The sequence below is a fragment of the Styela clava genome, chromosome 3 (genome assembly GCF_964204865.1).
Source record: "Styela clava chromosome 3, kaStyClav1.hap1.2, whole genome shotgun sequence".
Classification (NCBI taxonomy): domain Eukaryota; kingdom Metazoa; phylum Chordata; class Ascidiacea; order Stolidobranchia; family Styelidae; genus Styela; species Styela clava.
In genome coordinates, this window is record NC_135252.1 from 3,907,782 (window position 1) to 3,979,870 (window position 72,089).

The 72,089-nt window shown below is 34.8% G+C and overlaps 3 protein-coding genes across 5 annotated transcripts; 2 read left to right on the top strand and 1 right to left on the bottom strand.

Moving 5' to 3' along the window:
• The first annotated feature begins 14,562 nt into the window (after window positions 1-14,562).
• LOC120342668 (pseudouridylate synthase RPUSD4, mitochondrial-like) lies at window positions 14,563-18,920 on the top strand. The gene is made up of 6 exons (XM_039411598.2): window positions 14,563-15,282; window positions 16,373-16,577; window positions 16,829-16,954; window positions 17,238-17,362; window positions 17,655-17,849; window positions 18,487-18,920. The coding sequence occupies exons 1-6, from the start codon at window positions 14,826-14,828 to the stop codon at window positions 18,780-18,782; spliced, it is 1,404 nt and encodes a 467-aa protein (XP_039267532.2). The 5' UTR covers window positions 14,563-14,825; the 3' UTR covers window positions 18,783-18,920.
• An 845-nt stretch (window positions 18,921-19,765) lies between these two features.
• On the top strand, window positions 19,766-40,020 carry LOC120342667 (uncharacterized). 3 transcript variants are annotated; one of them, XM_078111101.1, is made up of 17 exons: window positions 19,766-20,247; window positions 21,042-21,381; window positions 22,696-22,805; window positions 23,542-23,736; window positions 23,827-23,941; window positions 24,159-24,217; window positions 24,539-24,700; window positions 24,894-24,999; window positions 25,333-25,574; window positions 27,680-27,832; window positions 28,290-28,408; window positions 29,155-29,203; window positions 34,322-34,456; window positions 35,040-35,210; window positions 35,630-35,820; window positions 36,471-36,716; window positions 38,497-40,020. In XM_078111101.1, the coding sequence occupies exons 1-17, from the start codon at window positions 20,113-20,115 to the stop codon at window positions 38,642-38,644; spliced, it is 2,676 nt and encodes an 891-aa protein (XP_077967227.1). In that variant the 5' UTR covers window positions 19,766-20,112; the 3' UTR covers window positions 38,645-40,020. The 3 variants fall into 3 exon arrangements, with proteins under 3 accessions (XP_077967227.1, XP_077967226.1, XP_077967228.1); XM_078111100.1 differs by having other exon boundaries at window positions 34,319-34,456; window positions 38,497-40,019; XM_078111102.1 differs by having other exon boundaries at window positions 25,333-25,475; window positions 34,319-34,456; window positions 38,497-40,019.
• A 112-nt stretch (window positions 40,021-40,132) lies between these two features.
• On the bottom strand, window positions 40,133-50,226 carry LOC120342065 (uncharacterized). The gene is made up of 4 exons (XM_039410736.2): window positions 48,408-50,226; window positions 43,008-43,180; window positions 42,318-42,893; window positions 40,133-42,138 (listed from the first exon to the last, which is right to left on the bottom strand). Exons 1-4 carry the CDS (start codon window positions 50,092-50,094, stop codon window positions 40,699-40,701), a joined length of 3,876 nt encoding a protein of 1,291 aa, XP_039266670.2. The 5' UTR covers window positions 50,095-50,226; the 3' UTR covers window positions 40,133-40,698.
• Between the last annotated feature and the right edge of the window lie 21,863 nt (window positions 50,227-72,089).

Below are 72,089 nucleotides of genomic sequence, written 5' to 3' on the forward strand. Positions count from 1 at the left end.
TAATAATATTCATTAGCACCACAATACACAGGCAATACCATCCTAAATCAATATAAAAATACTTCAAAAGAAAAATATAATAATATCAAAGAGCACTTGGTCAAAATTGGGACTATCATAATAAATCCGATTAGAGTTGAGTTAATTTTCAATTTTATACACTGAAATGAGGCGTAAAAAAGTAATGTTAATGTACTTAATCATTATCGAAACTACAAATTAACTGTCTACATTGCCATATTGTGGACTTCAGTATTCCCGCAAGAATATTTCTTAGTAACATCAAATTTATAAGCAAGGTGAGATATACAGGAAGGATACGGCCCTAAAGTGTGAGTATTTAGTTGTATTAAAGGTACTGATAGTTAAATTTAACCTAGTCTATCGTTGCTTTTTCGCCATTAATTTTTAATATTGCAACTAAACTAAAGCTCATCGAAAGACATAATGGCAATTACATTATTTGATTTACAACTAGTTTTGCAAACGAAAACTAACAAATAACACAAAACCACGGAAACGAGGCAGTATTTCCATTTACCATGTATGTTATCTGCCTGGGCTGATGCACAACTTTCAATTGTTACGTCATATTTGCCTAATTGTCATTGGTCAATGTTATGGCAATAAATAAGGAAATCGATGCTCGGTGAAACATACATGATACATTTTTTAGATGGCAGAAAGGGGTGTAAAACTAATATTCATTTTGGATACTACCAACTATCTTTTTACCAGCTATATATGATTCCATTACATTTGAACCCACGTACATTTGAACCACAAACATCTGAACCCACGACAATTGCACCTGCATACTATTGCACCTATGGAATTTTTGTTTTGTTTTACGGATATTTGAACCCGTACTAACCCTAGCCCATGGGTTTTAGCACCAGCATATAGATTGAACCCGCAGCTATACACATGGGTTCAAATGTACATGGTTCAAATGTACGTGGGTTCAAATGTACGGTGGTTCAAATGTACGGTCACTTTGCACGGTCACCGCTATATATATATATTGGGAAAATATCGCGGGGTTCAACTGAAATTTCGTGCTCTTGGGCGTGAGATTCAGTATCCATTGTTTTTATGAGTGTCCGTGCACAGAATCGACGTCCTATGCCAATTTTAAGTCGAAAGGAGGATATTGACTAAAAGGGCCAAATAGTACTAATAGACCCCATTACATGATGGCTTTCGTCGAACCCCTGGTAGCACTCCAGCGAATCCCGGGGATTCGATTGAACCCAGGTTGAGAAACACTGATCTAAAATGAATAACTGGAAGACTATTTCCATAACCTACATGCACACGTAACCGAGCGAAAGTGTGGTTCGCCATACTATTAGGCTTTCCTCTTCTCTGGTATGAATATGAATTTCCTATCTTAGATGTTAACCAACTTTTTGTTAATTACTTGGTTCATTGTTACAGAAAATGCAACGGGGTAATACACAGCGTCCGCTTAAAAACAGAATGCCTGTTATGAATAAACCAAATTTTATACCCAAAGAGTTTTCTAATTACATCAGTCAATAAATGTCACTTGAAGTCTAATATGCAATTACGTGAACAGGGGAGTTTTCCATACAAGTTTAAAATATTTGAAACCGTGCGACGATGACGTTTCATGGAAGTTTTCAAAACAAAACAAAAATCGTTCAATACGATTTCATTTGTGTGGTAATGGAGTGAATGACGTCAATGTTCAAGTATGATGCACATAGAAGATTCTTGTGCGCCACTTCGAAAAAATTTGAAGAAAACAAACTTTAAAAGTAGGCTTTATATACATGTTTGTTTGTATTTAATTAAACGATAATACGACCTTACTTGCTCCCAAAACGAACCTGGATCGTACATATAAAGTTAAATCATTTGACGATATTTTTTCGATTCGAGATGAAATGCAAATCTTAATCAGTAGCCTAATAATTAGTAATAGCATAACTATATATTGTAACGAACAATTATCGTATCCATTACCGTGTTTTCCCGAAAATAAGACTGGGTCTTATTTCAATTTCCTTTCGAAAAATAACACTGGGGCTTACTTTGGGAGAATTTTTTTTTATTTTTATTTATCAAAAACAAAATGAAAAACACATTTTTGTGTGAAATAACTGCTAAACATAGATTATTAATCATTTGAAACGTTTAGGGAAGATTTTTTGCTATCGATTAGGTTAAAATCAAATTTCGCGCTATCGACTAGGTCTTATTTTTAATATTAAAATCATTTTTGAAATTCAGTGTAGGTCTTATTTTCGGGGAAACACGGTAGTAACTGCTTGGATACTTAACGGTAGAATATGGAAATTTGAAAAACCTTACGCTTTGTATTTTTTTGCCATTTATTTCATTAAATACTGATTTTGTACCATTACATATTACCATATTACATATGATCTAGAATAGATATCTCCATAAATTTAATATTTCTGTATGAGGGCAGAGTGGACGGAAAACCGTAGGCTATTTGTGTGAATTTTGTAAAATTAACAAACGCTTGGCGAAGGATCGTAACCTAAAATGTGGAATTTGTCGGCAAAGACAGCGCCGGGCAATTAATTACGTGCTTGGAAGACACTCAGCATGACAGCGGAAAAAAAAAACGCCTTTTTGCGCGAAGAAACTTTGTTTTTGCTAACCTTCGTAAAATCGGTTACAATGACAAAAAATTACAAAACAAATATCCAAATCTGGAAACCAGTAACTGGCAACCTTCAAATTAAAGTATTGGAGTCACGGCTCTAAAGTCGAAGTTCAGAAGAGTTTTTCCAGACTCCGCAGTCCTGCTGGTAGCAGTCGGAAAAAAGATTCACAGACTAAAAGAACGACGGTAGATAGTTCAAGATTGCTGATACATAATTGCGACAGAATATCTATTCTACAGTCTACCTACACGATGGATGTGATTAATGAGGCGATTCCCCCTTTTTTAAAACAAAGAAGACGTGAAATATAATAAAACAGAGATTGATTAAACAAGACATTTTTTACTCGGTAAATCGAATAACTGTTTAGCAGATATCTATTTCCCCCCAATTTATCAAAAATATCGACGAAATCGGTAATTAACCTGAGTTACGGCGTGATTTAAGCAAGAAATAATTTTTTCATCCAATTCATCAACACAGTATCTTTGGTAAACATATATAAAACACATATTAAAATTCAAAAAACGTGCGCAAAGTTTTCCCCAATTTATCGGAAAATCGACAATTGAACTCCCAAAACGTTAATTGAGACGTGATTAATGCATGAAATAATTTTTCCTAATGAAATTACTCGACACAGTATTTTCCGCAGACATCCATAAAACACATACTGAAATTTAAAAAATTTGTATTACTTTGTATATATTTACGTTATGTCGCAATTATTTCACAAAATATTTATTTATGCTCTGATTTTCAGTGCTTGTTTCTTCAGTGAGAATTTTATATGTATGTTCACGAGTTAATATTAACATCAAAATACGGAATGTGAAGATCTCATTTAAGTCGAAGGATGTGAAAAATGATGTCTCTGTTCCAGTGGTTTCTGATTACATTGTTTCAACTTCCGGTACTGACAGAAAAATCTTAGGACGCCTGTTGAGCATAAAAGAATGTATTAATGTATGACTTTTTAATTTAATAAGTAAAATATTTATCATTTTTCTCATTTAATATTCCATTAGCATTGATAGCAACTTTATAAAATTTCATCTCACGCCAGACATGTTTATGATGTCACAAAAAGAATTTATTAGTTTGCTCGTGTGATGAGCGCACAGAACAATGATGGAAACCCTAAAAGAGATTTGTCCAAAAAGATTTGTTTTAAAACAATTGTTTTAAATCATGTTTTTTTGCCTGGTTTGTTCAAAATGGCGGTTGTACTTTTTTTTTTGTATTAAATTGGTTTAATTAAACAAGAAAAGTTTAAGTAAAACTCCGCTTATCGATTCTTATAGTCAATAAACTATTCGAAACACCGCAGGACGTTACGAACAGGTCGATGACTTGCCTGAACACGCCCTCTGAAGCTCTCGCACAATGCTCATGTCCAACTACGCCACCACGTGTTGGAGTTGCGACCCGCCAGATTCACAAAGGCGGCGAAGTTTTTGGTTTTCAGTAAGTATTCTGGTGCCGAACGTCGTCGCTTCGTCTTTCACCAACGGTTGGGAGCCGATTATCGGAACGCTACCGATACCGTAACGAAGTGTTTACCAAATGTCTGGTAGAAAGAGAAGTTGGATATGGTCTTCTTTACCGGGAAATTCCACCTAACACAACGGAAGGTAAAACTCACTACAGGAGGACTGTGTGCAAGTATTGCGACAAAAACATTGTAGACATAGGCTAGTGGATCGTATAATTGGTCACTCATACGTGAGTCTATTTGTGTTTACATTGTTACGGTATTTTAGTATTCTACTAAATTTGATTGCCCCAAGAGCCTAAGTACCGGTAGGCCTACTAATACACTGAATACAGGTACAGTACCGGTATTTATTGCTATACAGGAATAACGTGCGTTAAGAACACGCTCGCTGTGGCACCACTGATTCATGCAGGACATAACCACTGTGGTTTAACTCGGTGCCGTAATCTGGTGCAACTCTAACTCCGTAGGTTAACTATCTATTTCTAGCTAGGCTATGCCCAGCGTCTTTTTGATCCAATTATAATATAATTTACAGTACCCTGGTACTGGGTACCGGCAGGTCAGTATTTACGTACGTAGAAAATTCTGTGGGCCAAAAAGTTTGTACGGGTATAGTCTATCCATCTGTTTTACCCCACCCTATATCTACATAAATATAAAGAAAGAGTCTTTCCTGCTTTTCAGAGCTGCACCAAAACACCGCAGTGCATGAAAGATTATCCAACAATGAAAAGCCAAATGGGCGCCAAAAGGCAACTTTCTGATTCTGCTTCAAGTTCTTCCTGCAAAGCGAGTGATATTTCACAATCAAAGTTGTTATCATTTTTTGATCGTCGAACATCTAACGAGGAAACTAAAGCTCTGCATCAAGAACTAACTTTGGCTCTTGTAACAAAACAAAAAAAAAACCTGCAACTTCGATATTTTTTTGTATTATGAGTTGCATAGTAGGCATAGTTTATCTCGAACTGTATATTACTACGATTTGTTGTGTTGTCACAGATACCCACTAAGTCTAGACAAGAACGTCTACCTCTCCTTACCCTCGTTAAAAGGAATACTGAATGGAGGCTTAAAAAAAGAGGACAGAATAGAGAAAATGTATATGGTGAAATATAAAATTTTAACAGAAAATATAGTCCGTGATAAAGAAGAATTTGCAAACGTTCTTCGTTTTGTAAGAAAAGGAAGATATGAGTTGCTAAAAGAGGTGTGAAAAAAGATTGGAAGAAAAATCAAAATGGAGGACATTATAAAGACTCTGAATGGCGAACAGTTATGATAGCTGGATTGAAAAAAGCAAATCCCTGTTGCATTTTTTCATTCAACTATCACAAAGTGAAAGTTAGCGAAAGCTCTCATTTTCAGAAATTTCATTGGCTTGAATCATGCACTTGTTGTCACAGTTTGTTCAATATCTTTCAGATTTGCCACTTTCAACTTTTGTGGTCACATTCGTCACGCAAAAGGCAAAGTCAAGTTCAGAGAGGCACAGAAAGCTCTCATTTTCAGAAATTTCATTGGCTTGAATCATGCACTTGTTGTTACAGTTTGTTCAATAACTTTCAGATTTGCCACTTTCAACTTTTGTGGTCACATTCGTCACGCAAAAGACAAAGTCAAGTAAGTTCAGTGAGGCACAGTGAAGTTGCCGAAAGGTAATCGGAAATCTTCTTAAGTTCAAGTCACTCAGGCGCCATCATCTTGGTTGTCTGAAGACATTGCTAAAAAAAAATTTTTCAGGTTTCGTCGAGATGACGCGCCAAACAAAAATGTTCTAAAGCAGATCCCACACAACCAAAGTTTACTTAAATTTCATACTAGGAACCATGGATTTTAATTTGGAATCTAACTGCAATTGGAGATGAGGAAGACGAAGGTCAAATCATGATGGATTTTGTTCGCAACAAAGCTTCTATCATCGTCCACACGCACCATATTTTTGGAAATGATAATGACAATCCTAAAACAAGAGAGCTGTGCTCAAATATATGGACACGTCACAAGGTGTCGCTTTTTTATTCTGACACATAAAAAACGAAAATAAGTAAAAGTAATGGCCTTCTGGCAAAAAATCAATCTTTAAACACTGAAAATTTCAAAGCAATTAGTCCAGTATTCGAAGAGAAAAGCGATTTCATCATGACGAAAGAGACGGCTAACAAGAACAACAACATAATATTGAAACGATCGTTATGTACGCTAACGTGTCCAATAAACATGACCTTCTCAAAAAAATGTCACGAAATATACGACAAAAACATCGGTTCTAGGAAAATTCGCCGCGGGAAATTTCGTCGTTGGAAATCTCGCCGCATAGGAAAAATCGCCGCAAGAGCATTTTGCTGTGAAACAAGTATTTGTGATAAAAACAGTTAGATATTTGAAGTACCTTTTTATTTGAAAAAGATTCGTTATTTAAGAGCATACCCTAACAACCTGTTTTTATCAAAAATACTGGTTTTACAGAAAAATGCATTGCGGCGATTTTTTATGATATTACAAATACTTGTTTTAGAGCAAAATCTTTTTGCGGCGATTTTTCATGCGCCAGTTTTCCTATGCGGCGAGATTTCCTACGGAGAAATTTCCTGCGGCGAATTTTCCGAACACGAAAAACATCTTCCTATGGAGCTCTGTTATGCTCGGTGCAGATTTTTTATTTGAATTACCAAAGCCATCAAAATGGCTACTTACAACTCTCCTCTTGTAGTACACTAAGGTCCGTGATAAATGTATATTCAACACTGAATATACCAAATCCACTAAAATTGACTAGTATAAAGAGCTACGAGAGAGCAAGTTCTATAATTTTGAATTTTTTTACCCTTAATATGAAGTTGGCAATGTAATAATTACATTTCAGGAAACATTGGAGAATGTGAAACGTCCGAACCCTACGGAAAATACTCGAATTATTACTCAAAAACATTAGCTGAACAGGTAACATACTTCGTTGACTACTAACTAAATTTTTTCACTCTTATTTTCAACAGCGACCGATAATTGTATTTTTGAAAATTTTGTCTTTATATAGTATAGTTTCTGGTACATAAAAACAGCAACAATGACGTTTTTTTTATATAAACATTACATCAAAATCATTTAAATGGAATCCATTTTGACGGAATATTACATCAAATAATCGTGCTCAAATTAGTATGGAAAAAAGCATGCAGCATTGTCCAGTAAGTGGTGCTCTCGACTGGACGAGTTTTTGGACATATACAGCGCTGATCACAAAACTCTTTGCCAAGGGCACATTGATCTGCGTTTTTCGAAACAAAAATAAGAAATAAGGTTTCTTTGTTCTGGATAAATACATTTGTTTGCGTTAATGGTATCAGGATTATAGTAACCACAATACATATTTTTACCGCGATTCCTCTTCTCGTGAAATTAAAATAAAAACGACCAAAAAAAGAACAAAAATGGGTAAACCCTGATATTGAAATATACCTTCAATCCCCAGCGAATAGTCAGTTCATGAAGGGCGTATATTTTAACATTTTTCATAACATGAATTAGAGAAAGTCGATTTTAGGTGCTTGGGCGATGTAGTTTAATTGACGAATATTTGGTAACTAATTATAAGTAATGTGAAGTATATAGGAATCCTTTAACATTTCTGGGATCTTCTTATAGGTAGCTTAACTCGAGATGAAATGCAGATAAAAAAAATATCTCGACAAAAAGAAGATGCTGTCATGCCATTAGTCTCAAAAAAAAAAAAGTATGGTAGAAGAGGTATGTAATCAAATTGTATTCTAATTATATCTAGTATAGGCTTGCACGTAATTTACAGATTTACGGAATTATTTCGAGTTACGGAAGGGAAGTTACGAATTACGTAAAGTCGTAATTATTGGTCGAGCGCTTTCGCGATTGAAACGAGCTCTCTTCAAAGCAGTCAATTCCGTCAATTGTAAAAAGTGAAAGTTTAAAAAGTAGAAGAAGTTAGAGCTTCGGTATTTGCAGCCGTTTTTCTCACTTTTCTCTCTCTTGCCAATACGTCACCGTGATAATTAATGTCGCGCTTATCAAACAGCAATATGACGACGGAAGAGAAATTGCGTAATAAACCAACGCAACTTCGTCTTTTCGGCATCAGTAAAGCGATTGAGACGGCAGAGAAACAATAATATGACGGGACTTGTCCTTGCTCAATATGTTTTCCACAATGCCTCGCAATATTTCGGCCAAATATAATTAACTGTTTTTACAAAATGCGGCAACTTATTTTGATTCTTGAATACCACCGACACTCGGCCAAATATGTTTCAATCTTGGCCGATAGGATCGTCGACTTGAGTTAGAAAAATAAGTTAATTTTTTCATGAGTGCAAAATAAATGTCAGAATATGCATTTTTTGCGAAATAACTTTGTATTTTCGGAAAAGGCATGTCATATAAGTACGGTATTTAAATTATGCGCAAATAATTAATATTTGATCTAAATTTGTCGCAAATAATGTTACAACATTTAGGCCGCGAAATGATTTAATGTAAAATGAAGCATGGTAATCGGAATAACGTCAATAAGTTGGCATCAATAATTATTATAAAATGCTGACTAGATAGTAAAGTCGAATAATGTTAAAAACGGTGCAATGACAAGTCTTCGTCGCGAGGCAAGCGCAAGTATAATCAAACGAGAGAATACGCTCGTCGTGGCATTGATAAATTGGAAACCCGACATTTTTTTTTAAACGATTTTAAAAAAAGTCTATCGTTTCATAAATATCCGTATACCAGTGTCGGTAATGATAAAATTGATCGCATAAAATTGGGACGGTTAATTTGCGAAGGTGATAAAGGAAATCAAAGCTAGCACAAAAGATAAAAATCAGTATAAAATTAATTTGAATTCACTCTTGTCTTAACATCTGTCGCCGGCGTGTAGTACTGCCAGGAATATGAAAACCCAAACTCGATGTCCCAATCGAAAATGAAGTGGATTCAATTGGTTGTTATGATAGGTTTAAATGTGTGAAAAAATATCGCAATTACGGGGTCATTACGTAATCGATTTGGCCGTAATTACGGAATAGATTTTTGTCAATTACGTGCAAGCCTAATCTAGTACTATACCTATATGTATATATTATTTCAGTAATATATCGAGCTAATATGTCTATTATCTTACCGCCTTTTTTGCGTATATAAAATTTTACTGGCCACGCTAATTTAGAGCGCCAAGTCGTTTTTATTGCGCAAATAGAAACGGAACTACATGACGTTTTCTTTTTAATAAGGTCGAAACATTTTGGAATATGGAATATACAAAAATGGTTGTAGCCAGTTTTAATTCAAGCCTTGGAAGAAGATTTAAGCTACATTTGGGGGACTTTAAAAGTTTGCGTCCGAACAAGTGGTTGACAGGAGAGGTAACAGTATAATTGAGTATAATCATGCTGATCCTTCCGTTTTTAGGTTTCACAAGATTTCAAATAAATATGTTAATTTCACGAATAAATAAATCTGCCCTGTTTCTAACGAGATCGAATAAAATCATATAAAATTTATAATCACAATGTAAGATTAACAAACTGTATTTACAATTGTGAATGTATAGGAATTGAATGAAAAGTATTTATTTAAAAAAATAAAGTTTTACAAAAATTTGTGTCTTGAGTGTGTTAGTAAAACCGGGTTTTTTATATACACGTTACGAGTTTAAGTGATTCAAGAGTCTTGCTGCACACTAACATTTCCAAGGGGTCTTACACTTTCCTTAAAGTCGTGTCCAGTTCCGTGCAGAACAATAAAAATGGCATAATTTACACAAAGAATTTTCAAAGCAATCAACCAGACTAGTGTGCAGCAAGACTCTTGAATCACTTAGGATTGTTATCTTTACTCTTGCTACAGCATCCTTGCAATATACGCATACGGATCCACCGGCACAAAAGCATAAAAGAAGGATAAGTAGTTAGTCTCGCAGAAACCAAATAATCATTACGAGTTTAAACAGGGGTTCTCAACCCGCGGCCCGCCGATGCATATTTTGCGGCCCCCCAAAGAAATTTGATGAACCCAAACATATATCATAATATCTGCGGCGTAACGAATATAAACGATTTTTCAATTCGGTATCATTCTTCTCATCCCTTACAGCGCATGATAAGACTATGGATTGTGTCATCCATCAAATAGATGAATTACGTATTGTTACGTAAAAATCGAGTTACTTTGCTCTTTCATCGCACCCTCTATCTACCTTCGGAAATGCGCTTCACGACGGTATTGCACTGCCTCCAGCTTGAAGGGAATGAGTCATGGCGACAAAGAATTGAAACATAAACGACGAAAACATAGTTTGTAACTCTGCGTGGAACAATGAATTTGCTTTTGCAGAGATAAATGGGACACCCATTCGTCTTATTTGCCAAAGAAGCAAGCAAATTTACAACGACACCACGAACAGCTTCACCCAGAGTTCAGAATTGCATATCCATATGATTGTCATCTTAGGAAAAAGATTTTAAAGTACTTGTGAACAGAATGCAGACTCAAAACTCTCATTGAGAATAAAACAATTGTGAAATGTTTTTGTAATTGAAAACATTGTTGCTGTTAGATATAATTATATTTTTCCTATGTTGTAAAATTTGTCATAGTAGGCGAGGAGTTGCAACTGCAAACTTACGAATGCTATCCAATAACTATGCTTTTTTTTTAATGTAAAAAATGAAAACAAAAAGCATATTAAACGTCAGTATCGGACTAATAAATGAATTAAATAGTACAAATACAAGGTAATAATATTCTGTGGCCCGTCGCATCTTTTGTGGTCAAAATGCGGCCCTTTTATCTGGGAAGTTGAGCACCTCTGCGTTACATAAATTACAGAAACCGGATGAACTTACGAAAAGAAGGCGAAAACTGGATACCCACGATACTTGAACATCCCACTCAAAGGGTGATTCCAGTTGTGAAATTTACGTCATGAAGGCAGGAAGTCATATAAATTCAATTATTTATGCATCAATATATAAAATCTTCGTCAATTGTTTCATATAAGAAATCGTTTTATATTTATCAATCTATTGTCATTTGACAAACAATTTTTTCTTGAATTTTATCACACTATTTAGCGTTGTTTTGAAACTTATATATATGTTTATTGATTCTTTGGGATTTTCGATTTCAGTTCGCCACGATGATGCTGGAATCAAAAAATACATATATATAAAAATTCCCAGTTGGATGATTCAAAATTCCGGTATGAAATATTAAAATATCTGATATCTAATTATCTAAACCTTACGCAGGTAGGAAATATTCTTTTGACAGACTGCAGTTTTTGTGGGGAACGGGAGGAGGAGGGTAAAAAACATTTCAAGTGTTTAATAAACACATTTTTATTTTCATGTTATTCTGACTTTTTTTAAGATTGGATGTGATGTGTGTCCGCGGTGGCACCATGTTGGCTGCTGCAGCGGAGATGTTACCTCAATTGTAGATATACTTTGGAGATGTGAGGCTGGGTGGAATTAAAACGGATTTGATGTGATCATCTATCTGCGTAAACATCATTTGGGAATTGAAAATTTCTTCACGCATTCATCTCAATTATTTTCCTGGTTTTGTGCATCACAAAGCGTATCCATACATACAATACATGGATGATAATAAATAAAGATATGTCTTGTTTTAATCATTCTCTGTTTTATTATATTTCATGTCTTTCTTTGTTTTAAAAAAGGGGGAATCGCCTCATTAATTAATCGCACCCATCGTGTAGTAGATAATCGGTCGCAATTAAGTATATTTGCGACAATTGTTCACTTTAGTTGCGATCAATTCATAGCACATGGCGAGTTCGATTTTGGAAAAATGGGTAACTGTCTGCTAGCTTTGCCCAGGTCTTAAGTCAGGGTGGTCCGAACCCTGGCACGTGAGCCGTCAAGCAACTCCGCATCTGGAGACATATTTTGTGCCTTCATTTTAGTAGAAACACACCTCACCTACGCTGCCGGTTATAAGATTAGTCAAATATAACAATTTACCATAAAATGCATGTCAAAAGAAAGGTGTCAGAGGTATAAGTTCAATGCTTATTGACAGGGGACGTATTTCTTTGTCCACAACAATGGTAAACCACAGTGGGACCTCCTGAAGTATGCGCACCAAGATGGCGCACAACCTGAACTCAGTCAGGTTGTGTACCAGGTTAGGTTTCAGGTTATACGACATCTTGGTGCGCATACTTCAGGAGTAGCCCACAGTGTCTGGTGTGCTTTTACGTAATATTTGTCACGAAAGAGTATAATTTGAAGCGACATTACAACACCAGACACGAGAAATTTCTAACACCTCGCACGCTGCGCCACACCGCCGATGGATCACATAGATGTTGTTCCTCAGTCAAGTGTCTGAATGTGTTTAGATCAGTAATCATTTCAATGAACTAAATTAAACACTAACTTGTGGTTCAGACTTGAAAATTACGACTAGTCCTCTACCAGTCTACATTTTTAAATTGGCCTAAGTAGGATTACCATATTTTTGTGACTTCAAAGCGGGCCGCCTCCAAAGAGAACTGTGATTTGGTAACTTCACATTTTCTGATTTTACTACATAGGCATACATTCAAAGCCACCCCGACTGTCTTCATTGGCCATATTGTCACGGAGAGTTCATGCGCATATTCTTTGTTCTAATATCGGGTTCAGTTCGAAAAATTGAATGTAATTGACGTTAAAGATACAAATATTACGAATTTAGATTTTTTATGTACAACAAAAGGAAGAAATAATAATGAAATAGCCGGCCTTTTTCCAGCATTGAGAATTTACTTATTCGCCCGAGCATGCTTTTTTGTAGATAACACCTTCTTTCAAAATAACGTTGTTCAATGTTACATTCACGTAAACGTCAGAACAGGACCAATTAGTATTGATTTTACATGGGTTGCATAGGTGATAGGTTCGCTAACAATTAAACAAACGAAATAACGCATTCAAATAACAACATAAGCGCTGTGAATTGTCATTAATTCTGCATTTTCACTGACGATTGTTGGCCTCGAAGGGGGTTACTGGTACCAATGACATTAAACATTGTTTAATGTCATTGCTGGTACCCAGCAGGGCCAATGCGTAGGACGATTCGGCATATCCACTAACCGACATACCAGAAGAGATCGCCCGACGATATCGCGAGTTTTGCGCAATTTAAATTATGATTAACGAAATTGGAAAAAGCTTATCAAATACAACCCTAAACAGAAACGATAGGGACATCCATAACTATCACATTCTCCAAAACCAAACTATCTAACAAGAACACTATGCAACCCCAGCGAATGGTGCGAACCGGCTCAATCCCATCACTGCTTACAGCCACACTAAAAAGTAGCAGTCGTCTCATATATTTAAGCTTCGTCTTAGCATCGGTCACGATTTGACCCGCTCGAAAACGGGAATGTCAATTTTACGCTAAAACGAGATTTTTTAATTAAAAAATGAATTAAACTGCGCGATTGAAGATGATAACAGATAGATATATAAGGACTCACTATAGAAAATGCTAGACGCTATGTAGTCGAGATATGAACAATTGAAAATTTCATCCGAAGTTACCTGCTTTTACGGTAGAATTTTGGGGTCTAGTATAGCTTGGTACCACAAGTACTTCCAGTGAGCATAGCATAACGAATTTTGCATATGTTATTCCTAATCCCCACCTGACTATGCCATCCAAAAATTACGTTACTACGACGTCATCATCACGTCATAGGGCTTGTCGAAGTATAATTACGATCGCCCGAAATGCATCTGCGCCGCTGATACTGTGATAACGAACTCGCTAACGCCGGCGATCTCTCTCCTATCGGGGTCGTTGTGACGAAAAAACGAGAGAAATAGCCTGCTCTATTTCGGATGATCGTCTGCGCGTTTTGGACGACCTTCCGCATACTTTGGTGGGCCTTATTACGCCACTGTGACGTCGAAATGACGTTATTTTTCGGTGACGTAGTAGTAGGGGTTAGGATTGACATATGCAAAAATAGTTGAACCAGGCCAACTAGAAGTGCATGTGGTACTAAACTATACCAGACCCGAATTTTGTCTTGAAATCTCACTCTCGGATTTTGCAGTTTGTTTTGTTGGAATTCCTGCGTCTCTGTGTATTGATGACACTGGTACTTCCACTATACCGGTACAGTATTCATTAGCCAGAGGCTCAGTTATCAGGTTCGGCAGATACAGAACCCACATCTTAATCCTAATGTAATGTAAGTTGGCACGGCAGTGCCTGCAGTGTGGCGCATCGTGCTAAGCGTTAGGAATAGCTCGCCACTGCATATATGATTACCCTTTGTGGGTTCGCAAGTTCGAATCCCATGCAGGGATGATCATGTGCGAGAGGATTGCTGGACTCCTCACCGCCGTAGGGTGGTTCACGTAACTGCTGGTCAGTTGCGGCTTCCTCCACCACCAAGTCCATGCTTCCGAAAACAAATAACTGGCTAACTAATCCTATACCCGACCTGGACTGATAACCGGACGAGAGGCCGTGGTTCGCCATATGATTAAGCCGTTTTATCAGCTTTCCTATCCCCCCCGGATAAATATGTGAATGCTATCCTATAATCTCCGAATCTGATCTGTTCTTATTGCTGTATCTGACAATACTTATATTATACAGTGAATATGCATAATCTAAAGAAAATATTACATCCAGGTCCAGGGAAATTTGCTGTACGATACCTTAGAGGTGGCCGAATCACAAAGCATGTTAAGGAAGACTTTAATGAAATTCATAGAAATGGGAACAATACTGAAGCAATAGCAAGTCGTAGCCCATTACATGTGTTAGAGGCGTCATTTACAAAATCATCTGGTGATGCTGTACCATTCGAAGTGGTGGAACTTCAAAGTGAAGCTGTTAAACCGAAGAAATCTGAGAAAATCCTTGGGCGCCATATTGCTGAAGATATTCGATCAAAGAAGAATAAGGAATCCAATTTGCCTTCGATAAACTCTTTAAAATGTTCAAATCTTTCAAGAATGGGACAAGTAGAATTTGCGAGATTATTGAGAAAACACGTTATTTATGGAGACGAAAATTTGATAGTTTTGAACAAGCCATACGGAATCGCTGTGCATGGTATTATGAATTTTCCAGTTCTTTAATATTGTATTATTTGGATATATAAGTTACAAGATTAGGGTATGGACTAATCTGCTCTGGTCGGATTCGACTTATTAAGTTAATATTAACCCAGAAATTAATGCGGTACATTGCAACATTCGTGGTTACTCTTTAAGATAATACCACAAATTGATTACAGTAGGGCGCAGTTCTTCCGTTTCAAGATGTCCCGACATTCAGTTCTAAAAAACAAACACTTGATTTGTCTCTGAAGCGGAGTGGTCTGGCATGACGGCGGATGTGACGTGGTTGTCTCAATAATAATCTTAATTAATTGTAATGTGCGTTGGCCATCACATGACCAAAATTGCGGTTTAAAATTTGCGTTTTTTCGCTAAAAACTCTTGAATGCCACAGTAACATTTATTTTTCGAAAAAGCGGATTATATTTTCTGAGGAATCCAATGGTGATGTTTTTGGATTGCGCTTCCTTTTAGTTTGTTGCGCAGTGCTTGTATGGAGGCTCAGATTGTCTTGTATAGGAGGGGTCACAATCACTGTTATAATTGATGTGTTTCATTGATATGAGAGCTATTCTTGGAATCGGAGAACTATGCCTACTGAATTAGTTCTTCCGTTCACACTTTTTATAGCAGAGGAGTGGGCCCAGATTGGACGGATACCGAACAGTAACTAGTCATTTTTATACCTAACATTCTTTAATACTCCCTATCCACCAACTTGCCGTTTTAAATTTTTTGAAATGATTTGAAGAAATCGGAAATTTTTATATTTTAAGATATGTTTTGATAGAAATAGGAAATTACTTGAATATATTTTTGAACTGCATATAAGCAATGGCGGTTGGACTGATGAATATAGACCAATAACTTTTACTGCATATAAATGTAAAAAATATCTGAATTGGCTATAGCATTTGTACTCACATTAAATCAGCATTGGAAAGGCGTATAAGGTCCAAGTTTAGATAGGTAAATCACTACTTTCCACATTCTCCTTGTTCTGCTTTGGTAAAACAGCTGGACTAATTCACATAGGATCATGCCTCGAAATAATGTAACATTAAGCTCTGGAATTTATTTAGATGAAAGAGAAATGACCACAAGTTTGAAATCGTCTCTTCCAATTTTGTCGAAGATGATATATGGTATAAATACATCCATTCCTCTAACTCTCTGTAACAGACTTGACAAAGGCACCACTGGAGTTACGGTTTGTGCCGCCAACAAAGACATGGCACAGGAAATTATAAAACTTTTTCGTCAACAAAAAATCAGGAAAAAATTTTGGTAAGTTGAACACAAGCGCTATATCCAAAACCTGAGGCATCCGTATCTAGATACCCACTAAATGAGGTATATTTAAAAATTCAGTATGGGAAATAAAAACAACCGTTGTGAAAAATGGTCATTTTGAACACCATCCTACTTTATTATACTGACCATCGTGGCTTCCATTATCGTAAATAAAGTGTATTTCAGTATGCTAACATATGTTATGTATGAATATGTGAAATTCGAGCCTCGTTTTCCTTTCGAAGGGCAGCTACTGTGGGAACACCAAGTCCAAGACATGGTATGATTGACATTCCATTGGCTTTACGGCATATAGATGGAGGAAAAATGTCCAAGTCACACAGCAAAATGGGTCTTGCTCCAGAGCAAAAGTAAATTATAAATGTTTTTGCCATTTCATATCTTTTGAAGTTTGCTTGAGAAACTATGTTTAATAAAGAATTGTGGTATTATTAAATACAATAAATATTTAATGATTTTTTCTCTGAATGAATCTGACTTGAGAATATATTGATATTCATATACCAAAATGCAATAATAGCTTTTCATAATGTATTTGGAAAAGTAATTATTTAATAAAAACTTGCTTTTTTAATACTTAGCCATCGTTTAATACTGTCTTTACTAATAATATGTTATATATCAACAAAAAAGGATTGCTTATGAATCTGGAGATATGATTGGTGTAAGACGGAAGAAGTCAGATATTGCCATCACTCATTATAACACTCTTGATGAAAATAAAGGACTTTCACTTATTGAGTTCCAACCTCTCACAAGTATTGTGCATCTGTATTCTCTTTTTCACTTTCGTTTTTTATGCCATGCAATTTGGTCATATGGTCTTTCATATACATCAGCAGACTTTGCAATAAATAAAATTTCAATACACATTTTCATTGTAAATTTTGAAAAATGATTTTTTGCATTGGCAGCTGGACACACATATTTTTACATACAATATACAGGATATTTCATCAAACATTTAATCACCAGTTAAGCTAATTCAGAATGGTTGATATTACACAAACCAATTTTAAAATATTTTCAATTGAGCTACTTTAATTTCAGCGGTTAAACATCAGCTTCGTGTTCATGCTTCAGAAGCTCTGTCCTGTTGTATACTTGGCGACCATAAATATTCATATGCTGACAATTTGCTTCCACAACGTTTACCTCGAAATATATTATCAATGTTTAATATACCAACAACAAGGTCAAGAGATATGCCAATGCATTTACACTTGAGGGAAATTGTAATACCAGGTAATTTTTTTTATTATCTTTTTCTCTGGTTGTTTTGCTATTTTAATTGTGATAATTTTGCGGCACTCTAAAAATCACTGGTGCTATGTTCTCTTCGTTCAAGTAAATGCTTCATGGAGCTATTCATAATTCAATATTTGGAGACTGAAGTTATCAGTTGCATACAAAATATAAATATTACCAATTTTCAGCAGATTTTGAATCTACTTTTTCTAGGTTTTCAGTTTCAAGTTAATATTTTTTTTATTAATATTATCAAGTTATCATATGTTCTTTTTAATTTATATTTGTATGCTATAAATTCTTCAAGCATGCAGCTTTGTATCCCTTGATAACAATACTTTCCATATGAGAGCACAAACTTATCTCTCCATTTTTATACCTTGGTTATTTACATATTTTAAAATATTGAATGTTGTTCATTATTCCAACATCATATTTCTTGTTGTTGCTAACGTGTCTATCGTTATTTCTAGGCTGCAGTGAGCTGAATTTTCTCTCTGTAACATTGTGAATGGTTATTGGTAAAACCCCCAATTAATTCAATATTAAAGCTTAGTGATACAACCATGCAAAGAAGCAATAACAAGCCTAACTATAAAACTACAAAATTGTTTAGTGCAAGTTTATTTCACAGGGATTTTAGAATCTGCAAATGAACCTAATCTGTTAGTTTCTGCGAAACCATCAGAACACATGTATCGGACTATGAAAATATTCAGATTAAAACCAGGTCCTGTAACTGAGTTTGTGTATCCTTCACATTTATCAAGCAAACCAAAAATCAAACACAACAACCCGCATATGGAAGAGTTATATGTCGATCCTTTTCCTGATAATCATGATTTAAGTCTATCAAAAGAAATTCAGCGAGAAGACTGCTATACTGTTTATAAACCAAGAGTTAAAGTTAAATTTCAATATAATAAATGATAACGTGTGAAAAATTGGGTTGTGAAGCTTGCTTCGTTGATTGATTGTTGTTAAATGGTTGCTTGCGATAATTTAACGCAAATTTTGAATGTATGTTCATCTACGAATATGGAGTTGCACAAAATAAATTCTCCGTAAATCTTATTTCACCCGTTGTTCTTTTGTGCTTTTTAAGTGAAGAAAGGACTTTTATTAAAAGTTCCAAGTCGTTAGGTATATTCCGATAGTGGATTGTTGTTACTATATCACTTTTCGCCCGGTTAAACGAGCTCTATTGCTTGGATTTCTCCGTTCATTTATTTTCACTTAGCGAAGCAATGGGGTTCGGCACGGCCGAAGGAGAATCTACATCTTTCTTGGATTTATTTCGAACTATTTAGCTATATGTGACATAAGAGATGTATTGAAGCAACCCACGCCAAATGTATCAAGATAAGTAGGTTAAATTGGTACCGTCGTCAGAATCGATTTGGCTAGAAGAAAATGAACATCTTTCTTGGATGTATTAATTTAGCTGGAATTTTTAGTACGAGTATTTAGCTGAGAAGTTTTTGATATTATTAGCAAATTAATTCTATTTTAACAATTCTTTAGAGTATCGCCAACTGTCCAACGATATGCCTTCGAAGTACACTGGACTGTACAGTGCAGACCTGCTATAAACGGTTATTAAAAGAATTTATGATAAAATGTTAACGTTAAAATTTTAAAAGAAAACGCTATATCCTAGCTTTGTCCATATTATATCATGTATGGGTTTCTATAAAAGATGCGAAGATATAATGAGATTTTTGTAACTGAGATATTTCGAATCGCATGCTTAAGTTTGTATAATTATTTTTAACACTAACGAATTCTTGCTCCATTGTTTACACTTTTCATGACAAAAAATAATGTTGGCTTTGTGTAGGAATTTTGGAATACAACTGACCACTATTGTCGTTTGAATAAGAACCAATGTCCATTGTTCTTGGTTCAAAGTTATTTCTATTGTTTGCTTCATTCGTCTTAACAATCAAATTGATTGTCACGCCTTTGCCTCTAAGATTGCTTAATCTTTGGCTCGGATCATGCTTATTCACAACTGAAATCAATTCAGTTAACTGAAGTGCGTACTGTCTATTCTTGAACAACTTTTGAGCATGTTTGCTCTTATCTTAAGTGAAGAGTAACTGTAAGAGCGTCACCCACTTGTCAGATGCCACACGAACAATGACATGGCTTATGGAGAGGGTCTGATTTGAGAGCAAAAGTAGTTGTCCTTCATTTCGGATTACAGACAGGCACAAATTTATTTCTGGCACACCATACTGTAGCTGAGCACAGTCGAATGGCCGTAACTTCAGAAATACATATCGTAGACCTAAATAGGAATAAATGCGAGATTAGTTATCCAAAATCCTCCATTTACCAGAATACAGGACAAGATTGCGACGTTGATGATGACGTGTTTGTCCATGAAAGCGTGAGTAGCCAAGTTTATTTTTCTAGAGCGAAAATTTCAACTATATAAAAAATACAAAGAAAAAATGATAATCACACAATTTTACTGGAACAGGGAAGCCTCGTAGAACCAAAGCTGGTTAGGGAGCAGCGATACCCACGGTTCTAGAATCTAATTAAAAAAAAGATCGGGAAATGTAGTCTTGGAACTACTGGTATTGCCGCGATTGTAGTTTTAGTTTTGAATATTTCCATACTTTATAAAAACTATAATAATAGCCGACTAATATAGTAGCAGGACAATATATGTGCAAATGAATATTACAGGGTATGAATATAAATGAAAGCAGTAGTGGGATTCAACCGGTTCTATAGAACCGTCTCTTTTATTAGATCAGCGAACCGGTTAGCATTACATGACTTTTTATAACAGAACCGCCTGAAAATATGACATTTGTATGATGGAACCGGCTGACATAAAATTTGAATCCCACCATTAAATGAAATATATACACAAAAATCGTTACAAGTAACTTCAAAAAACTTGTAAACTAGGATGGTAAACAAGTCCTGCATTTTAGAAAAAAATATACACACAAGAAGAGCAATTTTGAGTGTGATGCAAGGTAGATATGCAGCAAAAATGAAAATTTGTTATCTAGTTACAATTTTCATAAGCATGTTGGTTCGCAACGCTGATCTGTCTCCCTGGCAACGCATAATCTCCGACGATAAGGAAGTAGGCTATACCATTAATGATTGATTATTCAATACTATTCTCTATTTCAATTAACCTAACACTTGTTATTTGCACAGCTCCGAGTTGCACGTGGTGATATTACACATGATGCGCCAGATAAAGAATCAATCACTACAGTCAGGATAAATCTTCCAACGTCTAAAGCTGTGACGGGTACAGATGTGACTTGTCAGACTGACATTCCGTCACCTCCAGACAGCGCAAAAATAAAGCCTGAACAGAAAATTTTCGCGTCTTCTGCTCGACTTGTCACAAAACGCCACCATTCATCTAAAAGTTCAATTGGGAAAAACACCTTTTGTTGGAGACACGATGCATATGATATTCAAGGCGCGCCGGCAAGACCTTCAAGTCCATCTTCTGCCATATCGTGTGACAAAATTGAACATACCACAGGTTAGTGATATAGTTTTAAGTCATTAGGAGTTTAGGACACATTTTTGGTAGATTGATTTATTGAATTTAGCGGATCAAGGCATCCGTTAGCTAGCGCCAGTGTCCCGACAATAAACGAGCCAAAGAGAGCGGGAGAATTGTTGTTATATGGACGCGAAAGCCAAATGTCAAAATGGTTCCCATAGTTTATTAGGTAAAAATGAAACAGCAAAACCTTGGAAAAAAATAGCAAGTTTCGTAGGCCTCAGAATAAATTAAGAAATATAAAAGCAATAATAAACGACTTCTTCCCTTTTCAAGAATCGAAAATTTGAAATAGATAGGTCCAATAGTTGTAGTGGGAAGCGATTTTTTTCACAACAACAACCCTTGGCATCCCAATATGACTAACGAAAGCTTCTTTTTCAAAAATATGATCCTAGGCGGTTTGATAGGATACATGATGACCCAAAAATAGCCGATATATTTCGTAATTACTTATACGAGAACGGAAAAAAGTTTTTAATTTTTGTTTGCGCTTGAAATTCAGATTGTGTATAATTAAAGACGAGAGTTCCATGACGATCTGTACAAAAATCAAGTTTTCTCTAGTCTCTAATCTAGAATATGTTCCAAATGACCTCCTTGGTGTTGGAGACACCTTTGCATTTGTTGCCCAAAATTGTCAATCACTCAATTGGTTTTCTTCTGAAGATCACTTTCTGCTGCCAGGGCATGTCATTAGCAAACATAATACTCACTGAGGCATAGCACCTCCGAAGAAAACTTTACAGAGATAATAACACTTAGTAGTGCACGGGCCTAGGTAACCATTTCCAAACGTGCCATAATCGGTCCGTATCGATTTGAAGACGAAAATGAAATTATCCAAACGGTAAATATGGAACGTTACGTAGTGGTGTTGAGGAAGTTCTGGACATCACTTCGACAATGTAGAGAGATTGATCAAAATGAACAGTGGTTCCAGCACGACGAGGCGACCATGCAAACATCAAATCACATCCTTGATTAGCTGAGAGAACCTTTTCAGGAAAAGCTGATCACCAGTATTTTGGGTACAATCATACACAAACAGAAGTTCAAGTGCAAACAAATTTAAATAATTTACTCCATTTTTACAATTTTTATGAGTTCTGTTTTTTGGGGGCTCACCCTGTATTTCTAGTTGAAAGTTCACAAATATTTCCTTAAACAGAATTTAATATAAATTAAGGTAGGTAAGGGGTAGAACGAATGCGAACATATATTGTGCATATATTGGTGATTAATTTCAATTATAACATTTTGCTACTACATACGTGATTACTTTTGCAGAAGTTTCACGACAAATCGTTCTGCACCAAGGTTCTTGTAGCATCTGTAAATCAGCGAAAGAAAGAAGACTAAATTTGAAAAGTAGAAAAGAGTTGACCGCACACAGAAAGGTGTGAACTGGATAAATTTCATTGTAGAGGGATTTCCTTACTTACATTCGATGGTGTTGTCATAAACATTGCATGGGCAATTACTTATGATGGTGTTTTCAGTTACGTTACGTTTATTCATGTAAAACAGTGTCAGACTCGATAAAGAAAACCTGGTGACTTGTGTTTTGCAGAAACGTCATTGTGAACAGGCTGCAAATAGTCTATATTTTTAAAACCTTACTACGCGGGATATTGTCCCAATCTTACTCAATAGTAAACTGGATAGTCCATGGTGATCCGGACTGAATCGTTTTGTTCATCTACATTGGCTTCTTATATTTAAATTTCCACTTTACGTTTGTCATGGGAACTTAAGAGGCAACACTTTGAACACGATCTACCTTTTTAATGCGTATGCTTATTATGCATTGTTAGCCACGCTTTGTACAAGTAGTTTACGTGCAAAACGAAATTAATACTCTTTTTTTTACAACTTCATGATTAGAGGTTGAAACTACAACGTTATACATCATATTGTCCATGGTTAATTGGTGAATCAATCTCTTGAGGTAGTGGATAGAATTTTTACTAGAATCTTGAGCGACGTCATTGTAATTAGATACAGTTAACTAATGTATGCAGCAATATATTATTCCATACCAACAGAATCATAGTAAAAATTGTTATAAATAATTGAATGATAATGATAATTACCAGCTACAGAAGCTAACTGAAATATAAACAATTTTAATAGGTCTCTGTTGAGCCCAGTCTTGCAACAGTGAAAAACTGCCCTTCAAATCTCCTCCAGGATACTATTCCGAATTGTTCTGACATATGGGCAGAAAATCAGACTTTTTATTTGGGAATAAGCCGTGATCGTGCAATCAAGACAGCTGATGGTGTACGGAGACGAAGAATTCGCAGTGTACCGACTCCTTCTGAACTGGCAAGTAACGAGATTCGACTTACAGTTGAACGTCCTGTTAAAGATATTTCTAACAGTAGACCAAGATCAAATTTTGTATATATTTTACAGAATAGATGTTTTTACTGTCAAGAAAGCATCTCATCAATCGATCTAAAAAACCACCCAACAACTTATTGCAAATTGCATTCGTTCCGCATCAGATCACTTTCTTTTACTACAAAAGGTTAGATTTGCTGAGATTGTTGATTTTACTATTCAATATCAGTTGCTCAATTGTAAAGGTCTGGCTTGATAAATCAAACATACTACAACCACTCATTGGCCAAGTTCCATTGGTCTTTTGCCTTATTATATGGTGTTGAATAAATTACCTCGCCTCTAATTTTAGGAAATTTTTATGATTTCATTTCGGACTTATGCGTTGCGCCGTTATTTTTTAGGTCAACAAGAGTATTGCTTACCAAAATGGACAAAGTCTTCACAGTCTGGACGTAGAGATGCAAGTCTTTTTAATATTTTCTAGTTTATCATCAACAAATATCACATATATGCTTAATTAAAATCGCTTGCGAAAACTTGGAAGAAGTATACCAACTGTTCACGTCTTACCATCAACTACTTCACATCTATGTGTTTAATAAAACAGTTCGAAGAGAGATAGAACTTTGAGTTATCTTGGTTAAATATTAGCATGGTTGGTAGTCTAGTTATTATATTTGTATAATATCCTGAAAACTTCCAATATGGTCATATGTATAATAAAATAATTTTAATCTTATACAACTAATTAATCTAGGTGATATTTTTTAAATTTGTTTAGTGGCTTCTAGTCCAACGTGTTACGAAAAAAATTCCAACAGATCCACAGATATTGGATACTAACAATGTAAAACCTTATTATTGCGAATACGGACCACAAGAAATGATTTTTTGTTTGCATGATTTAAGGACAGTATCTTATATAGAAGATGTCTGCTGCCAGGTATATTCTCATGTCTTACACTTGTACAGTATGGGTAAACGAGATTGTATTTAACGTATTTCCTATATTCTCCAGTTTTATGATTTGTACGTGTATACGCAAAACAGTATTGTATATAACAGTAACAGTATAATTTTTTTATATATTTCTATGTGCTTAGACAACGATATAACATATAAGATTTTCTGAACAGCACTTTTTGCTCATGTCTCGCCAAGAAGCGCTTGATGGAGGAAAAACTGTAGAACTTCTGTTTTCTCCACAAGGTCCAGTTGTTCGAGAAGATAAACACTTGAAAGGTGAATCATTAGTGGACAATCTTGGCAAGTGGTCAGATTGGCAAGCTTATTAGATAAAAATACAGGGTTTCCTTTAGTTTTAGTCATTAAATTTATTGCCAAAAGTTCCATACACACGAACCTCTGGTGGTGCTAGTAGAAATTGTTTCCCATCAAGCTGTGTTGACTTGAAGTAATTTGAGTCGCAATTACTATGTACTCGCTGAAATCATCGTAGCCCCTTGGCCCTCAAATAAATTTGGATGTTGCTCTATAGCTGCTTCAGACTCTATTTATGTTGCGAGAAAAATTGCATATTTTTTACAATGATTTTTACGATCTCTCTATTTTCAGGTCGTAGTTTATTCTACTTCTGTTGTCATGTGGAAAAATCAAAGCCAAGGCGTTCTTCATCCTTTACAAAACCCGCGCCATATAAGCCGGGATCATTGTTGGGTACAAAGAAGGAAGACGACGGATATAAAAGCATATTTGAAGTTAGCTTCAAAGGCTCAGCTGCAAATAATTCCTGCGCCAGCAATCAATTAACAAAAAATGCTTCAAGTTCTAAGCCTAAGCGAGACATCGCGCCTCCGGTACCATTTGACTTAATTGATGCTAATACCCAAATGCTTTCATCTGCTTTTGCTTCAAATGCTGGCATCATCGATCTTGCTTCTTTTACATCCACTTGTAGCGCTAACACATCCAATAATAATAATTTTTCGGTAAGTGATACAGTGACTAGTTAAAAAACTATAACTAAACTACCGGTTTATTTGATATTGCAAATGATTCACCAGTAGGCTATGTGGGCTGGTTTTATGTTCCACGACACAAATGTCTTGAAATAACTCTTCTCTTCGACAAAAATTCAAAATTTACTTCAACTTTCGAAACTAAAATAGCTTTATGTTTTATTTTCATACAGCAAAAATTACATATTTCTATTCCATCCACTTCACCTTAATCCGCCTCATTTAATTGGAATGGAGCTTGAATGGTCCCATACATTGTAGGCCCGTTCTATTGCGGAAAGTTAGATTTTTACACTTTTGGGTAATAATATCGAGATAAGAAGGGCTGGTTAACAATATGTACTTTGTATTTTATTCCTGGCTTCTAATTAATATTTTCTTATTGGCTACGCTTCAAAACTGAAGAAAAATTACAATTTTTAAATTTTGGCGGGGGAATTTCATTATAACTTTCATTATAACATAGTCTGGTGCTATTTTTCAATGTTTTGATATTCCAGAGATGTGTTTCTTTTTCAAGTTTAAGTCTTTTTAGTCGCAAAAATATTTTTTAAAATGGGTTTGTATTAATTTCATGAGGATTTTTTTTTACATATAATACAAAAGACACATCTCTGGAATATCAAAAATACTAAAAAATAGCACCAGACCATGGTATGTATTTTATCGAGCGAATTCAATACAAATAGTTTTGACTAATTGAGAATTTTTAAATAACTTAATGCAAACTTAAACTGGAAGCTACTCAAAACAATGTCCTTGCGATGTTTTCACCTCTCATTCAATTTTCTCCTTAAGGCCAAATCTTTATATAATATTCTCAACGGAGATTATTACGAAATCAATCAAGGTCAATTATTAACTATTTGATGGCAAGAAGTCTCTTACAAATTGTAGATGGAACCGAATCCCGATCATCCTACAGTATTGGTATCGTCATCTCAATTTCTATTCAAAAGCGACCTGAATAGCAGTAGTCATAATCTTTTGTGGGATTTGTTCAAGTACCAGATGAGGCCATTGACATCAAACAACAAATTTTTTTATAACAATAGCTTAATATCGACAGATTTTGGTTTACCCGTTCAATACAATTGAGAAATTGTTCGTAGGCCACGAAGCGCCTCGGCCATTAGACACACAACTTCGAGAAAAAGCCACAAAGGACGCTAGTTTGCCACATAGTAACAATACGCGCAACCGATTACAATGAAAAGTAAATAAAATAGGTAGTTGCCCTCTCAAGCCCGTGTTTATATTAGCTTGGGCTAACTGATTCCATTGATTTGATATTAAAGTCGATATTGGCCAGGAAAAACATGTTTTGTATTGCTCGGTCTTAAAAGGATTTATAGCCTCCAATGTGACATTTGCAACTATACTAGTCGTCGGTAAGATAAAATAGGCTACTTGTCATTTATTGAAAGTGTGTTACATTGGTGTAATGTTTCAAATATTTCTGGTATTATCGGTACGTCTTTCGTTACAATATGTTATCTACAGCTGGATAGAAATGAGCTAATTTTTTTTTAGAAACGACATTTCGAGGAAAGTGGATAAAAAAATGCGGGTATTCCAATCTAGGGCTGGAGAGCAAAATTCCTTAATTTTTTGTAATTTAAAAACTCATTCATGTTTGTAATTATTGGGGTGATATAACGAATAGGGATTTATTTTTTCATGCTATATATATATATATATTTATCTTACGCTTCAATTTCATGCTATTGCTTCATGTTTATGCTTAACCTTTCTGCACTATATTGTTTTAGTTTTCTAAATAATTGACAACATTAATTCAAATAAAAATGTTAAGTCTAGGAACTTACAGAAAGAATTGATTTAAGATAAGTTTTAATTCATAAAATAACTGCCAGAAATAGGAAAGAAATATCAAGATGAAAGATTAATTTGTTATTAATTTTTTAACATTTTTTTGTTAGAGCACTGAAATTAATAAAAAGAAGAGTGCAAAAAGAACTAGAAAAGACGATATGAGGAGAAACTCACGCAAAGAACATGGGACTGGAAAATCAAAAAAGACTGTGACTTTTTCCGATGAAGTAAAGGAAGAAAAGGAGAATATTCTCCATCCAGTATGCGTGGCTAGTTATTACATTTGCCTTTCTATTCGAAATTAAAATCCAACAGAATTACGAGTCGGTTTTAATATTTCGAGATTTTGATTTACGCGTGGATATCAAATAAAGTATTCAATGTTGTTTGTCAAACAAATAAAGATGATTTACTGACAATACAATTATGCTTATGATAGATTTATTCTTCACTGTGAAAAAGTTGCTTTGAAAGCCTGCCTGCACTTCTAAACGACATATTTTAAAAACATTTATAACCTTGATAATATAGTTAGGTTAATCGTATAGGTAATCTCTTTTTCTATGGGTATACCGTGCTGCCGCTCTTATGTGAAAATAGAGACTGTCGGCGATCACCCTTTCCATTTTCAAAAGTGGATTTGAATAATGAAATCGTAAATAAATTTTTAAATTTTTTTTAAAAATTGAGTAACTCAAATATCTCCCCTTTTTACAGAATGATGAAAATGCGGAAAACGAATTACAAATTCAGAGACGATCGAGTCTTCCGCCTCCACCAAAGCTCAACTTAACAGACGAAGATGATGATGGTGTTTTCCATAGAAGAAAGCGAAGGTATGCAGAGTATCGCAAAATGTTACTCTATTTTACGAGTATTGTACTCAAGATTGAATATTATATTAGATTACTGTATAAGTATTCATGCCGTTCTTCAGCGATACCCAGCAATAGTGTGGTTTGCTTGAGCATCTTTGTCAGAACTATTTTTTATCTTTTTATCTATTAGTTATTACATAGATAAACAACATAAAACTGTTTTCATATAAACTAAGCCATCGTAGAACTATGAAGAAATTCGAATTTTTGATCCTTCAAACCATTTCATCTTTCACATGTCTTGCGTTGGCTGTAAATTGTAAATAGCCACGTGCTGTGAGACTTTTGTGAATCACATCTGACCGATACAATAAATACTAAAGCAATAAATTTTGCAACCTAGTTTTGCATTGACATCGTGCTATTAGCATTACCATATATGAAACTATAGTCTGAATCAAATTCAGTATGATGGGTTTTCGTCGAGCGTTTATTACGGTATTGACAAAAAGCGCGCAAATATTTAACATTGGAAAGTTTGGGTAAATAGTAGGCCATGCCTTGATCTCTTCCAAGGTTTATTACAAAATATGACTTTGATTTATCGTACTAAAATTTGTTATCGATTTAAATACATCTTTTTTGAGTGTTGATTTTTTTTAGTTTCACTTATTTATAATTTTGTCACATTCAAACCTGATCCCCACTTAAGCCCTTACTGTCAGTGAACGAACCTGCTAAAGTTTGTCTTTGTATTTCTCCAGAGAAAGTGTTGCAATCAGTTTTGGCAAAGAACCTACAACACGGAAAACTGTGAGTTATTATTCTGTTTTAAATATAATTACTGAGCTCAATGATCAACCTATAAGCAAATAGATAGGATTTGTACATGTTCCAAGCCTTGCAATTTCATTACAGAATTGTTATTTCATCAACTATATATAGTAGTTTTCGAACCACCCCATGTCTATTGGAATATAGGCATTCGATTCTTGGCCTTCTTAAGAATTGACAGAGGGCACGAACGTTTTGTGCCCTTACATAGTTCACACTTGAATTGTCTATTTTTTCACTTGATCCTGGCGGTCCTGACAATCTCGCGCTTGGTTAAAATTCAGAATAGACATTGTGAAACGGCTATATAGCGACATTGCAGTTTTCAGAAAATTTTCTGACTTTGATAAAAGACGACAAAATCTAGACACAGAACGGTTTAGGAGAAACTTGGAGTTTCAGCCAACGCTGTATCAAAACAATATGCACGAGCCCCTCGTGTGTATACTCTTAATAACAATATTTGTTGTCAAGTAGGAAATTCAAATGTTATACTAGTATATTAATACCTTGGAAATTGTCTCGACTCCTTTTCCTAATACCGAGCTTGTTATCATGTATCAACTAGATTTGCCAGTTTTCTTGGCCACAATTACAAAATAACAAACAGTAAAGACTATACTTGATTCCAATGAGTACCCCATGTATAGCACGAAACAATGGAAGAACATTCCACACAGTGCACGTTTCATTAGACTTTTGGATTTCATGAAATCGTCTATATTCCTAAAAACACGACAATGAAATTTGCTTAAGCGAGGCAGCAGTAAGGTGTATTATTCGAAATCTTTCTAACCTGTACTTGGTAATTCAATATTCAATAAATTCTCATATTTAATTGGCCTTGTTAAAACGATGTATGTTCAAACAGATTAGATTCAGAAACATTCAGGTTACGGGGGAGGTAGAAAATTTCACACATGACAAATCAAATGCTTGTTTACCGCAACTTTATCTCTTCTCTGTTGTAATTTCAAATATATCATCGATAAAATTGATTGGTTTTTCTTCTATACAATTATTAAATTGAATCATAGACTCAGAATGACAAATAGCATTTAATGGTGAATCATTCTGCGTTGTTTACAACTGAAGGAGGAGCAGTCATGATGTCCCTGCCGGTACACAATCTTGTAATTTAGTTTGTTGATTTCTTGAAACTGGATAAGAGATTCTCGAAAATGCAAATACGATATTTTCTTGCTGTACTGTTATTTTCATTAAATTTCATTGATGCACAATTGCATAATTCAGATCTAACGTGAATACCGATGTGAACACCTTTTTGAAAACATCTCTTAAAACCGGAACAATTAATTAATTGGCCCATTTCCAACCTGCTATTCAAAAATATACCACATATGATGCCAGTAATGGTGACACAATCATGACCGGTTATCTTTGTGGGATTTTCGAGCGTGAAGTTGCGCCTGCTTCATAATAATGTCGTAACGTATTGTTTCCTCGAATTGATAAAATATTACGCACTACTGAACCGGATACGTCGTTGTTTGCATTACGTGCTCCGTGGAAAACTACCAACTTCCTTATTTTCTTTTTGTGCTAGTAAGCACATCGCTGGAACATTTGAAAGGTGCAATAACTTAGAACAAGCGATACACTGTCTCATGATGTTTAAACTTGCGATGTTGTGCAAATAATGACCATAGAATTTTAATAGTTTCCAAAGCGGACAAAAATGACAGAAAGAAGATTTTCAATTTTGGTTTTAGCTACTTGTGCTATGTGTTGTTCTACTATTCAAGGCCATCGTGGATCCTGGATAAAATTTAACGATGAGTACGAATTTAAGATATCTGAACTTGGCAAAAATGCTACAAGATCAGAGGCAAAATCTAATTGTTCTACCGACCATGGCAAATTGGCGAAATTGAAAGATGTCGCAGAATATTTCATGTCCATGAACATAACCGGACAATTTTGGATTGGTAGCCTGAGTGTCAATATCTGTTCAGGAAAAAGTAGCAGCAGACAGTATACTATTGGCGTGATCGGAAATGTCTCCGATATTTTTAACTGTACTGCAATCGTCACGAATTACAGTTTTATTGGATTGAAAAGATTGTCCTGCAATGATCAAATGGGGTACGTTTGCATGAGAGAGCGTACTACATGGTCGGAATGGAGCAACTGTTCTTTGCCATGTTTTGGTAATCAATCCCGTAACATGGTAATGCCGAATAACACTATGATTAATGAAACTAGACCGTGCAATGGGACGGAATGCTCGGTCTTAATCACAACCACAACCTTTGTAAGCACGACGGAAAGCGACATCACGACCACGGCAACAGAATATGTCACCTCTCGCAATACCGAGACATCCAAAACATCTAAATCGACGGCATCGTCTACACCTGAATTATCAACAGCAAAATCTGAAGTAACAACCAAACCATCCAATTGCCGACCGCTGACGTGGTCTTTCGACGGAGGAAGTTTTTTGATAGGCTTCATTTTACTTTTGCCGCCTCTTGCAGCAGTAACCGTAAAATATTACCTAATGCTGAAAGCCGCCAAGTTGAAAAAAACTTCTGAACATAAATACCAAGATATAGAAGACGTTAAAAAACCTGGGACAAACAACTACGCTGGTGATAGGAAAGGTTTTAATGTACAAAGCGTTTCAAACAGGCCTCCGCACTACGAAAATGTAGTTGGAGAATCGGCTTCAAACACAAATTCTACGTTGGGAAATCAGCTAAATCATAACGACGGCGAATTTTCGGCATACGAGCCTGTTCATCATGATAATAAAGAAGATGAAGATGAAGATGGATATATCACACATCCGGAAAGCACTCCGGGAAACACAGAGCAGTTTGATGGCTATGAAAATCCAATTTCAATCAAACGAACTAAAGTGACGACTGAATCTTCGGGGTACGTCAACTTGAAAGTTTTAAAAACCAATCCTACAATTCCCAATGTTGCTCTTAAACCACAAGTTGCTCTAAAGCCGCCGAATCCAGTCATAGACCGGAAATCAGCCGCAAATAAGCCTCCCAGTGGGTCCAAGCTTGATCTAAATAGCCAGAATGTTGAAAATGCAAATACGGATGTATTTAAAGTTGCACTCAAACCAGTTGTTAAATCTACATCCAGTCCAACAACCAAGCCAAAAATTGTTTTAGAAAAAGAAGCTGGAAGGAGACCGCAGTATGCGCTTAAACCTATCGAAAAACCAAAGAAAGATATGAAACCAACTTCCCCAAAAGCCAGAGGTTCGATAGACAACATTGCAGATGCCAGAAAGGCACTCACTCCCGTTAAAAAGTGAATGTATTATAAAAATACACTGGACATTTACGTAATAGTACCAAATACACCAATAGTCATAGATAATTTTAACTACTTCTTTAACCAGAAGTTTTTACGTTTGAGAATAATCGAGCTTCAGGTGGCTTATCTGTCTGGCATGCATTGCAATAATCTGGATAGACGACAATAAGAGCACGAAATGTGCAATTGGTGTCAAATATTTTTCAAGGCTTACGATTATATGTTTTGGTTATCGCCATTTTATCAAAATTTACGTTTTTGGGACGTTTAATGATCTACAAAAACTGAATATAGTAATTCCACACGTCATTGCTTGGCCAAATATATATCGTAAAGGAAGTTATAGCAATTTACTGCAGTTTGCAGTTTTAGTATAGTTGATGCGGTCACGAGTGGATAGTTATAAAGCTTTTGGTTGTTTAAAAAAATATGTCAATGTTTTAGTTTATAAAAAAAAACAAATACTTCTCCGCGTCATACTCATACCACACTATATTAAACTCATTTAGCCCAAGTAGAGTATGGCTGAAATGTTTTATTTCATTTTTATTTTTGTTACTTCAATGAGAATGGCCAATGTAAACGCTATTTTAAATCAGCGATAACAAAGTCTGACAAAATTTGTGTTGCAAATGCATTCAGAGCTATTCATTGGAATTTATATATATTTACGCTTGCTATATTCTTGCTTGAATACGAATCTTGTTCAATTAATAAGATATTCATATTTTACGATCTGTAAACGATTTGAATTTCCATTGCGAAATGTTATTTCAACTTCTATGATTTTACCTTATAGCAATATTTTGACTTCAACTTAAAATGATTGTGTTCGCTTAATTTCTTTTTTACATTTGCACTTCATTTATTAACAGAATATAAAGTGGATATTATTAAGTAAATAAATACACAATAAAAACATTGCAACAGACACTGAGAAATGACATATCATTCGATTATTACAGTAAATTCCCAGAATCTTGCTGCAGAAAGAATAATATTTGTATTAGAAAGGTTTTAATTAATCAAGAACTGCATACTTTTTTAACATGGATAAATTTTATGTAAACAATTTGCTTGAAAATTGTGAAACGTACCGTTGAGGAGGATCCATAGGTTATATGTTTGTCGTAAGAGTTAATATGTCATTTAAATAGTGTTTTTGACTGACTAAATGAAACTGGTTGAAACAACAACTTTTTAGTCATACTGATGTTAGATATTAAAAACAATGTGTGAAGAATTTTCAGTAATAAAATATTTAGAATTCTCCATACGGAAATAGATTTTGTCAAGAGAATTTACACATCTACTGCGTACGACTAGGAATAAGTTCAATTACTAAAGTGTACTCATATAGCCAAACATGTTTTGCCTTTCGCATAAACGAAATATTATATTTATCATTTCAATTGAGATGTGGGCATAGTTGGTAGTTACGATTATTGACCGTGATTGTGCCTCCGCGCACTGTAGCAAAGTCTTAGTTCATTGTATTGAGGTTGATTAATTTTCTTACTCAATATTTCTGTTCAAATACAGACGTACGTGTACGAATAATTTTTACATCCCGCTTGGAATGAAAACCATATAATGTGCACGGCAAACTATTAACACCACTCTAATAATAAAATTCGTTTTCTATTATTTCAAATGTTACTCATATATTACTCATTCTGTAAACGCGTGGAAGTGTGTGTGGGTTCAATCTAAGCTCAATGGCTTCCTTTTTTTTACCATAATTTTATATTATGTATTATTTAAATTATATATTATATAAATTGATTATAGCAGGACAAAGTTCGAAGCCATGAAGAAACACCAGTGGTTGCGTCCTACCAGAAAAAGCAATGGAAAACTATAAATGTTATCGTTTCGTTTAAAAACGTGAAATTTTCGGGAGAATTTTTTGAATATAAATCTTTGCAGGTAATACCTATATGCTATTTGTGTACAAGCACTTTTTTGATCTACCATTAAAAGCAACGGAAAAATAGAAAATCACCAAAATGAAATGATCATTCATACATGGATCCTTCTATTCAGACAATTCATTTTTGCTTTGTTGTTTAAAAAATTCGAATCAACTTTTATTGATCCCAACTGATTGAAAAATTCAAAAAGTATTGGATACATTTAATCGCGGTATCTGCATTACTGTCAATATTATAATATAACTATGCAGCATTGCATTCAGCCTAGATGGGGGGTAAGTCATCAATTGGACATTTTATATGTAAATGGGACCTTTCAAATAACCATCACCATATAATTCAACAAACATCCAACAGCTACCACTTTCTCATGATGGACTAAATACCCTCATTGTGATGAATTTGAATGAGTATCCGGTTCTATTATTTCAAGCCAAACCGGACACATTGGCATTTTGAACGCTGGTAACCTCTTATGTCTAGGTTCCTCTTTATACAGTATTGTTTGCGAAAAAAGTGTAAAATATCTCATTAAATATGTTCATTATCTATGCGTTGTTTGTATTTCATTGTCACAGGACCTCTATACTTGGTTGCGACAAGAATTACTAAAAGAGGAGTTATTGACTCCTGGAGCTGATCTTCTACTTACACACGAGAATTTGACATTTCCTTTGAAAGCAAACACTGCTACAAAAGTTTTATCAAGTCTCCCGACTACAACTTTTTACTGCAATGAAATTATTAAGGTATACCTTGTCACGAGAATCAAATATTTTATTTTAGAAATATACAGATATTTCCAATATCAATTCTATAGGTGGCGAATTTGTGCGTGAGCTCACACTTTTAGGTCTGAAGCCACACAGACAACTGACCATTATTGAGCCTATCTATCGAATAAAAATAAAAATAGAAGTATTAGAACGATGCTGGGGACATTTTTCATTTTATTACTAGTGTGCGCGCAAACTAAATAGAAAATCTTGGCCATTAAAACTCATGTAGGCATAGTTCGAAATTCCTCAGTTTCGCTGTATCACCGACAGATGACGGATAATAGTTCCGTTTACTGGTTTGCCACGTAACTCACTCTTTGTATCAGACTTACACAAGCTGTTCTGCCGTGTCTGTTTGTTCCATGCATAACAGTTGATTTATCTGACAGGCTAGCATTAACGACGGTGGTTTCGGAGAATCCACTAGTAAGTATGATACAAGATTTGCTTTACCTTTGGATACGAGAGAATTGGAAGGATTGAATCCGGTGCAATACCTTGGCAGATACTGTATAGTCAGCAGTACGTGGAAAGCCTTTTACCTCAGCGTGTTTTCGTCATATGATAAATGGAAAAAAAAGTACGATTCAACTTTATATTAATCCTTATAATCTTGACACCGTTGGCCCAACGAAAATGATGTCTCAAAATTGTAGTGTCCTACTTTCACCCACTTATCTCTCTTATTCCATTTGCTTCACACTTATCCTACTGTTCTGAGTTGGGGTAAATATAAAATTGGAGTGAATGGTTATAGAAGAATTCAACAGCGGTGAAAGTAGAATTCACACTTTGTTCTATGTTTAGGATAGACATAATACTTTGGCAGAAAGTTAGAGTATTTTTATCGAGTAGGATTTATGTAATTGGGACGAGCGTGGGGCAATTGTGGGCAAAGCGGGATATATGTGATATATGAGAAACAAGTGAGACATGCTTTTTTGAAACATCAAAAGCAGAACTAGCGAATTGTTCCTATATCTACGACCTAATTATCACTGGGTTATAATCAGGACACGTTTATGTGTTTAATTTAATTCCACTTAGAAGGCACCATTATTATATATTTTTAGTAACATGGTAAATATTGTTTATCGCTATTTCGCGTTGTATGTGAAGTAATCTTGTAAATTCTGAAATGCATATATATGTAGGTAAATTCCGTCATTGAGCGTGTATTGACGATACACGGACAATAAAGAATTTACTACGTTTTCAATTGTATTTCAGAAAATTGAATTACAAGCAAGTCTGTGCTGCGATGGAAAGATTATTTGTTGAACTTGCGTATCCTCTGCTTAAACGTGTTGTTAAATTAATGGGACTTGACGTTATTGGAGAACAAAGCACAGCCGATAATAATAATAATAATACAGCCGACACAGATGACTGGAAGACAACATTTTCGATCGGACCAAATGAATTTGTCAGCATGTGTTCCTTAGCTAACCGAATAATTTGCAGAGAAGATGAAATGTAAGTTAAAACTGTGGTAATAAGTAGTTGTTTTACAATAAATGAATGCCGCTAATGAATCCACTATTGTGGACCGTTCTAGTTATTAAAACTTTGCGAATTCAGTTACTATTGACTATCGTGTCAATGTAATCAGCTGACTCAGATGGTGGCTTTTTATCGCCGTCGTTTTAAACCGAACACTGAGCTATCGTATTCTAGTGTTTGGAGTAGAGATGTACCGATGTATCGGTATCGGTATCGGCGATATCGGCCATTTTTTCAATATCGGCCATGTATCGGTATCGGTTAGATTAAGGCCGATATTTCCGATATATTTACCTTTTTGATATGGTCCAGAATGTTTTAAAAGATAAGTTGGAATACTACTTTTCAATTTATTTTTTGTCTGGAGAGATCGTGAGCTATGAGCCATACATGTCCCCACCCCCACGAGAGAATAGGATTCACGTGTTTTTAGCTATTCATCAGACAAATTAACTTAACTAATTTGGCTATTTTCGCTGTCAATTTTTTATATTGACATTTTTAATATTACATAGTAATTATGAAGAAATATATCAACACGGCACATAACATAAAACAATTAGACGCCCAGTTTTAAATCATACATTGGAATTGTGGTCCTTATTAACGGCACATGGACTTTTGGCACGGGTATAAATTCTGACTGTTTGTCGTCAAGTACGAGTGTCATTTAGTCCGTCGACATCGATAAACTAAATCCCGACACAATTATCCCTCTACGCAGGTATTAATTTTGTTTAACTACACAATTTCTTTATAGATATATTGACATGACCGCCTAGCCCTAGACTGTCACAAAATATATGATAGCAATTGTATAATAATATAAAATAGTAAAGTAAAAAAAACGTCCTCGACGGATATAGGTAGGCCTTCTTTTGGTCGGTGCTGATTGATATTCTTTCATGTTGGCTTTGACTTACTTATTGCGTCGACGATTACGATTAGCCACGAAATAAAATATTTGAAAAATGCTTTTAATTTGAACGTAGGACGGCGGCTCTAGAATGTGTGGGTGATATTCGATATTCCTTTAAACACGAATAACGATTTTTGAAGGTCGCGATATTAACATTAAATTCATATTGGACATCCCGGCTTATGAGTTTCAATTGAACACCGAGATTACCAGCGTTAGTGTACAATGTATCTTAATCAGTTAAAGCATATGGATACCAAACATTAATTTCATATTATGCGACATATATATCTTTTTTCTCGATCTGAAATATTGTGTACTATGAACAACGCTCTAAGACCATTGTTTTAACCCGTCTGCCCTACACAGCACACCTAATTAGGTAATAATTACATAGTATCGGTATCGGAATATCGGTGATATCGGCCTTTTTGTAGTATCGGCGTATCGGTATCGGTATCGGCGTTTTTAGCTGGTATCGGATCGGTATCGGTGACAAAAGTGGTATCGATACATCTCTAGTTTGGAGGACAAAATAGATCAACGTAGATTCAAAATTAACCCGAACTGTTTACGTGGATAAATATTACTTTTAACTTTTAATTGAAACCAATGAGAATTTTATAGAGCAGCTCACGGTGATAAAACATAGAGATTTGCAAGATAAATTTATGATTGCGACGATGTCGATATAAATTTCATATATAGTTATTGTTACACTGTCTGTACTGATTTTCCAATAATGCAGAACGCTGGGACTATAGCAGAAATGACAAGTTTTGCTGCCGAAATTATTTAATTATTTATTTAACAACTGAAATATGCTCATTATAGTGATGGATTTCATGTGAACACCATAAAGCAGAAAAATACTCAACTAGAAGATGCCGATTTCTTCAACATCGAAGGAAAAATTCGAGATTATAAGTTGAATCCACTGACAAAACGCTTGTTGTTGTATGTTCGAAATAAACCAAGATAATGAATTTGTTTTATCAGCAATCAACGTGTAATGGAGGAATCTTAGGTCAAATTTCTTTTATAAATTCAATGAACACATGAAAAATAATAATCATGTTTAGGTTAATTGTGAAAAAAGTATATATATATATATATATAATGTACTTTTTGAGAATCGATTCATCTGCGGCCAGGTTTAATGTATATATGAGATAATTGAAATATATATACAATTTTTCTAGTCTCAGTTTGATTGAATTGAATCCAACTCTGTATATATTAATATTATATTTGAGTTTTCTTAAGACATGATTATGCAAATGGCGTTGGACACAGTGCAACTTTTCCGCCTGGTACGGACTGTCGTACTCACTACTCATTTGCTTCGAGGATTATTTTCTCTTACTGCACACAACCCGCTAAAGCACCGCAAAAACTGCACTTAATTATATCAGTAAATTGGTCGCCTTTTGCTATAACTAACTAAAACGTTAAACGGGTTCGTGATGTAAATGATATATATAATTATTTATTGTATTCCATGACGTATATTGTATACAGTCTACAATAATTTGTACTTGCGTTGGGTGGCAGTAGAGATTAACAAAATATACTCGTTTAATATCTCACACTACCTAGTTTCGCAACTATAAATTCACTATAGTTTTGTGGAATACTCACTCTCTTTTTGTCAAGTTCCCATTCACCTTGTTCTGTTGGGTAGTTTAAATATCAAATAGTGTAGTTAGGCACCCATGGTGGCAAACATTCGGAGAATATCAAACAACTATGCCACCATTATTAGCTGTTAGATCAATTACAATCAAGAATTTCATTTATGCGTTGACCAAAATCAAGTTGTGAAATGTTCTCTACTAGATCGAATAAAAGTTGCAAATGGCCACTAGATCTTCGACAGTCATTTAGGGGATTTACATAAAAAATTCAAAGTCATATACGTATGCAGCCAACTCGATATACATATACAGCCGTTTAGATGATGTACGTGCATTATTCAGTCGTAATCTTCCACATGATATGTACACATAACAAACAATACATACAAATTCAGCCGATTGTAGTGCATGAATACGTGTAGTATTTAATTTGATTAATTATTCCACAGTTCACTGCCAATGGCCAAACAATAGTTCATTGAAGAGAGAATTGCTAAGCCTTTGTTGTCGCCAGCCCATTCCTTGTGTTATGAACGATTAGTTGGTAAAGGACATTATGAGCGATTACCAATGAATGATGCTTATATCTAAGCATATTATTACATCAACTTTATACGTGGAATTGATTATTTCTTATATTTTATTCAATAGTCTTTTTAAAGTTTCCGTAAACGTTTGTATGATATTGTATGTATCAGTAATCATGTACAGAGCAGAAGTTCTCGGGAAAAACGTTGGCATATAGTTCAGCTGTTATTGGTATCTACACTCAAATCTTTATACGACCTCCAGTCAATAAGTTAGAAATACATAAATACACAATAACTCAGATGTATCTTTAGTTTTTCGTTTATTAATATGCAAAGCTATTAACGACAAACAAGATAAAATAATTCAATCAGCAAAATCAAGTGCAAATTGGTTCGAACGAAAACTGAATAATAAACACATATGGAATAATAGACTTGACAAAGCGACATTGGGATATGTTTTGCAGAAAAATATTTCCACTAAAACGTATAACACATCTTCCAAATATCTTGAATGTTGTGTTGTGCCGGTTTTATCTCAAACTTGTAACTTGACATAAATTTTGCTGAACCAGAGTTGCGAAAAAGCAACAAAAATGAAATAATAAATGGAACTCACGTTGAAATTTGAGGAAAACAGTTCGCAAAATAAAGTAAAAGACATCACCAAAAGATAGCTCGCAAGAAACAAACGTTCAGAAAATATAAATAAAATTACCGATAACAACTGAATGTGGCAAGAAAATTATAATTCAAAATGAATTGATATTAGAAAATAAAATCAAAGGAAAAAAGGACAGGAGTAAAGAAAAGAAAGATAGTAATACAAGTAAATATTACTGAATTAAAAATAATTTTAAGCTAAATATTTATACGAGGGTTTCAGAAAATAAAACTTGGTCAGAATCTACACTGTGAAGCGAACTCCTTCCGGTATCGGAGTCATTGTCATAATTTGAATTTGATTTCAAATCTGTTGACATTGTCTTTGGGGATATGTGATGCGATGCATTTTGAAACCTTAACGGGTCTTTAAATGTAAAATTACGATCATCAGGGCTTGGCGGAGGAATAGAACGCGGCGACTTGGGAGCCGTGACGTTCTTACGCCAACCGGAGTTGTTTCTTCTGATAAGTTTTTGTTGTTGCAATAACAATTCTTGCTCTTTTGCGTCGACCGTCGGTTTCTTAGAAAGCTGATTGGGCTTTGGAAGTAATTCTGGCTTTTTCAGTTTTGGTTTCATGCTTGCTGGTGGCGGGGGTGGCGGCAAAGGTTTTGATGACTGAGTGGTGGGTTTTCCTTGTGAAGAAGTATGGGACAGAGAATTGTTGTTTTGTTTAGTATTAATGGGAAATACAAAGTGATTGCCAGCCGCTTTTAGGCTGCTTCTCAAAACTCCATTTCGTCCAAAAATAGGCTTTGACCCCTCTGAAACACTTGGTATTGGTCTCGGGCTACCACCGTCACAACTGCTGTTGCGACTACCGTCACTGCTGGCAAAACTTGTGGTGCTCCCAGCTGAAGCGTTGCCAGAATCGTCTGTGTTATTAGAACATTCGGCAATTGCAGTGGAAGAGAGGGTACTTGGTAACAATCCGTGATTACGAGATGTTTCTTTATTCAAACTGGTTTTAGCGTCAGATTTGCTTCCCATTGTTCTAAAATCGGAAGGATCTTCGTAATCACTGTCATTGTAACGCGATGGTGACATGAGTCCGTCAGGTAAAGGCAACATCGGAAGTAAACCGGGTGTGATAACAGAAGGCGTGTGAGGTTTATGAATTGGCGCCGTACGGGTATTCCTGTTGATTGGTTTGGGTAAGGGGAGGTCCGAGAAAGATGCAGGGGGATTTGGTTTTACGCTAACTGCAGTCTGAGGTCCATGCTGGTTTGTTGCAATCTCAACGGAACTGTGAGTGTGTTGAGCGTGTTTCATTTGCTCCTCCATTTTGCAATGCTCACACCACATCCACGGTGTCAATGCTTGATTCAATGCAGGGGTGGTTGTTGTGGATTGTGCATTAGGGTTTATTGGCCCTTTTGATTGTCCGTTTACGCAATGTGACGTTGGATTCGGTTGTGTAGCATCGATATAATGCGTATTTTCATCTTCGGACCAGCGGAGCGTTGTCTCTGCTTCAAGGACCGCCATGTGCGAAGCCTCTAAGACGTCAAGATAATTTCTCTGATGAACTTCAAGGTCATATGCTGTTAAGAGTTCGCCATATTCCTCCCATATTTCGGGATCGACACCTTCTTCTGACATTGCTAAATCTCGGACGCATTTAATCAAATTTTCACCTTTAGCCTGTAAAATAATAGTTCGAATATGAGTTAATATATCAAGGACTTCCATTTTATGGATTAGTCTTGAATAATCAAAAAAATAATTATTTTTGAATGTTTTGATTAACTTTAACAACGGCGAACTTTTGAATAATTTTATAACAAAATGAACTTCTTAATTAAACAAAAAATGACATTTACCTGAATTAGGTAATCCGAAGTTCCCAATTTGTGCTCGACTTCGTCTATCTCGGCGGCAAGGCGAAGGCTGAGGTAGAGACTAGCTTCAAGTTCTGTCCTTGATGCTCCAAGCTCTAATGAAAGCGCTTCTTTTCCTCCAGTTTTTACGTCGACTTTCATAGTTGAAGACGTTTCCTTTTTGCCGGTTTGTTCATTCCAGCTCTTTACTGAAAGGAGTTCGTGACCTGTGTCATCATCGCTGACTTCATCCTCATCACTGAACCCGAGCATGAGAGCAGCGGCCTTTGTAACAGGATTTACTCCTTCAGTATTTCTCTTTGTTGAATCGGTAGAAACACGCCAGACTTCTTCTTGCATGTCTTGGAGTATGATTTCAGATTTTCGTTGCGTTTCTTCAATTTTGAGCTGCATTTCGACAATTTTCTCACAACTTTTGATGTACTGTTCTAATTGTTCAACGTCTTCGCATTGAAGTATCCATGGCGTTGTAACTGGGATAGATGGCCCACTCAAAAGTGTGTTCAAGGCGGTAACACTGTTTGATTCTGAATCCATAAGGCCGGATAAATACGTGTCCTAAAAAGAAAATATAAAACTGAAAGTTTCAAATTATAATGAATAATTATTAGAGTGTATCAATTCTTTATTTCTGGTATAACATTTGTCCATGTAATATGAATATATACGGACCTGCACGTAATTTTTTCCCAAAGCTCTTGCACGCAGGTTGTGAATATCATGCTCGATTTGATCAATCTGTTTATCCACATCCGCTAGACGATGCCGTTGATTCTTAACAACGATGTCTTGAGACTGTATCGTTTGTAGAACTTCGTCGCTTTCTTGATCTTCGCTTGAATCATCTGTAAAATAGAATAAAATTTCATTATAATTTGACTTTAACGCACCTGAAGGCCAGGCAACGCTATGATATTAATGATACGTTGCCATACAAATACTAAGACTTAAAATATATTTCTTGTTCAAAAGGAGTGTCGCCTATGATTGCTAGCCTCACATGTAAGTTAGTTTGTTTTGTGCAAATCCGCGTATTAGAAAATGTGAAGTACCATGTGATTATATAATAGAAACAGGTGAATTCGACCACTGTAATAACATTCTAATACCAGCTAAATTATACTCCTTAATCTCGAACAAGTTGTCTCAAAGTAGGACTTTGAAATATTTCACGAAATGTTCAAAACTCAATGATACAATATAAGCTACGATTTTTACTAAATACCAAACGCCATTGATTCTGTCTCTTGGTCGCGAAATTTGATGCGTTTTCTAAGCTGTGACACCGTCGCATTGAAGTCGCGTGACAACCTCGCTTTACGGGAGACGCTTCACTGCTGAAGGACGCTACGGATCGTACACATTGACTCTGCCGCTCTATTTTTATGTTTTTGAATTTCTGTTTTCTTATATGATTTATCGTTTTACAACCCATTGCCATTTTTTATTCGAAGCTTGTTTTGGGCGAAGAAACAAAGCTTTTTGTCTCGTGTTTACTAGACACCGAAAACGCTATTTTTCGTTCTTTTTACTGTTGACAAAATTTAATGTAGCTGAAATTCGAGGTATATCGTACTTGATCAGGTACCCAAAGCATAATACGTAGTCCAACGAATATCAATGGACCAAGTTATCACACAGAAACATTTGCTCATGGCGAGGTTTATCTAATATAAAGTAAATTTAGAATACAAAACAAAACGGTTTGAAAAGCAGACTTTTTTCCAACAAAAAGATTAGTATGAAGATTCTGCGTGTTGCATTTAATGAAATCGCAGTAAATATTACTTGCAAGTAGGGCACGAAAAGTGTGTTTGCCTCAACGCGAACTCAACCCCGTAGGGTTGTGGGAAAATAGTAATTGGTTACTATTTCATTGTCTTTATTTTTCTCAAAAAGGGTTGTTTTGTCAATTTCATAGTTCGTTGAATGAGAAAGGAAGAACTAATCCCCGTTATAACTTATCTTCCATTGGATCAAAATCCAACACAATTTAAACTGTTTGTACCAGTATCGCAAGTTACCAGAATAAATATCTAATTATTACACTTTATAAATGCACAAATAATAATTGCATTCAATATAATTTGCTGTATTTTGTGGATTTTATATTCATAGTTTAGGATTATGTAGTATTCATATTTTGTATATTTTATTAGTAATTGTAGGTTATTACATAAACAAAGGACTGGTAATTGATTCTGTAAACATACTTAGATTCAGTGCTGTGAGACAGTAACTCTTTCAAAACTGTATTATTATATGGAGGGATTATGACGCATGTTCAATTGTTGTCGCCATTTATGTCTTTTAACAATATTTTGTCGAGTAATTAATGCTGCGAGTGCTTACTTCCACCGTGCAATGGGCTGCAGACAATTGGCGCTTACTTGCTAGAGTCCTCGTTCTTTCAGTGTTGGCTAGCAAAAAACATACGTTTCCGGGCGAGGTGTTTTTCATAACACACGCAATGTCACACCTCCAATGAACAAAATAATTGAAAAATTAAGTAAAGACGGAAAATTAAATATTAATTGTATATTGTGGTTTGTAACGGCTTTTTCCGGCTCTCAAGCGCAAAATTCTTTTTAAAACCAGGCCAATTTGAAATGACGAATAAAGGGGGTATTTGTTGACATTGCGGATATGCGACGTGCTTGTATAACACCTGCAAAGACTTTACGAGCAAGGATCACCTAAATACGGAGAAGATAGACTTGCTTTGTTTTCAGTCAAGCTTGGTGATGAACTGAGTGAAGTCACACGCATATAATCTAAATTTCCAACTGTTCGAAATCTTGTCGAGGGCTAATGCGGCGGTAATCGCAAAATTGGCATCGAAGTAAGCTCTTTGCGTGATGCGATAGCTTCTTGTGGTATTAAGGTCGGGTATTTTGCAACATTTATATTGACAAGCTACGGCGTCCCTATTTTGTGTAATTATGTTATCTTGGTCCGGATATACGAATCTATGTAATTAGTATACTGGTGATTCATACAAACAGAAATATGCTCGGCTTCTTTGCTAATATATTTAAATTGGGCAATTTGTTCGGGGAAGGAAAGCCCTGTTAATCACAACATCTCAATGGTGTCGGCGGTTGAATTACGATCTATTCACGACCACTATACATGCTTCAAAGTTTGTACAGTGGTTGTAAATATGTCGTGACTACACGTTATTTTAGTTTTATCACAAAATTCTATACATAACTTGAGAAGTATTTAAAATTCCTAATGCGTGTATTCACTAAAAGCTAATTTTAGAAAAAATAAATCTTTCATGTCCAGAAACAGGTTGCCTTATTTTACAAACTACACGGTGTATTAAACTATGCGTATATATATATGTATATGTATGGGTCGCATTTCAATTTTGCCTATCCAGCTTCTGATATTGAAGCTGCTGTTTTCGCGTCGGTAATGGGTGGGTGGGCTTTGGTGTGGGTGGGAATTGTCCCATATTATCTGAATTTTTGGCATTGTATTCGGTTTTCAATACACGATATTATACCTAAAATTCAGAACGAAAATAAATTGTATGGAACTATATTTAGAACGGTGAATATAGGTTTATTTTTTTATATTTTAAAAATAGTTGAAAAATTTGGTGAAGTATTGCAATCCACCAAATGGCATAACCTTGTATATTTCTCGTCATGCAAAACTAAATCGTCTGGAAAATACATAATGGTATGGAACTTTTCACCCACGCAAAATACTTAAAAATTTATAAAGTTCAAGAGAGTGATTTTCGCGTGATATTTCGGCCCCGGTGAACCAGTTTACGGCAATGACGTATTGCGAATGAACCGAATATTTTCAAAACTAAAATCATTTAGAGCTTAAATGTCCAAATTTTACATATATGGTCTGTAGACCAGTCCAAATTATGAATATCCAATGGCTTTGTATGTAAGCTTATTAGATATTGGAAAAGTTCATTCCTATAATATCATTGCCAATCTGCAAAATATCTTCGCAAGAAAAATAAACGACATTTCTTTATTTCGTATGAACAAAACTTCAATTACCAGCTATTCGGTTTGAGTTTATCATATATAAGTATATCGTGAGATCTCATTCGAGGCTTGGTCGGATGTCATAAATGATGGAAATCTGACAGCGAATAGAAATTTTATGCCCATCGGGTTCACGATTAGATCGATATCTACATTAATTGAGTACAAGCTTGAAGTCAACGATTCTACGAATACAATTAAGAACGTACTGAAACTACTGAAGTATAATGGTAATTAATTTTAGCCACTTATTTCATGCTAATTCACGGGTGTTGAATACCAAATTATTCTATTCGCATTTTATTGCATGTATATATAGGTTTTATTTTGCGAGCTAATCGATGGAACAATTTACATATCGCGATACAAAATTATAAACGGACTGTCAAAAATCTCTGATGGGTGCCAGTAGGCATTCGTTATTCCAAAATCAGAAAATCAAAAAATTACCATGACGAATCGTGGTATTTTATCTGAGCATTACGTAAAGTCTCGATTTTTTTTGTCACGAATAAGAAATGAAGTTTTTGGTTAAAAAGTTCAAGGCTCGCCCTCATTTAAATAGGATTTTTCAATTTTTGACACAATAAGGGGTAATATTATATTTGAAATAAATTCCAAATTATTATGAGGAATTTACCGCTTGAATAATTTTCAATAAAAATCTACTTGATAACAAAATCGGTCACATGTTGAGAATCTATCGAATAAATATTGGTGGAAATCAAACACACATCTTACAATATCGCCGACGATTGCCGAAATTCGAACAATAGAAATCAACCACAAAACGGAAGATGTACTCCTAATGCGGCCTCTAGAAAAATGTTCTTCGAAACCATTCCCAGTCAAACATGAACAATATGAGAATCGTGTATTGGCGGATTATTCCGACCATAGTCAGGCTTGATTACAAATAGCTTTGATTGACACATAAAGATTAAAACCAGTATTGAAAATCGAAATTGAATTATTTTAAAAGCTAATAAAATTTAAAGAGATATTTCAACACTTTGGCAGTAAAATACAGGAAAATAAATTTACCTTTCAATTGACATTTGGACTTTTTAGACAATTTTTATGTAATTTACATTTCTGGGACTTTTAGAACACAAAGAGGACAAACGTAGTTGTTTTTGTTCGCAGTTTGTTATTTATAGTTTACAATTAAAGCCGATCGCTTGATAAACCATATGTGGTGCTAAAATGCTTTGCAATTACGAATACCAATATAGATACAAATCTGTTTTATCTGTACAAAAGATAAGAGATAACGAAGGACGTGCCTGAATCGACGACCGACCAACGTCACGCGAACACGATGATAAAATCTTAATAGGTTTACTTCACCTCTGGCAAAGCTGGTATCGCCTTGCTTCAAATTGTTTAATAAATTATTTAATTACTATAAATATAATTATCATGTAGCACCTAAAATTACCACAATTAAGGCGTCAAAAGATCGTAGGGTCAGAATAGAGTAGCTATTAAAATATCGCTCTGAGCTAATCTTGCGCTGATGTATGATTAATGGCAACATATTGGCGCGATCTTGCTCTGGGGTTGCGCTGTTCTATCTTAATTAATATTAGTTTTATATTATTTTCCGCAACCTAATATATTTGTTTAATATCACACAGTCGATAGTTGCCACCTTTAGTCGGTTTCCAACAATGAATATTTTATAAATTTTAATTTGAGCTACAAATATCACTGTTAGGAATACCAGGCAAACGAATAATTTTTTGTATCTTCATAATACGGTCTCCGATGAATCAATAAATCGACCCAGTAGGAGAGATAGAATATAGGTATGCGTGAATAAAGACATCTGTTAGATAATGACACGCCACTAAGTTGGGACTTCAATTAAGCAAAACCTAATTAATAAGTTTAGCCACTTAAGACGCATACGAAACCTAGGTAGAATCAAATTAATCAGACGGCGCGATTGTTTTAAGTGTCTTAAGCCTTCTGTTATTCCTATCAATTAAACACAACAAGCAACTTTCGATATCCGATGATCAAATAAATTTTAAAATATACTGACCTTTAGAAGTTGGTTTTTCTTTTTGAACTTTGTTGTCGTTATCGTGTTCTGGGCACTCTATTTGAGCGTCTTCTTTGCTATCTGGTGTGGCAAAGTTTTCTGTATCAGCTTTGTCAAGGCATTCTTTGGATTTAACTACATTGTCGCAATTTGCTGACGATTGTTCAGTAATTATTTCCGTTTTCGTATTGTCATTACATTTCTCTGTTTCGGTATCCACATTCTTAGAAACAATTTCTTGTTTGTCAGAAGACTGATTGTTCTTTTTAGTCGATTTTCGTTTCAAGTTTGTTTTGCGGAATGATTCTATTATATTCAATGCCGGTTTTGAAAATCCTCCCAAAATCGACTTGTTTTTCTTGGGTTTGCTTGAAGAATTTTCAGCAGGTTTGTTCAATTTAACGTTGTTTAGTGGTATTCGTCCGTATGTTAAACGATTCAGTTCAGGGAAATAGTAATCGCCACCGCTTGAAGTTTCGCTGCTCGTGCTGCAGCCCATTGAGCTTGTCATACTGTCACCGCTAGTTGTCGTGCTCGAGTCGGTCGCCGTTGTGGCAACACCACTGTAAGAACGACCGCCGAGGCCGGCGTTGTACGAATGGTTTCTGCGGGGAATAGGTCCTGAAAGTTCGATAAGAACCGACTTTTCATCATCGGCGTCTTGTGCATTTTCGTCGTCAGAGGTGTTCGTCGTCGTTGTGGTTGTTGTTGACGTATCATCCGTGCTGTAACGATACAACCCGGATTTTTGGGACTTCGATCTCGATCCTCGATGGCGCGAGGATCTTCGTCTATAGTGGTGGGAAGAATAAGGATAATGTGGGACTTGTCGTCTTCTGTGTTGTCTGGATCCAACAACACCATCAACAGAACTCATACGTCTGTGATTTCGCCTTCTATATTTACAAAATTCACGGTTAAATGTGCCCTGGCTTATTAATTGAGCTCTGTCAGATCTTCTGACGAGACAGTCTGGGTCTGCTAAAAATCCATCAACGAATTTTTCTTCACTGAGAATAAGTCCGTTTCGTTTTTCCGAAGTTTTTATTTCACCTTTAGTAATTTTGTTGTTATTGTCGAAATCTTCGAATAATATCGTTTTGTTTTCTTCTTGGTTTGGAAGTTCGTCAGAATCTACAATATCGTCCATGTTTTGTTTCATCATGACAGCACGTTGATATTGCTTCATGTTGCGTCTTATTCTACGTTTCTGGTGATGTGACATGTAGTGCAATGAGTGGTGGTCATTTGCTGGTGATTCCTCATTGTCGGCAGACTTTCCGTTCTTTTCACGGCTTGGAAGATGACCACCATCTCTGTATCTAATATGCTTGCTTTTCTTAAGAGATAGTTCAACGTGTTTTTGTTCCTTACCCCAAGCTTGCCATACGTTTAAAATCCTAGTTCTTGGCGGGATTGGTTTCTCGCATCCCCGCCAATTTTCAACAATGACGTAGGATTGTGCCAATTCTTTGATCGGCTTTGCATTTGAAGAATTTGAGCTCGACTCGGCATTAGCCTGATCCCCGACCGAGGTCTTTTCAGCAGTACCGTTTGCACTATCGGTGCCGGGGTTTGGTTGCGTTTCTTTTAAAAGTGCCAATACGACATCCCAGCATGTTGTGCTTTTTGTTAGTCCAGATATTTCCTTTACTTCCCTTCCAACTCTGACTGCTATAGTAGCCATATTGTAAATGTATTCCTTTTCGACGTATAGAGATAGATATATAAATATAGAGTGTTCACAAAAACTCTTCGTTCAGAATTAATCTCATCAGGATCATTAGTACCAATAAACGTATAGTCGGTACAAAGTATATCTGTAAATAAATGAAATGATTATAAAACGCAAAACTTTATAGACGATGATATTGTCGCCAACTGTCGCATTTTGCAACAATACCGTCGTTATCTGCACGATAATTATCGTTAGATATCGCCGGAATGTCAACAAAAGATTGGTAATGAGTTTATTTAATACTAGTGGCATCTGCTACATTAATCATATTTCGCTCACAATGCTGCCCAATTACATTTTTGCGCCTAGATTTTTTTCAGAGAAAATAAAATAAAACCACTGCTTACGATAACAAACCGAAATATAATATAAATAACATTAATAACTAAGGTTTCTCACTCAAAAATAAACTGAACTTGTCCTACACTTCGAATTTTGTTTGAGAACCCGCAAGCACAGCTAACTGTACAAAGGCTAGTTGAGAGTGAACGGCGATGTCTATCAATCTATTAGGTAACAGCACGGCGGTGATAATATTACATCGACTATCTCGCCTTTTTCTTGCTTCTGCGAAATCTTTTTTCTCGCTTCTCGCAATCGCACGTCGATAGACGCTTTTGCTCAAGCCGAGGTCTATCCGCCAAATAAGCCCTCGTTTCCCTCGCAAAATACCGTATATTTTCACGACAGAGGTAATTCAAAATTTACGCCTTGATATCAAACTTCATGACTTTAATTTGACTGTAGCAGAATATAGTTCACAAAATGACAGGGTCAAAGTTTACTAATTCAATTAAATGATATGAAGAATTCTGATTTTTTGACTTAGCAATTGAGATCAGGATACGCGAATATGTTATTCAAATTACTGAAATATTATCGACTTGGGCACTCAGTATGGGTGCTCCGATCAATTATATAAAAGGGTTCAGTTCAGGTGTGGAACAATAAAAATACAAAGTCACTACCAATGCCAAATCTTTTCCAAATAGTTCTGCATGATCTACCGACATTGCATGTCGACTTGAATTTCAAGTCAAGACGAATCAATTTGTTCTGCTTATGAATTTGTACTTGTCGTACAAGCTCACATAATCCGCGCTGTAATTTTATCGCCGTGGTTATCGCAAGCCGGTGGTGACTAAATTGAACACAAAACTTGGCGAAAAACCAATCAACGAAACACTAATACAGTTTATTTTGAATGACAAACTGAGGTAGAAATTATATATTGATAGAGGGACATCTTTTCATAAATTTGAATTGGTATAGCCGACTAGTCATTAAATTATCGCATACATGCTTATCTGGCTATAATATTAAATTTGAAATATTCCAAATTCAAATATTTAATCATTCGAAAATGGACGATATCTTACACATGTTATAATGATATATACAATTATATTATTTTTTTGTAAAAGCAATTTAACGGAAGCTCAATGGCCGCTGATATTTTTAACAAAGTAATTCCAAACATAGAATTACTCCTCCGTGCGTGACGTTGTCAGCTATGCAATTCCGCAGGTACAACGCGATTTTGTTCGTATTAATCTTCATAATCCTGTATTAAATAATTAGTAAATTACCTCTGTATGATTTGCACCTGATTTGCAGCATTGAGCAATATTTCCAGCGGAGATGTCATGCTGTGCTTAAATACCCATATGAAGTGCACAAAAAGAATTCGATTATTTCGGATCAGATACGCCCGAATTCTAATCTATCATTTACACTGGTTAATCAATTTTCCACGTTTGGCATTTTTGTTGCCCAGAAGTCTTGTAGATTCTGATTCTTTCAAGGGAACTTTGAAAAATATACGCACGCACGAGAAATAATCGACTGTCGAATAAAAGTGTAATGCAGCTAAGACTCTTCGACTTACAGACTCATTTAAATTGAAAAATTGCTATGTTACTGTTCATGGAATGGCCAATTTTTGACGACCCTTTAATCTATTTGAGCCAGAATGTACCTTTATGAGAAGAGAATCTTGGTTGCCAGCTCCTGGGTGAGAGCCAATACTTAAATTAATAAGTTAAATAAGTTAAAAATAAACGGCTGGTTATTTATAGAAAATTGTGTTTGTATAAATTAAATGTTTTCAAATACCTCAATCTAGTGTACTTGGACAGAAATACCATGCAGTATATAAATTAGCAGAACGTTACTGATCTACTTCTATCGGCCTATTTCAACTTCAGTTTCATTACTTTTGTTTTAATTTCGAAAAGATGATATTCCGCAAATAATAAAATACCTCCACCACTGATTACTTTAAAAATACTGTATATTACAACATTTATAATGCAATAATACATCATTTATAATTGGTTTAGTAACATCGAGCCCCGCAAGTTTTGAGGCTGCAATATTCCGACAAAAAAGTCTTTTCTTTTAAGTCTAAGAACCGTTCATTATCTTGTCACGAACCTTGTGGTTAACTCCTAGCGTTCTGCAAATTATTTATTTTTCTATTTTCAAATATTCCTTCAGCTTAACTTTTCACCGTCTGCGGTAAGACGCATGGTTCAATTTGGGGTCTTCAAATCCCGTCAATCCTCCAGTCATCCCCAGCATACAGCCGTCTTTCCACGTTTTGCTAAACGCCAATTATCCCGAACGGTGACGTCAATTCGCGGTTGCCTGCCATGTTTCTGTTACGCCACTCTTTCACCGCGCGGACTTCAACAGAATAAGCTGGACTGGTACTCACCACCAATTACGACCCCATTAACTTTTATGGCGCAAAACCATGACGACTATACTTCTTCAATGTCGACATAAAAATCGGTAAAATACTCCACTTTTGTGTAAAATGTCCTTATATACGCACACGTCCGTGCATATCAAATATATGAATCAATTGTGTATTATGCTTGGTCAGGCGAATCACACGAATATTTTTTACTGTACAACCACAATTGAATACTGCCAAAAATAATAATTTTACTCATACCTTTTCAGCATACACATAACTGTTGTTCCTTTTCAAAGTCAATTACTGACGTTAATTGGATTTCGTACACGCGAATATCTTGGAAAAGAAAAACTTTCGTCTGGATATTTTCATAAATATGACCACAAAACGTCAATTCAACCTTAATTTGTGGAATGAAGTACGAACTGATCAAAGTTACCGTGCCGCGTATATCAGTAACTCTTTAAATACAATTAATAAATCTCAAAAATCTCAAATCAATGTGGTAAATAAAATAATAAACAAATAAGCAAACAATAAACAAACAAACGTACCTTTGTAAACAAACTTAATTTTTATTTTATTTGTTGTTTTGTATTAAGTTTGTTACAAATAATTACATCGCGCGAATCTTGTTTGTCGAAGTTACAGCGAAAAATAAATATACTTGAGTCTTGAACAATCAAACACAGCTTGGTACAGTAATACATTCTACCTATTCTAAATAGAGTAATTAAACGAAAACAGACTTTCGCCTTCCTATAACTACAAAGGTCTAATGTGTTGATTTGTATGGACCTGACTTGCATGACTTGAATTAATGAAAATATAAATCTCAATAAACTTATTTGTATGACAAAAAAACTCGAGTCAAAAACACTATATGCCGTTGTACGAACTACACCCGACTACGCGGCAATTGTCACGTTAGAAAACACTCTGTTGTATTTCAACAACCCCTTTTACAGGAGTACCTAGTACAGCACACTAATCAATTCAAAGTCACATATTGATTTTTAATATACTCTCTCGATTGGTCAGTTAAGCGATATAGTTCGTTTCCCAGCATAAGACATCGAAGGAACACGCCTACTCGGAATATATATATTACCAATATTTTTGATTAGTTCTGACCAAATAAATCACTTTCTAAGTATCATCGAACCACCCGAACATTATTATTTCTCCTCGACCGGGATTTCAAGGTGAATTGCTAATGACACTAGAGAGTTGTGACAGATGGTCAAAATCAAGTGTCATCATTTGCCTGTTCACATTTCGCTCGCTTTCTTTGTGAAGTGTAGGTAGACAGGTAGAGAAGATCAAAGCTTTGGTAAAAGATCAATACGGATTTGTGATAATGTAAATCAATTGTTGAAATTTTGAAACGTTTTTTTTTGTCAAACTCAAGTAGATTTGAGTAAAGCAAGATAGAGCAATTTTTTGTCTTCTTCGAAACAAATATGTTTGACTTAATTTTAAGCCGATTTTCTAATTGTGCAAAAGATTCGAGAATACTTCTGACCGCAAACCGTCTAATTATTTAATTGTTCAAAATAAAATATGGATTGAAGATTCAAGGCAGAATTTTAACGAAAATATTGATAAGCATGAACAATATAAAACTGCACAAGCATTCATGTTTTGTTAATAAAGCCTTATATTTCGGCTATTAACTGTATATCGACCCAAAAACATGAAGTGTAAAATAAATGAACAAAATCAATCTGAAAACAGAAACTACTTCATCTTTCGCTTTTTTGTTTTCATTTTACTGCATTGCACTTGTACAAGACCAATACCATATAGCGATTCTGTAAATACTCTTTAGAAAATTATTACGTCAATCATTTCTATTTCTATAGAAATAATGGTCAATCCACCCAGCAGTGATGCAAATCTTAGAATAAATAACTAAGCCATGCTTTTGCATCTTATGAACCTTTTGCACATAATTACTTAAGTTTCATTCGTTGGTTCAATTCATATACTCACTAAGGTCAAGAAGTGCAAATTACTTCATATGAGAAAAATGCTCATTTACGAGATTGGACCATGTTTGTTTGATCATATGTGCATTGGTTATTATATCAGCGAGAGTTATTTGGCATTGCGATATTTCAAAAAGTAAATTTTGCGTGTCATGCCCCGGATTTTTAGAACAATGACATCCATTCACATTGTATATTGACTTATATTAATATCACAGGAAGGAGGGAGAAGGCAATTAACGTCCTTTGTTAGGAACACCCGAACGATGTTGAATACATATCAAGAAAACGGCGCAAATGAAAAACAAAAGCATTGCTATTTGCAAGGACGCCAGTAATGAACTTTGGAAAGGAGTTAATATTGGTATTGTCGAAGAACATTACATTACGGCGTGTCACTAATTCTTTCTTTTAATTAAACTAAAACGAATTTCCATCCGAATGACTGTGAATAGTTTTACAAGATGATTGGCAGCACTAGCCTTTTAATATTTATTGAATTAATTCAATTATACAAGATATCATTTATTCATTGCAAAAATAAACCAAGCCCAAAATTATCACACCCCAATGGCTACAGGTGGTCGTATTGTCCTCTCTCTTGGGAACAAAACAAAATTCACTCGTTGAAGTTTTAATTTAGTGTGACTGATAAATCTAATTTGAATTGCAATTCTAATTCCAAAACCAGGTGTTTTTAATTATTGAAGAAATTGTAACGGGATAGTGTTTCATTAAGAAACAAATGCCGCGTAACTAAGCGATAATGCATGACAGAGAAACTTAATTCAGACTGCATTTTTGCATGTTAAATTAAATTTAAACGAATTGAAATCTCGGAATTGAACTGAAGTCTCGGTAGATTTGGTTACTCGTTTTTCGATGAATATTTATGAGCGCAATAAAGATATATTCTATGCTGCCGACTGCCGTACCCACTATTATTGCCATGCATGATTTATGTATTGATCTGTTCACGATTCTTGCATAAACGGGTTATCAATTCATTCGCTTATAATGGAGTGGTTCAAACTTAAAGTATTCAACACTGGTAAATTAGAAGGCAGTGGACGACTAGCAAGGTAATCGCAGTTGATGAATAAAACATATGGCTGTGCTTTTGCGCAATACTTGAAGGTATTGCCATGTTGTAGTATGAAATTGTATAAATGACTATTTGTTACAGTCATCAATCTGTTCGTGTTGAGGTTGTAGAGGAGCGCGTAACCTTGTTTGGGAAGAAATAAACCCAGCAAGTAATCAGTATTTGGGGCGCAACTCATTATATTTTCAACTTGAACTGAAAAAAAATTTTCTCCTTTTTTTCGTGTCGTTCACTCTATTCAAGCTCTATAAACAACTATTCAATTTTAAACAAATGACTTTTTTCTGGCGATAACCAGAATATTATACGCTTAATCTATATTATTTGCCTTGCACTTTTGGTACATACATTGGCAAATTTTCAACATGTAACATTTCAGTTTTGCTAATGATGTCACTGGAGTAGAATTTTTACCGTTTCCGCAATCGTGCTGGCAGGACTCAAGGTGAGGTACGGTCGGTTGGAAAGCCACCCCACGCATACATATTTACGTTACGCCACTTCTCAGCGACCAAAAACTAAGGAGAAAGGGGGTTGCAAATGCTAAAATGGAAATACATTAGTTATGTATACCAGTCTATATATGTAGCAATCTATGTTGGGTTAAGAGAACAAATATATAATGTTTCAACCCGCAATGTATGACATTTTCAGCCGTGCAAAACTGAAAGTGAGGTGAATTTGACTTAGTATTTACAGTTTAAAGTTAATCAAGCACTGAAATGGGTTATTGAAAATGTATCATATGTCTAAACCATCACAATTCTTATATTTAGAATGGAAAATGAATGTAAAATACAGTACGCAAAAACCGCGGATGTAACTAAACTCTTAGAAGAAAATGACTTGTTTAAAAACCTGCGACCGATTTCCTAAACAAAATCCGATTTACAAACAACTATTTAAGGATATCAATGAGGCTAAACGACAATTTCGTGTAAAAAGTGAATTTTTTCGACAGCTATATCCTCATCAAATCCATGTATATCCCTCGTTCGCGGTACATTTGACTGCGTGAGCTTCACGCCAATGTCACAGTCGCTTCTCCTTGTTTACCACAACACTTTTACTTTAGCTTTAACGAGAAAAATTGAAATTTTTTTTGAATCTATGTACCCTACAGTAGAGCACATATAACTTGCGCTTGACAAATTTAATATTAGCGTACTAAAACGTTGGTATAATGAAAAGTCGTGAAAGATTTAGCAAAAATCGCAACTCTTTAAAATTTAAACAGAATTTCAAACAACATAAATATTTTTTTAACAACACCGTCTGCATATTTACGCAGCTTCCTAGCGACACCAGTCAGTATTTACATACAATCATACAGTGTGATAAAATAAAATACTGTAATTAATTTCCCACAGTCAAAGATACTATGTGAATCTCCGTGGTATGTATAAAATAAGTATAAAAAAAAATGTCTAAAGTTGGGGAGGCATTTGATGGCACATTTATGAAATAGAAACATTTCATGTAAGAAGTCAGAAACATAATTTATTTTTATTTACTGTGATGGAAAAATTAACTTATTTGCATTGGATAGGACAAATGGGTTCTTCAAATAAAAATTCTTTTCGAGGCGATAGTGTGCCATATTTACGGTGTGCTTCACCAAAATCTGTGACGTGAATGAGTCAGGTGTCGCGTGGAATTGAATTGCAGGATGCTCTGTAGACTAGGTTTAAATATTTTCGATTTTTCTGGTTACAACGAAATCCTATCACAATCGCTTCTCACATTATCGCGAAATAGGAGATTCCTCATTTTTATCGAACAAGAAATGTCAATCTGCGCCATTTATAGGCCATACATGCTAGGAATATTTTAGATACAATATATCGCTAATGCTTGGGTCAAAGCATTCCCTCAAAAGATTTCAGGGACATGTAAGCGGAAGTTTTAAAATCTCGTATTCCGGCGACACAGTGGGATATGTTTCGAATGGAATAACGCGTTAATACGGAAATACCGACATTTTAATGGCAATTAGAAGGATCACGCATATAGAATTGGCTATCACTTGCTATCAGAAAATGCTGCGGGATTTTGGAAGTTGGGTTTACTAAGACCAGGCGAAGAAATATAAACTTTCCTAACGTTTCACTTGGTAACCAATCATGCTTGGGGAGATAAAACATTTCGTATTATGTAACAGTATTCAATAACATGGGGAATTGTGAGGCATTATTACAATTGAATGTCGCCACAGTACAATATAATCTGCCTGTCAGGCAGAACAGAAAATATTTCATTAGATTCAAAATTTGAAAATATTCCCCACCAATCACGGGCCTTGGTAATTTAAGTACTGACTAATCGAATTTATCATCATCACATGTCTGATCATGCATTTGAATTGTGACTTTGAGGCCAAATTGGGCATATTGTTCCTCACGTGTTGTATGTTGTTTTTTCGCATTTTCTGTTGTTCCAAATACGTCTAATCTTTAGTAGTGGGTCCGTCGCACGCGCCTGGGTGTCTGACCAAAATATCGCGTATTTGTTAGAAAAATAGGCCACAAAAAGGACACAGGGCCAAACAAAATCATCGCGTTATATTCTGAACAATGTCAATAAAATATCATATTTTATTTTTGAAATATTATTTTTAAAATAAGTCTTGCTATCCCCTATAACCCTTAATTGTTTTTCGTGTAACCCTGTTCTATCTCGGGCATATTTTGGTCATGATTAGATTTTCTGTGTTCACTCTAGAACCTAACATAATCATATTTCTATACAAAACAGTCAAAGCGGAATTACAATAAGCGCGTGAAAGCGAACGGAAAGGCGCGACCTATATTTTTAAAACCATAAAAAGGGTTGGACCACCCGTCATATTATTATTTTAAATATAGTGCGTTATATTATACATTCCAGATAGACGAATATATAAATAACTTACCATATAGTGTTAGATTATTCTAAATCTCGCAAAGAATAGTTAATCGTGCGAAACGAAAAAATGGTATCTAATTTTTATATTTTACAGATGATAAACAAGCTCATACGATCCAATGTGCCAAAACCAAATCCACGTCGTAAAACGTTAAATATTGATAAAGCATTTACAGCCAGCTATACGAGTCACGACTGCGGACAATCATAGAAAAAATGTCTCATTAAAATTTATTATTTGTTCAAATTTGAATGAAATCGTTTAGTCCTATCCTAAATAATCCTTTTACGCTACGTCGTGATAAACTTGGCCTTTTATCGACCTCACTGGTCAACAAGAAACGAAAGCTTTCGGTCCGGTACGTGACCACGACAACTAATAAAGCCGTACGGTCTAACCAATTATCATAATCGGCGCCATGTATCATTGTAACACTATAGTCGATCCTGCGTGATTTAATGATAAATTACTCATTCTTTTCATCAATGTATCACAATTGATCGAAAAAAACTTTCATAAACTCTATGTTCAGGCACCATACTTATTGGAAACTACGATAGCGTAGGCATGATCAGTGACTTAAAAATACAAAAAAGTTAATCGTATTTAACTGTTATCTAGTATCGCGGTCTTAATAATTATATCTACCAGCTGAAAGGCTTCATTGAAATTCTTTAGTATTGTATATAAATGTTGTCTGAATCTAATTTCCTTTTCCATATATACTCCTATAAGTTCAGAGCGACCAAACGGCTCGCGGATAACGATAGCAATCGCTGAAGACATCGCGCTTTCGATAAGCTAGCTCAGTAGTCGCCTAATATCGTCTCGGCACCGCAATGGCATAGAGTGCGAAACTCATTGTGTCTGATCGATTGACATCTCTAAGATTTTTAGAATTCAAATGGAATGATAATCCGATCATCCTCTATCAAGAATGGGGAATATATGATACAAGCCTCAAATCTCGTGCTATCTACACCCCGTACTAGATGGAATACATACTGAAGACTAACTAATCATCAATGCGCAGATTATATTTGGATTATGAATTCCCTCCCTATAAGTCATAATAAAGTAGATTTGAGTTGCTACCGATAAAGACCAGCAGAGTTGAAATCAAGAAAAATCTTTTAACTTAGAGCTTATCCTACACAGCCGCCCAATACACACGAATGTCTTTAATCCGTATGCACAGATACAATATGCTTCTTATCATCTCCTATCTATTAAAAATGTTCAATATCACCATATTGCTAATGAGGATTTATTCTATGGCTGAGATTATTTTGGCTACTTGAGTTATCCAATTTTATACACAGACTAATAAACAAGGAGTAATTTTACAAATTCTTTACGTGTGGAATATAATTTCGTTGGATTTATGACAACAATTACTGTCGAATAATAAGTTTTACTGGAATTGAGAATGTTAATTCGACATTAAATAAGCAAAACTGAAAATAAATTATAATGGAAACAAAAGTCACAACCAAAGTTGTTTAGGTTTAGAGACTTCATTCGTTTAAAAAATAAAATAAAAGCTACTGGTAATTTTTAATCAATTTCCTAGTATTGGCCAATCTTGACTCTTACTTGGAGAGCAGACGTTGGCGCAATTGGATCCCTAATCCAGGAGTTTAAATTGTTTATCTGTTCTATAAAATGTATTGGTTGCTAATGGCATGTCACATTCAGATAGTGCGAATTTTCAATCATTTCATATTGATATCACAGACCCCCGTCTTCTAATTAAATAGTTGATAACCGTGCAATCAGTTGTTATACTTCCTCAGCAAACGCGATCATGGTTCAACTCCATTTGTACGTCTGTCATTTTTCGCAAAATGTGTAAATCTGGTCATTAAGAAGCGTGTTTGTGGCATCTATCAGCTCAATTTTCTAGTTTATTTTCTAAGAAATGTGTACAAATTGACTACTTAACGTTCCCGCGTGATCACCATTTCCGCACAAAATTTTTGTACCTTGAAACTGAAAGTTTTCTTAATTAATTAGCTGTGTCTTCTTTTTAGTACTTATTTGCATTTTTAAACAAATTCTAGTATAATCACCTACGCAGCAACCGGTATTTTGTCGGGCTCAAGTATTTTAATTGAATTTTTTGAAATGAGATATTTGAAACATTTTTTCCTTTGTAACCAATTCATCTGTGCCATTTCGTACGATATATGTGTAAACAATAGTTTGAATGACCGACTATATCAGTCCTTGAAGGATGAATCAGTAAAATAGTATATAACCGCCGTTTAAACTGTTTCTGTCATACTGGAAAAGCATAATTCCACATACCAGCTCTTTTTTGTTTTTTAACGCAGGCAATCAAAATATACGCCGCTTGTGCTGAGATAGTAGCAATTCACTTGATATAACCGGATATCTTTCAATATCTGTGACGTGAAATATTTGACCGTGACCAAGACGAACGTGATTACGCAGCAAGCCGTTTTACAACTCATACTTTCTCATATTCGGAAAATGGTATAATTACAAACAACGTTGACCACCGTGTAGTACAGTCCAAATAAAACCATATTTGCAAATAATAATAGTTTAAAATATATTATACTATGGTCAAAGATAGGTCGGAGATATATTTTTAGGTCGTAGAGCTAGACGGGAGAATATTCGTAAACACTCAGTTTCCGTGACTCGGCTGCTGAAACCATATACTAAATTGAACATATAATAATGCTTCGAGCAATTAAAGCGTGTTAACATCACCGCGTCCTTCATCTCGCTTCGATTTAAATTAAAATCCGATTTTATTACCGCCTCTAATACTGAGAATTAAAAATTTCACGCTTACTAAATATTCCAACTAATTGAACTGTTCAACATCATCGGTGTCACGCGAACCTCTAAGTAGAAATCAAAATTTTTTCTTGTTTGAGATTTATTTAAAATTTTAAATTAGCTGGTATTTGGTGATTGCCACAAACAAAATTGTAATTATCACTTCAAGTACCTTGAAATGTGATTTCTGTCACGAAATGAATTACATCAGCCTAATATTTTACGTAATTAATTCTAAGAAATTTTTTTTGGGATGCGTGAAAATAGAAGTTAAATCTCAAAATTTCAAATTAAACCAAAAAAACAAACAATTTATCCTTATTTTCAATTTTGTGAATCATAATTTCCGAGACACTGAAGAAAGTATCCACCTCCCGAACAAATTATGGACCACAACTAAATTTCCGGTTTTCACATCGACCACTTATCACGCACTGACATAGAGATCATTCAGGTGATTTGGTTGGACCAAACATATTTTATCTCGGAAAACAAAATTTTTAATACTTAATCCAGGTTTGTAATAATTTGAAGAAAATAATGGAAGAATAATTTAATGTTAACTAATACATTTCATGTGAAATCCAACATTTTTGTGTATACTATAGTCGAATTATTACGTTACGAATCGCTTAAAGGTTCTGCAGTGTTTTTACGATAAATCTAGAATTTTAACAATGAAATATTTTTTTGTCGAAATCGTTGAAAATTATTTATTTTTCATGATTTTGTTTGTGAACGGAAAAGGAAAGGGCTTGCTTTAAATGGACCGAATCGGACGTGTGAAGCTAACGAATTTCCTGTTTTGATTTTTTAGTTTTCGCGCCAAACTACTTTAATCCAAAAATTTTTAGATTAAGATATTATAAAAAATATTAAGATATTATCAAAGCAAAATGTTTACCCACTTACCAAATTTTTTTCTGTATAAGTTTTTACTGCGACCAAATACACATCCCATTTTTTAACAAATTTTATCAGCATATTTTTGTCTATTATCTGTGGCCAGATATGGTTGACATACACAATTGATAGTCGTTTCATATACGTTTTATACTTGACTGTATATAGTTTCAGACCAACAATATTAATCAATTGCTATAATTTGACGTGACAATTTGTCACTATCTACGATACCACAAATTCGAGTAACAGCTAAATGGAAGTAACTTATACTATATTTTTAAAATTCAGTAGTATCCTCGACTTTTCATACGGTCACTAAATTCTGATTTTTTTTATTTTTGTTGTTTTAACCTAAATATACAGTAACATACTACAAACACTCTAATTTGGCGTTTTCGTGAGAGTGAGATTGCCACTGTTGCAACACAACAACAACGTCAAATTTTGAAATAACTTGTAAAACTTACTAAATATTTATCGTTATTAAAACACAATAGGTTAAAGCTATGCTTTGATCAAGATACCATTGAATATCAGCCATTGCGAAGAAAAACAGACTGTAATGCAGCTCAGAAGGGGGAAGGAATAAAATTCACTTTACAATGCTTTTCAAATAACTGACATATTTTTACAGCATAGTTAGGGTAACAGTACAAAACATTCCATAGCCCACGCAAACAGTCATTTAAGGAAGTCCCGAAAGCATAGAGAAAATTGAAATTTATGATTATGGCTCGGGAGAGCAAATAGTTGGTTGCTGGCGTATTGACTCTACGGTTCCTAATTAACAACCTTTTATTTGGGCGATTCTTTGAAGATAGCGATATTAAATTGTCGTATACATACCACATATCAATATTATTGCCCGCTTATTTGCAGTATTTGAAAAAAAATATGTTACAAAGAACATACATATAATAAACAAAAAAGAGCTCGCTCGTCAAAGCTAGACTAGTTCTAAGTCAGATAGTTGAAATTATAAACATTTCTTCATATTATGATTCTAAGGTATCATTTTTATAAAGCGTATCACACATGTTACCAAAGCATTATTTAATTGAGTGTATCATATTTTATCTTCCGAGACTTATATAAAAATATTTTTCTTGTCCATTTTCTGTTTTAGAATCTGGACATTGTATTCATGGAAAATGTGTACCCGCCTATCACACTGGTCAAATATCATAAATCTACCGCTGAAAAAATGAGTTCTGTAAATAATAAGTTCCACCACAATGTCATTCGGGTAAAATGCAATCAATAAATTAACTTCAATATTATCGTAATATACAAATATCCAATATATTATTCCTAATAATTGATCAATTTATCATAAATATAAGTGCGGAGGTGTATTACGTAAAGTATTGCAACACAACACGGGTTAAATTCGCAATCCGTTTGAAAATAAATTAATTATGAAACAAAGAATATTTGCATTATGGTGTTTGATGTGCATCGGACTATTTGTCTTGTGTAAAACGTTCGATCATACTTGCTGAGCAGTGTTGTTAAGATTTTCGAAGCATATAGAATCGCAAAAAATACTCACAAGTATGTCGAACTTTTCATTGATGCTGCCAAAAACAAAATTTCTCAAGTGTCAAAATCTTTTAATCGATTTTTTTAAAATTTAATCACTCTTACCCGTGCCATTGTCGGCAAAATTGTAAAACATCATGCATATTACTCCGCTGACATCAAATTATCGATTACACAGAAAATTTAATAAAAACAGGTATATTGTATTTTCGGTTATATCGGAAATATATCATGCAAATTCCTCAGTTGAGTATTGAGTTTAAAATCACCATGCTCGTAAGAAAACTGTTTCATTATCAAATTTCAGACATAGTAACTATTTCACCAATATGTCGTCACTCCTAATTACATAATCCAAGCTAAAAACATAAATACCATAATTTCATTACTACACGCTGGTGTGGTATTTTCGTCCTCTTTGGAAAAGATCAAAAATTTTGTTTTCCGAGGTAAAAATACGAAACAAATGATGTCACCCTAATTCGGATGATTCGTCGGAGGAAAGTCGCACAAGTTTTGTTTCAAAACTAATTTTTGACGCGTGGAAAACAAAGACGAATGGCGACGACCGTATTTTTGTATATACACTGTTCATAACAATAAAAAAAATTGAATTCACTAGTATTTGAAACATTGTATGTAGCTGGCCATTTCTGCAGAGCGTTGATAGATCGTGGTAAATCTATGATATTGTCTTAACGAATAAATACAGTCATTTTACTACATTTTTCGTATTGTGTTTATGTTTTGTAAAGGGAAAGTGCGACCCGTTGTGGTTTAGCCTTTTAACGTTTTTGTCAATTAGTTTGTGTTCAAAATATTGGTCGGAATACTTTCATATCATGCCTTCTTATTGTGTTTTAAACCGTCGAAAAATATGATTTGAAATTTGAAACTCATCAGCTCATGCGTGATGATATTTATGTGTTTCGTGGTCTACTAGGTATAATTTGATGCCTTAGTTGAATTATTCCTAATTTAGTATGGGGTGACGTTAAACTCATTATTAGCTAACTATATAGTGCATAAAAGTGTTTTGTTTTTGTATGATGATAATAGGACAAAATTGGGGCGAAAAAAATATTAAATTAGTTAGTTAGTTTCAATGATTTACATATTAATATTAAAGAGAAAATACATGCCACTATAAACAAGAAACGATTTTCAATATTTTCAGTTTTTAATATACCTTTCTATAAATAAATTTGTGTTAAAAATAATATTTGAATTAAACTTCAAATTTTAAATGTGATTAACGGCGATACAAACTTGTTCCGAGTCTTGTTCTGAGGTACGATGTTATTAAGCACTTTAAGCATAACGTAAAAAACGTAGATAAAAAAGAAGAAAAATCCTGCCCCTGACTCTGCTGGAAAGAGGCATAAAAACACTTAAATTGGGATTTCACAGTAATTAATCACAGAATTCCTTACAGAGACACTGAGGTTAGAAATGAAAGTTTCTGGTTCATGGAGTGAAAACAACGGAACGTTTCCAAACTCACGCTTCCCTTATTGTTTTGAAATTTAATTGCAAGTACCCCGAACGGAAAACACGAAATTTGAACCGGTGATATGGTCTAACTTGTGTTTTGTGTTGGTTATGGATTTCCATAACATTATACTATGATTGCGTCAGAGCGGTTTCACAATAAAAACATGAATGCTGCCTTTAACATTTAGAGTTGTAGACTAAAACATTTGACTGGGCTTAGGTGAAAGTGTAAATCTACCCAATAAATCTTTTGTTTTAGATGCAATTATATGTCTTAGCAACCTTGAATGATAAATTATATCGAATTAGCAAAATTTATTATTATTAGGTAAAAATACCCAACGAGTTAACAGGCATTTCAATAAATATGTTGGCGGAGAGGGCACTTCATTTTCCCCCCTAAACGCTTAGCAACCGTAACATATACCCAGCAGAAAACAGTTTCTAGATCTGGAGTGTATTAGTATCATGATCAAATAAAATTCCACAGCACTTTTCACTTAAAGTCAAAAAACTTCGTTCAGCCTTCCCGTATAAGGTTTACGACCTGTTCAATATGATAATGGATACGTAGCAATGTCGTTTTCTCACCTTTTTGTTTTACTATTATTTTACTTTATTTTATTGCTTGTAAAATAGAAAACCTCGACACGTGACATTTACGATCTTAAATGTAATCGAGGGCTTTGGGAAAGCGAGTGAGGACAATGGAAATAAGGCTATTAGAATCAATAAATGTCCGAAAATCGGACGAAGTCGTTAATTTCGGCTTAGTTGGACAGATACCTTCCCACGGGAGAAGTAAGTAATTCGAAATGCTAAATTTGTCCACACCTTACATGACCGAGCAACTGACTTTTTATACTTTTTAAGCTCATACAAAACCTCACTCTAGAGTCTAGGCTGTGCCATATATGGACCAATCCTCGAAGACACATTCTATGTCGAGCAATGGGGAGTTGATATTACTTTTTACAGCAATAAACTTTTAGATACTGAAAACAAAGAACGGGTTTAATTTGACATTTGTATCAACTAACTTAACTAGCAGGTCATAAACAAAGCATGTAGATTCTCTACGCAATAAAATTAAGTATCCAATTGACATCGTGTAGTTCGGGTCAAAGTTCTAAATCAGTTTGTGAATAAAGACTATAGTTGTTTTTGTTGTTTGCAATGTCGTAATAAAGGGCTAAACGAGTTGACATTTTATTATGTTTATGTTCGGTTGAGTACGAAGTGCTAACTATGGCGTCATTAATGTGATAAATTGAATGAAATAATTGTTTTGTTACTGCTGCAATGTTAGTTTGAAATGACCTACGAACTTCTTCTTATGAGCAATCCTTTTATGGGAGTTTAAAACTTTACTTTTCACAAATTTTTAAGCAGTTAGTGACAACTAAGCTGTTCTTTGTAAACTGAATACAACTGTTCTATGGCTTCTATTTTACGGGGTTTCTTGTGCGTAAGTTATTTTTTATGCCCATACAGCTCGTAGAAACGTTTCTATATGACGAATTTTCTCAGCGTTTATATAAAAAAATTAAGATAAAACGACGAAATATATTTGAATATCTTATTTTTCATAATATAACTTTAATTATAAATATCAGCTATATTCATAGACCAAGCAAGTGCCAAAAAGTTAACTCACTTCTGTCACCTGGCAATAAATCTCTTTCCACACTCAGCAAATATACTGGAATATACTCGAAAATGTCGCTGAGATAGATCTTCTGTTTACACAAGGTAACCTATTCTTGACACCGCGTGACTTTTTGATCAATTCTCGCCTCGTACACAATACACACACACGGGACCTTTCAAGTTGTCAAAAATAGGTCCAGACTCAGACTCATGAAAAGCACAAAAATTTGTTTCTGAAAACCGCGAAAAGTTATGTCAAAGAACTCAACTAGATTAAATATGGCTAAAGCTGGAAAACAACTGTATGTTTGTCTATGACACGGAGTTGGTTATCATCTTTTTTGTTATTATATACTATAGTTTTGATATAGATTACAAGTCACCCGAAAAGTCATGTTACGTTCACCATTGATGTGAGAACTATACGAGCGGTCCACAAAAGTTACCAAACGTTTATCCCGTCTTTACAAATGTTGTCATAGTTCCTTTCATAGTTCTTACCCGCTCATGATAGAACTTTTCATAGGATTTGGTCAAGAAAAAACACAGAATCGTAAAATAAATATTTGGAAATGTCGATTGCGGTTTGAAGGAAAAATAGAAAATTACGACTCTGCTTTGTAATCACAGACAAATCGGTTTCTTTACCTTGTCGGGTCATGTGAAAGTCACAGAAACAACAAAGCATACTTTTTACCGTACAAAATCCCTGAATAAATTAACAATCTTACAAAAGAACCATACATGATCAAACTATTTGTTTAGAAAGTTTCATAAATCTGTCACTTCCATCTGATTAAGAATCAAAACATTCACCACAATCCAAGTATGCTCCATTACCTATCTATGAATTTAACATGTAGCATATACAAAATAAAAACCTCCATTCACATGAAACGAATGCGAAATTTCGCATAAAAACAGGTATATCTTTCGTCAATTTTTGCGTAGTGAAGACTGTAGTCAATTTCAAATGATGACTTTCATATCATTTTATGTAAGTTTAGAAGAAATGCCAAACACATATACTAACAAGCATTCTAATCTGTCTCATCTCTGCTCACACAACTGCGACTACTGTCTACCTTGACAAACTACGCCCAGCCTAAATTGGTAACAAAACAATGTAACAAAAGGCTTAGTTGCAAATTTCTGATACGCAACATCGATCAATGTCCAAAGTATAAGGAGGATACGACAACAGCAGAGAAAGTAGATGATGAAGCAGCTAGAATACCGTTACTCGTGCTGTTTGAATTGTTTATTCTCTACTTGTGGACGCAATTAGTTTCTCATACGAATGTAATATCAATACTGTAGATTGATCGAAGACCCACAAATATTTCGAATGCTAAGCTCACTACAGCTTCCTACTGTATTTCCCAACATTGTCTTCCGAAACCGTGTATAGTTTAGATCTAACGTTTTATCGAAAACATATACACAATATACCAATTGCATCTGCCATTTGATGGCCGTAAACCTAGTTCGAATAATAGACTGCGAAAAGGAGCTCATAAACGAAGCGAGGTATCCTGCCGATTTTCATTCATACTATTACGAGTTCGCATGTGCCGAAGAATGTTGTTAATCGTTCGACAGTTTAGTAACCTATTTTCTGGTCATTAGTAAAGACATTTCCCCCTCATTCGCGAAACCGACAATTAACTGCCCATTTTCGCCGCGTGCGACTCTCGACTCTGCAAGGCGTTAAAAAATGACATCACTATAACGAGTGGGGTTGCAAAATGGGCTATTGGCGCCTGTCATAATTTTCCTTAATTATAAACACAAAGAATTGCAGCTTATAGTCATTTTAATGTACCGGGTGGTACAGACAAAACGACGCCAACTTGAACCAAAAAATCTTAAATGTAAGCCCACATGATCCCGATGTAATTCAGTTCGATGCTACTGCTCTGCTGCAGTATTAGCAAATGAAAGTATGAGTTCATTGAAATGGTTCGGATTTACATCTGAGAAACCAATTATACAAACTTTCACAAAATTTCCGTTATATCGCTGAATAAAGGTTTGTAATTCAATTTTTAATGTAGGGCAATAATTCATAGCGTTACTACAAACAGTGATGACAACCGTTATAAAAACTCGTAAACCCGAGTAAATCGTACAAATACTAGATATTTAATTCCGGTTGATGAATAATATCCTATTACGTCATCGAGAACTTCAGTCGCCGTAGTAACTGGAAACACAGAATAAATTTCCCGCAATTTACATGAAAAAGGAATGAGGTCGAACCGGCCCACATAACTGAAGAGCACTTTGAAGTGTAGAAAGCGAGCATCTTGACAAGACGGCACGGCGGGCGTGGGCGGACGAATGAATGAATACCATAGTACAGAATGTGCCTAATAGCAAACATAGTTTACTAGGCATACTATAGGCTACTTTCATATGTAATATAAAGATGGGCCAAATAAGAGAATACGAAATTCTATTCAAGTGTTCACGAATTATTCATTGTTCTCACGTGGCAGACCTTAACATAACACATAGTTCTTCTGAGGTATAGGCATACCGCACGCCGTTTGACACCCGCTGCGAATATGTTTATTGTTCACAAAGGGTGGCATCGTTTCTTTCAAAGCATTACTGACCAATCGCCACATAACAATAGACGGACTAAATGACTGGGTCATCCAATAAAATGGCATCTCCTCTATCTTAACTGAAAAAGAAATGTGAAAGGTTATGATTCTTACTTTCAACCATGCGTTTTTATATATCTTAACTTTTGTGTATGGATTTTTCATAATTAATTTTATCGTATTACGTTGGAACAAAATAACAAGCCATTCCTCAGTAGGCTTCTTATCCGTGATCGCAATTTTCACAGTAGTTCATACATAAAAATGATATCTATTTTTAAACAAACATTTTTATTCAAATAAAACCATACGTGTTTCATTATATCACTAACTTGCAAGATACAAACAGACACGTAAACCCACATGAACCTCCACCAGGAAGTAGATGCAATAACAATCCACTTGACTTTGTTGATTTCATTAATTCATTAATCAAACACGATAACAAAATTATCAAGCTCAATTTGGTTTAAGTAGTGCATTTAGGTTCGACATCTCAATCAATCAATTGCAAAATAACCGCAATAAAAGTATCAGGCTTTTATGGCACAAAGACTTGGCACGGTGCAGCCATGTTGGTAAGTTAACTATCATCATTTATAAAATGACTACTTCAGAAACAGTGGCTTTTAAAGAACAGACAAAAAATAAAAGCTATAAATGAATAGAATAGATTTTGTGATACACTTGAAACCAGAATAATATTAATATTATATCTGTTAAATGTGTAATCTTGTAGTTGTGACCATTGGGATAATTATGGTACAATAGCCTCTCCTCATTTAGTGATAACAAATAAAATGTTGAGACAAGTTATATATGATACAGTATTATCGTAGTTAAATTTTTATTGCCTGTGAGAGAACCAGGCTAATACATCTGTCAATGTATTGAAATTCAACTTCAACCTAACTTAATCCAATTTACATTGTTTGTTTCGTCATATAGTTTTATATACCTTGAGTAAAACTTTAACAACTTTTTACGACTGAGACACTCGAATGTTTACATGCTGTGCTGAATCCATTTCTCCAATACAATGGTTTCTACTCATTATTTTACGGTGGGAAAAATCTTTCTGCACCATTTAAAATGATGAACTTTATAGGCCGTTTGTGCCACTTTTCATATAACGACAATGACCTTTTTGAAAGGTTTCCCACATAAAATACTGTTTATTCAACGAGTTATAACATGATAATGTGTGTTTGAGGTAAACTGCATTTTGGAATTGTTCTCATCTAATTTATAGTTAGGAGACATTTATGATATGGTATACAGTTTATACTCCGCTAAGAATTTTCTTTGAAAACCATCGATTTCCCCTTCCAAGTCGTGCAAGCTTATAGTCTCCTCCCTTCGAACACACACAATCACGAGACAAAACAATTTTCGAGTCAGAACCACAAGAGGAAGTTTCCCGTCTTTTCTATTATTCTCTGAATAGGAGGTTCGCTTCAAATCGCGTTTTATTATAGTGGGTTAGATCAAAGACTCAAAAAAGTTAAGTGAAATAGTGTGGTTTGATTTAATTTAAAGTTGAATGAATTTACAATCATTTTAGTATTGTTCGATTCTGAACTTTAATTGTAGCGTTTTATCAAGTTCAGTGTTATTGCCACCAACTTTGTTTTTGCTTCCTTCAGAGTTATACAACACAAGACAGAAAGATGGATTTGAACTAATCTGGTGTGAAAATCAAACATAGTTTGTTTGAAATTGGGAATAAAAAAGAAATCGTGTGAGGGTTATCTATGAAACAAATCTGATGCAATCAGGACATGTTTTCTGACAATATGCCAAAGTGCTCGACCGCCACAAACCACTGTGGTAGCACTGAATACCAATATAGTTTTATGCTATTTTAAGAAAATGTCGAGTGGTGTTTATCTAGTTTACGCACGTAAACCATGTGACGTAACATCCATTCATAACTACAACCAAAATAAAAAACGAAACATCATTGAAAAACCGTTAATGGAATGGTGAAATTTTTATTTGCATACATTTTTACAGTTTTGGGTATTAAAACTAGATACTCCGTGAAAAAAATACTCCATTTCAGCATAGATATTACGAATATAGATTGAGATGCGAATAGTCTTATGAATGATTTGGAGGAATCTCAAACATTTTTATTTATATTTCAAAATGATAATGCACAAATTTTCCGCTGATGTACATCTCGTCATATGCTGTCGATACGAATAAAGTCACAGAA

Bases quoted from the DNA above. Each gene is read 5' to 3' on its own strand.
- LOC120342668 (XM_039411598.2), top strand. From the start codon at position 14,826: ATGCATAATCTAAAGAAAATATTACATCCAGGTCCAGGGAAATTTGCT. The intron at 16,578-16,828 runs GTAAGTTGAACA...TTCCTTTCGAAG, and splicing joins AAAATCAGGAAAAAATTTTG to GGCAGCTACTGTGGGAACAC. The intron at 17,363-17,654 runs GTATTGTGCATC...CTTTAATTTCAG, and splicing joins TGAGTTCCAACCTCTCACAA to CGGTTAAACATCAGCTTCGT.
- LOC120342667 (XM_078111100.1), top strand. From the start codon at position 20,113: ATGGCCGTAACTTCAGAAATACATATCGTAGACCTAAATAGGAATAAA. The intron at 23,942-24,158 runs GTTAGATTTGCT...GTTATTTTTTAG, and splicing joins ACTTTCTTTTACTACAAAAG to GTCAACAAGAGTATTGCTTA. The intron at 36,717-38,496 runs GTAAGTTAAAAC...TGCTCATTATAG, and splicing joins ATTTGCAGAGAAGATGAAAT to TGATGGATTTCATGTGAACA.
- LOC120342065 (XM_039410736.2), bottom strand. From the start codon at position 50,094: ATGGCTACTATAGCAGTCAGAGTTGGAAGGGAAGTAAAGGAAATATCT. The intron at 43,181-48,407 runs GTCAGTATATTT...TCTATTTTACAG, and splicing joins AGAAAAACCAACTTCTAAAG to ATGATTCAAGCGAAGATCAA. The intron at 42,894-43,007 runs GTCCGTATATAT...TTTTCTTTTTAG, and splicing joins TGGGAAAAAATTACGTGCAG to GACACGTATTTATCCGGCCT.